The 72,089-nt window shown below is 33.7% G+C and overlaps 1 long non-coding RNA gene across 1 annotated transcript; it reads right to left on the bottom strand.

Moving 5' to 3' along the window:
- Nucleotides 1–18,469: 18,469 nt before the first annotated feature.
- On the bottom strand, nucleotides 18,470–44,313 carry LOC123559960 (uncharacterized). Its single transcript, XR_006688077.2, has 3 exons — nucleotides 44,084–44,313; nucleotides 30,625–30,891; nucleotides 18,470–19,716 (listed from the first exon to the last, which is right to left on the bottom strand). It is a non-coding gene; the product is annotated as an uncharacterized LOC123559960 (long non-coding RNA).
- Nucleotides 44,314–72,089: the final 27,776 nt, after the last annotated feature.

The raw sequence follows: 72,089 nt of genomic DNA, 5'->3' as shown, positions 1-72,089 counted from the left end.
GCAAAAAAAAATTGTACTTGGCGGGAATTAAAATGAAATTGACTTTGGGTGGTAATCGGATTTGGGTTTTTAAATTTATCCCTATAAAAATTTGGTAAAGAATGGGCCCTTTATTCAAAATTTAAAATTAAAAGGCAGAGAAAAAGTATTGTTCCCTTTAAAAATTTTCCGTACTCCCGGTTTTGTATCTCCCGAAATTGTATGTTCCCGGATACTTTTTTAAATTTTGCATGCCCGGAAAGTTTATAAATAGTGCACTTTAAAATTTTAATTAGTTCCATTTTAATACGATAAACCCCTGGGTTTCATTCAAAACAAAACAACAAAACCCAAAAAAGGAAAGAGGTATAAATAAAAGGGTTAAAATAACCAGTAGTCGAAATTTTGGACTTTTGCGCGCCCCGGGGGTTCGTGAGACCCGATTGGAAAAAACCACTCGGGGAATACACCCTTTTCCCAGATCGAGCTCCCCTTGTTATAAGGACCCTTTGTATCATCCACGGGTTATAGGTTTGCAGTTAAATTTTTTTTAAAGGGAAAGTAATAAAATTTGTTTTTGGGAATTGATGGGTTAAAAAGTTGGGATTAAATCCCTTTTAGGGAAAATGACACGACCCAGTATTTAATTCCCATTTGTAAAAGTAAATTGCCCTTAAACACTTTTTTGATGGATCGCTTAAGTTCTCATTTAATGATGTTTTGGGAAGCGCCCGAGAAAATCCCCAGTCTTTGATGCATAAAACGTTTGGGGGCCATCTTTTAAATTTTAAAAAATTAAAAACCAAAAAGTACTATAATTTTTCTTTTTTCAGATACTTTGAACTAATTAAAGTCCGGTTTTTAAAAAAATTTGGGATTCATTATGCACGAAAAAAAAATTGCGCATGAATTTTTGAAAATTGAAATTTTTGGGAAGGAAATTTTAAAGCATCCAGATTTATCGTACTTTACGTGGTAGGAATTAGCACTTTTTGCTAAATACTTAAGACAAAGATCAATAGAAATCCCCTTAAAAAGAACTTAACCCCCCTTGCAAAAGTGATTTTTGGATGAGCAAAAATTTTTCATTGATATTGGCAAAAGGGTTTTCAAAAAAAATTTTTTTTAAAAAAAAAAATGAAAAAAAAAAAATAAAAAAAATGTCATACTGCCACGAGAGAAATTGAAAAAAAAATGATAAAAAAAAAAAAGAAGGCTGTCAATTTGTTTTTTATCAAGTCCAAAAATAAAAGTGCTTGTTTTTTCCCGGAAATGCCCGCATTGGCATATTTCATTAAAAAAATTACAGAATAAAATTTTAAAGGGGAATGTCCAAGCAAATTTTGAGTATCATTGTAGCAGAAAAAAAAAGTGAAAAACTTCAACGTGCTTTGGTTCATTTAGACAGTTTTTAAAATATCTCATATCTTTTGTGTTCTACCCAAAGCGACAAAGATTGCCAAAAGAGATGAAGCAGGGAAAATAGTTTTAAATTTTAAAATTTTTTTGCATTTTTTAAAAGGCTGTAAAAAAAGAAGTTGCAATTAAAGGGCTGGTCTCAAGTTTAAAAAAAAAGGCTATAAAGAGAAGGGTTAAGAAGTCTTATTGACGTCAAAAACCTTAAGGGAAAAAAGTATGAATTCTGACCCGCACTTCCCAAAAAATCTTTTCACCAAGATCTATTTTCCCCGAGATTTAAAGTCAGATCTCAAGCTGAAAAAGTGGCGTTTCATCTACAGGAATATTTCTACTGAAACGTTTTCTCTGATATCAATTTATTTTTAAGGGAGGGGTGAGGCTACGAAACCATGGAGGTGGGATTTGATCAGGAAAGGAAAATTGCCCAACGTTATTTCACATATTTAAGTTTGGTTTCTTGTTTTTCTTTGGGCTGGTTCATTTTAAGTTTTCCTATGGAAAAATTTTTTAAGATATTAATTTCCCCCCTGACGAAAAATTCTTTTTAACAAGATAGCCGGGAAAAAAACATTTTTTGACTGATACAAAATATCGTTTTTTTTTCCTTTATGTCAAAAACAGCCCCAAAAACCCCGGGGTCTCCCCCTTTAGACCTCTGAACTTACAAATTTTAAAATGTCGTAGTTGTAAGCTTTTTATTGCTTTGTTTATTTTTTTTCTAAATTACCTGGACAACCAAAAAAATTTTTTTTTTGATGGGCCCACATGGAAAAATAAAATATTTAAAGTTATTTTTTTTTTGATTTTTGGGCACGATATGACATAATTTCATTTGCAAATTTTATAATAAACGTTTTATTTTTACACATTTTAAACATAATTTAAAACAGACAACAATTATTCTTATGCCCATGAAAGTATTTCTTCTTTTGTGCAAAGAAAATTTCCCCATGGGAAAAATATAACTGAACTTGTGTATTCTGGTGGTAGGGGTAAACTGAAGAAATGTGTGTTTTTTTTGCAATTTTAACGGAGTGGGGCCCCCCTTCGGTAAAACTAGTATGAAAAAAGATAATAAAACGTTTGTTTTGAATGCCCCATACAGTTAATGATTTTAGAGGTGTTGTGTGGTAAACCTGAAAGGGGAAAAAAGGGGTCGAGTAATTTAAATTATCTTCTGTTCCCCCGTGCTCCGCAATCAAAGCAAGTCCTTCCAAACTCTTTGTTTTTATAAAAAATGAAAAAAATTTCCCCCATTTTTAAGCACCTGTGTTATGGTATTTTTTTACACTATAAAACCCTTTTTTCCCAACCAAAAATGGTTGTGAATGCGAAAATTTAAATAAAAAATATTGAACGATTTTTTTACTTTTAACACTGTATTTGCGGAGATTAAAAATTCGTTACGTAAATTTAAAAATAATTATAGCTGCCTTATTGTAGATAAAATATAGTAATTTATCAATTTCATCTTCGCCGCAATTAGAGTGAATGTGAGCCAATGAAAATTTGCTTATGGTTTTTATTTTTCGGGAGCACTCACGGCTTCAGTTTTTTAACAAAGACTTCTTTTCATGACAGAAAATTTAAAAATTTTCCCAAATGGTTTTTAATGGACTTGTGGAAATCTTTTTGAAAGTCGCCAAAACAAAGTGTAAAACGATTGTATTTCTCAAATATTAAACCCCAAAGGTGGGGAACAAAAAATTTTCAACAAATACCGTACGATCTGTCTATTTGATTATGATTGATATTAAGACGTGAAAGCGTCAGTGTTGATTAGAAAAGTACTGGGAAGTTCTGACTTAATAATTAGACGTCTGGACATTCATGTGAGGCATGATCATAGTATCTCACAAAGAAAGGTGCTGGTTTTAATTTAGTTACACTTACTGTTTCTTATAGACTGAAAGTAAACTATTTCTTTACAGTTCTCCTTACACCGCTTCCGTCTGTTGAGTTTAACAATACATTTATTATTTCTGGTACAGTGTTTGGTACCTGCTTGATGGTGTTCCGTGTTGTCTCAAATATTGCATATGTTACTGGATAGAATGGTAATACTTCTACTCTGTTATTCTGCTTGTTTGTTTCTTCGTGTTTGTTATGGGCGGTGCCCCACAGTATTGTTTTTTTTTCTTCCTTTTCTGTTTGTTTATCTGTGTATGTTAGTTGTGGGTGTATGTGTGTGTTTTGTACGTGCGTGTCCGCGACGTTGTAGGAATACTGCGTTAAGGAACCTGGCTTCCCCTGTTGAATATCCATCCTTGCTCCACCTTCCCCTACATCCGACCCTTTATCTACCCCTTACCACCCACACCCATTTTTCTGTATTTTGCATGTATTTATAATGTACTTATTGTTGGATTTTTGACGCATCCCGTCTTCAATATTTTCCCGTTACAGCTTCTTTTTTGTTGTGGGCCTGCTTTGCGATGCATGACTCTATGGCTATTCTTGAGGTGCTCTGTGCTTCCGGGAAAGCTACCATTACATTTTTATCTTTTTTTTTTTTTTTTTGCATGGATGTTTACTTTTGTTTTCAGGAGATACTTATTACTAAATGTTGCAGCCAATTGACATTTGTAATGTTGTTTATGTTCATATGTATATTTGGAAAATGATGAAATGATCATTGATTAAGTACACAATATCGGCACCGATTCTTTTTCTTCGGGTTTAACACTGCTAAACGCCTTGAAAATAAAAAGATCGAGTTGTATGTAAAAACCCAAATATTCTTGTATATACCATTCCATTTAAAAGAAAATAAAGAAGAAACCCAAAAGACTTTTAACTTTTAAAGGGTTTTAACTTCATTAAAACTCCGTCTGTTTGTTGACAAATTTCACCAAAAAATGTCACACTTTCCCCTGGGCATTAAATGATTTAATCGTTACACATGTTTGTTTTCAAACTGCTGACATTTGTAGTAATTATGCATGCTTATTCATGCTCAGAGCTAAAAAATGCATGATTTGCATGAGATACTAGGTACATTCCCTTAGCCGACATAAGCTTTTAGCGCTGTTGTCTCTTTTTCTAAATATTTTACCAATGATGATTTTTTTTCAGCTCAAATTACTCTATTTTCAGAAAATATAGTTGTTTTTTTTTCCAGAATGTGTACATTGATATAGTAGGGTACACATATATCTAAAACAGGCAGTACCTAGTTGGGTTTGTATTTTTTGTTGTTGTTGTTGTTGTTCTACCGCCCACTAGATGGTAACTACATAAAAAAAACAAAAAACAATTGTTCCTTAAATTTACAGTTTGGTTTTCATTTCTTTTACATTGACACGTTACAAAACACGAGAAGGAGAGAGTTTCAAATAAGCTTGGCTTTCTACTCAATCCTTCATGCTGTAACTATGTAACGTTTCATGTTGTAAATATATATGAATAAAATATTGTTTAAACCAAAACACGAGAAAATCGTCAACTAAAAGTGGCTTTTGGAATACCAAACATTATAAGGTCTCATCGCAACCCTCAGTGAAAATGACCGTTTCTCTCAAAATGACGTGGCGTATATAAATAGAGCGTTGTGATATCTAAAATGCTCTGCCTTTTTGGTTACAAGTTCCATTGAGAATTGGTATGCGTCAGCTGTGTATAGCGCCATGCCAGGAAACTCATATGGACTGAAATAGTACACACTAATTATAACGTTGAGTTTAAGTATAGGTTATTCTAATGTAATTAAGTTTGCCGAAACGGAGCGCAGCGTAGTAAAGGCAAATCTTAATGCATTAGAATGTCAATATAAGATCTATAACCGATTTATAGTTAAAACAGCAACAAAAATCTCCGTCTAAGGTAAACTAAACTGCCTTCTTCAATTTCTTGGATTTCATTGGCTAGTCTTAACTTCACTCATGATGAAAGAGTACATGTTTATTACAAGGTCATTTTTAATTTTACTAGCAGTCCCTGTATTTGGCAGTTGCTCCGCCTCCTTGAATGTTATTGATTCAAAGTAGGCGTATCCATGAATTTCCATTAATTTTGAATCACTTCGTGATTAAGTGGCTCGTGAAATAATATGAAAATAAATTGGTTACTGTTTTGAAAATCCTTCGCTATAGTAAGGAGATTTGTAGAATTGCGTGGCCATCACATAAATTTTAAAGTTAGTTAATGACGTAATAAAATTATTACGTAGCTTGTTTTGTTTCGATAAATGGATTACATTTAGAAATACGTAATCCCTCTTTCTACCGTATGATTCCTTCCCACGTATTTACCACTTTTTGAGTTCTTTAGTATAAGACACAACATGTAACTTTATATGAATTGTCTTTAACATGTTTGACGTCGTGGGAACAAAATAAAATCGTAACTTACGTGTGATTAAAGGAATATTGTATGAGTGTCTTTGCACATTTAATTTATTTAACTCGTTGAATAGAATTGATAAATTACCCGGCAAAACCTCGCAATTAGTTAATCAAACGTGCGAAAATTTATTTCTTTACATAAATAAACTATACCATATTTTTGTCTATTAGTGGAGTAAATACATATCCGTTGATTATATACCTTTGTAGGTCAGTATGGTGAGTTTACGGTGGAAAAAAGTAATAGACAATAGTTTAAGTACTTTCCTTTTTAACTGAACTACAAAAACATTGAATATTGTCAATAATTTATCCACGGAATGATGGCTATACAAGTAACGACCATTTTGTTTATCAGTATCAGTTTATTGTTAGAAAATAGCAAAAATGATAGGAGTCTCACGAATAACAAAGCACTGTTGGTAAATGCCGATTCGAACATAGTCTCTCATAGCGGCTGTTTCAAAATAAATCAAGTTGTCGATCCAATCTACATTTTTCGTATATGGTACAAGTGATGTGGAATTGAATCTGTACTTGGACTTTAGTCTTAAAATAAAACAAAACCTTTATTAGCATTAAGCCTCAAAATTATTAAGACTTCTAAAAACATATAGAAATTGGGTTTTGGAATCTTTTATTTATACTGCCCTGAGACATTGGAACGTGGTGTGGGTAAGGTGCGCGCCATAAACCGGTGTAAGCTCCCCAGTTGTGGTTTTGCCACTGACCGTTCCAAAGCTGTGCCTCTTTTAGTTCCTTTATTTGTTTTGTTTTGTCCTTTTGTGTTTGTTTTGTCTGTGTCTGTGCTTATGTCTGTGTTTGTGTATGTGTGCTAGTTTTGTGCACGTCAACGTGCTCTTGGTAGCACTTATTGGAGGCTGCGTTTTTAGAATGTGACTTCGTCCATTGGTTATATATTCCTATTTCATTAACGTTTGACAAACGCAGTTGATTTACTATAACTTAAGCTAGGCAGAAAACAAAGAAACTGTCAGGCAATCGGAAAGATATATTTTGAAAATCTGAAAAGCAAGTTCATTAGTCTTAATTAAATATTTAAATGAAACAAAAAAGAAAAATAACTCATGAATAGTATTAGTTAATTAACCACTGAATGTAAAGTAAATAAAATGTTACCTTTAAATGATCATTTGCCATATCGTAAAATTCGCCTTCGTTTATCTCTGATTCTCTTTCGTTTACTTCCCGTTTGGAGCAGTCACATGCTGATATTTTACGAATCATCTTATGTGAGCATTCCATTGCGCAATCTATGTAGTACTGCATAGTTTCTACGACATGTGTCAAACAAAAGCTCGTAACCACCAACAATATCAAAGCAAGAATCGCTGTACTTTTCAATAATAAGTGAAAATAATAGGATGAGATTTTATGTCAACTTCAAGTCCATCACTGGATATGAAAATTATCTTGATAACTATTGACATAGTTAAATTAAGGTATGCTCTAGTTGCCTTACGGTCAGCATTAGATAGAGATCAAAGGTGTTTTTTTTCTGTGTTAGATAAGTTGAAAATGAATATCACCTTATCCTAACACGCCCCCAATGAAATTTATACTAACAGAAGTATATTATGTCATTCCTACTACGAAAGTTTGATGTTATCTAGAAATGAACAAATTATAAAAATAAGTCCTACTTTATTGATACATTATGCTTGTAAGAAAGGATTTTAAGTTTTTGTAAGATATTTTGTCATAGACATAAGTTTGTTATTATAATTGTATAATTTGTATGCTTCAATTTTGTAATTCAACAATTTGCCTTCCTGAACAAGATAAACAAGATACTTATTTTAAGTTCCAGATATTTCATACCTCTGCTCATGTAATTCTTGATTTTTGTTTGTTATCTAGTGAAGCATATCTAAAACTGTTTTCAATATATTTTAGTAACTACAATATTGTCGCTGCCAAACATCATACAAGTTACAAATTCTTACCGTTTTTTTTAAATCGATGAACACAATATGTACACGATGTTTTAACAAATTATGACTTCGTCTTCTGCTGCGCGTAGTTATATATCATTTCAATGACGTAGTGAAAAGTCAGTGCGTAATGATACATATATGAGTTAATAGCTTGCTCATGATCATGACGTGACTTTGGTTAGGAAAGAAGCAAAGAAAATAATATTTCTTGACGTCATCATCACACGTGTCTTAAGAAATCTTATGTTCTGAAAGTCGTTTTCAAGAAAAAGACTTGACTAATTTTTCTAATACTTTGATGTTTTATAGTTTTAACTGTTTTGTTATATAAAGCTTTTGATTAAGTAATTAATAAAAGTAATCAAATTAAAACAAAAAACTAATGCATAATTAAGACACAAGCCGCTTAGTTGTTATATACCATTTAAAACCCAGCGCGCTATGTAGGTGAGAAGACTGGTAACATTCTGAATTACATCTGAAGTGTTGCTAAAATTTACTTAGAAATAAAACTGTTTGTCTGCGCGTAAGTTTGGCTCCAAACCCAATCTGTTACAAAACATGCAAAAAAAAAAATGTTTATTTCTTTAATAAAAAGGTAGATATCATTCGTCCTCCATCTCCTATTCTATTGAGGAAGTTGGCAGTTACTTGTGGAGAATCCAGGTACACTAGTTAGGTTAATTGCTCGCCGTGTTATAACTGAAATACTGTTGAAAAACGGCGTTAAACCAAGAACAAAAAAAAACAAAACAAAAAAAACCCATAAATATTGAGGACGGAGTTATTGAACTATGCCTTCAGTGTTTTATATTTTCGGGTCCTTTGGGATCATGGAGTCCATTCAATAGATGTGTAATAAAGTTCCGCTCTAAGTCGGCTCTAGGGGACGTTAGAAGTGTTGCATATTTCATTATCTCACATGAACAGACCCAATCAAACCGAGTCTGCTATTATTCTATTTGGTTGTATTCTATGTTTCCAAAGAATCTTTCTAACAAATTTTATTTAACGAATTGTCAGTTATGAAATTAACAGAACCATTGCTGTAGAACTATTCTTATTAACATAAATTACCCTTTTATTTTGTAAAATACTACAATAAATTTACCTTTTTATAAGAATTTCAATATATTATGGGGACTAAAGGGAGTTAGTCGTACTGGTTCAAACTTTTTGTGTGAGAGTATAATTTGGTTAAACCCGTTTACTGATGCTCGCAATTAAATACATTCCAAAAAGCATACATTTTCAAAAAAAAATTGTTTTGTATCAGTGTCGTTCATAAAAATTTTGAGGCGATCCGGTGAGCTAGTGAAATGAATAATATCTGAACTAAGTGCTGAATATTATTTACAGTTAAGTTTGCCCATTTAGGGTAATAAATCAAAAGGCAAGTTTCTAATATTTTCAGAAGTAATACATACACTGGTTGAAAATTATCATTTTTACTAAGACAGGTATGTTTTATTGATGGATATGTTATACAAAATCTGATATATTACTAAAGTTACTGAAAAAGAGAAGAATGCTTCTCAATCGTTGTGACGTCATCGGAGGTTTTATTTCCATTGTTGGCGAGAAAAAAAATGATAGAGAAAAGAAAAGGTCAGTGGAACTTGAATGTGTCATTGAACATCTTATGAATGTTATATTTATATGAGCACCTCTCAGAGATCAAAAGAAGTGAAGAAAGGATAGTTGAGTATTAAATGAGAAATCACGAATTAGAATCAAGGACTATCAAACATTTCTATGTTTGTTTTCGCAGAAATCCTACTATAATGAGCAATATCTGATTCTAGGTTTCATAATCCATGTTATTATTAATTGCTTTCCAACAAAATGTGAACGGGTACTTTAAAATTAGTTTGCATTTAAAGTGAATTAGAGAGGCTAATGTTAACATTTACCCTGCTAAATTTTTAAAATAGACGGGTTCATCATTCAATTTGGGCAGTACTATTTATTATTTGAAGGGTGTTCACTAAAAATTTACTGACTGAATAGCAAACAGTGCAGACCATGACCAGTCTGCACGGATGTGCAGGCTGATCTTGGTCTGCACTGGTCGCAAAGGCAGAACTATTTGCTGCCAGCAGGCTAAAGGTTAAACAGAACATAATCAATGCAATTTTCATGTATTTTCGAAATGGATACCCGTAATGCGTATGCATCACGTAAGAAATTAGGTAAGCTTACATGTGCTTTTTTAAACCGAAATAGATAAAAACAAGAGGGCAATGCTCTCCAGTTTAGAACACGGCCACATTACTTTCAAAACTAGTCCGCAAATATAAAACGGGCACTCATAGTTTCTAATAAAATCTGTGAAAGTCATATGTTCTAAAGCATAAGTTCTGTGTCTAAATGGCCTATATTGGCTTCTTTAAATTTCACATTGTTTCCATGTCGTAATTTTGTGTCTTACTTTGTCATGACGATAGAAACGCCATAGTTCTTGAATTTGTATGATCAAAGGTTCCCAAAAGTCCTCTGTCCGGATAAAGCAAAAACGTCAATTGTTAAGGTAAAGTGTCATTCTTGACAAAATTGTGTTCACTTAAGTATTCAAAGATGTGTATTTTTTATTATATTAAGAAAAAAGGTATCTATACACTTTTGTATAGCCTTCTCGAAAACTGACCATAGTTCCAATGACTATACAAGGTAATTACTCACTAAAGGAAATAAAAAAAAAATATATAATCACTTTTTGAACATTATTTTTATACTGTATTCCTATATACTGTACAACCTCTGCAGAGCGGCCCTCTCTTCTCTATAACAACATCAACAAAATTTCCCTAAGCTGAAAAATACTATTAAATTTACCTCTCCAGTGCAACAACATCTACATAACGGTCTATATTTGTATCTCCCAAAGGGTGTTGCTCTATAGATGTTGCACTGTATTCCCTTTCTGAGTTTTGACATATGTTTTCAAACTAATTCATGCCATTACATGTGCATCTACAGACGATTGTGGTCCCGCAAGTTTACAAGAAAGTAACAAATTTGATAGGAATAATATTCTCAAACACTTTAAAATGTTCAGGTGCTATCGTTTAAATGATATGTGAGCTAGAAATAGCAAACAAAATGTACTTGGCGGGAATTACATGAAATTGCACATGGTGGTATATCGGATTTGGGCTTTTATTATATACCTATAAAAATTTGGTAAAGAAATCGGCTTGTATCTCACAATTAAATATTAACAGGCAGAAAAAAAAACGTATTGTACCTTTTAAATTCCGTATTGCCGTATTGTACCTTCCGTATTGTATGCTGCCGGACTACTTTCATTAATATGCATGACCTGAAACAGTTCTATAAATAGTGCACATAAAATTTCACTTAGTTCCATTTTAATACCGATAAACACTGAAGATTTCATTCAATAACAAAACAACAAACAAAAAGGTAGAGGTATATAATAAAAGGGTCATTATAACAGTAGCTCGATCTAGGACTTTTGCGCGCCTCGCGATCGTGAGATCCGATCTGGCAAAATCCACTCGAGCCGAATACAGCATCCCAGATCGAGCTACTGTTATAATGACCCTATTGTATCATCCACAGGTATAGGCTTGCCAGTTAAATTGTTTTTAATGGAAGTAATACAATGCATTAGAATTGATGCGATTAAAGCTTGAGGATTAAATGCCTTTATGGAAATGACACGATCCAGTATTTAATTGCATTTGTCAAGTAATCGTCTCTGATACTATGATTGCATCCTTATGTTTACTCATGATGATATGAGCGACAGAAAAACATGTCTTGATCATGAACTTTGGCATCTCTTTAATTAGTACAACCAAGTCTATATTGCTATATTCAGATACTGAACTAGTACTGATTACGAATGTATTACTACACTAAAAACTGCGCATGATCTGTTGAATAATTGCACTTTGAATGAATTTGATGTCACAGGACTATCTGTACTTACGTGTTATGATAGCACTTTAGCTAACATACTAATGCAAAGATCGTTTAGAAATCCCATTAAAAATTATCACACCTTGAATAGTTATTTAGGGATACATGATTTCATGATATCGAGCAATTTGTATTTTTTGGGTTACGCGTTTTAACAGTATAAAGCATGAACGGCGGTTGTAATAACCATGTCACTTTATTGGAATCCTGATCACAAACCAGTCTGAGTAACTGTCCAACTTTCCCACGATGGATTATCAATAGACTTTTTCAACACTACTGTATACAAAAGTCACTGAGAACATACGCCCGACTAGAGATGAACTGCACCTCGGATCCGTGCAAAGGCTTTACTACTGAGCAAGTGATGCGGGCTGATATCGAGCAAAGTTACAATTAATTTATTAAAAAAACATGGAAAAAACAAAAATAAAAATATGTCATACAGCCACGAGAGAAATTGAAAATAAAATGATAAAAAAGAGAGAACGGCTGTCCATTTGATTATTATCATAGTCAAAAGTAAATGTGCTACGTTTATTCCCGGAAATGCAGCATTGATCATATTTCATCAAACAATTACAGAATAAATTTGAAAGAGGAACTGTTCCAAGCATTTCGAGTATCATTGTAGCCAAAAGAAAATGTGATACACTTCAACAGTGATTCTGGTTCATCAGACAGTTGTAAGTATCTCATATCTTCTGGTGATCTACCAATGCGACAACGACTTGCCATAGAGATGAAGCAGGACTCATAGTTTGAATAATATTTGTGCATTTAAAAGACTGTAAAAGAAGAAGATTGCAAGCTAAGGACTGGTCATCAAGGTAAATTTAAGACTATAACAGCAGAGTTCAAGATGATCTTATTGACGTCAAATCATTAAGGCAAAGAGTATGAATTCATGACCACGCACTACCAAGAACATCTTACACAATGATCTATTCCTTGAGACTTAACGTCAGATCTCAAGCTTCAAAAGTGGCGTTTCATCTACAGGACATATTTCTACTGATCGTTGCTCCTGATATCATTCATTTTGACAGTGAGGATGAGGCTACAGATCCATGAGCTTGCATTAGTATCAGGAAGGAAGTTGCACACAACGTTATCTCACATATCAAGTCGAGTCTTCATTGTTTTACTTGATCTGTGTCTCATTCTAAGTTTTCCTATGAAATATTTTATAAGATATATAGTTTCCCACTGACGAACATTCTTTTTAACAAGATACGCCGGGATAAACATTTTAGACTGATACAAGTATCAGTTTTTTCATCTGATGTCAAAAACAGCCAAAAAACCGGTGTCTCCCTCTTTAGACCTCTGAACTTACAAATTCAAAATGTCGTAGTTGTAAGCTCATATTGCATTCTGATCATTATTTTTTCTAAATTACCATGGACAACAAATTTAATCTTGATGCCGACATAGGAATATATAAAATAATCAATGCTTATTTTGTTTTGATTTTGGACACGATATGACACTAATCTGCATCTTAGCAATTTCTATAAATAAAACGTTTTATTCTACACATTAATCATAATTTAAGACAGACACACAATTATTCTTCATGCCTATGTAAGTATTTCTTCTGTGTGCAATGACAAATCCCGATGAAAGATATAACTGAACTTAGTGTATTCTGGCTGGTAGGCTAAACTGAAGAACTGTGTGTTTTATTTGCCAATTTTACACGGAGTGACCACATTCGCGTAATACTAGTATGAAACGATAATAAAACGTTTGTTTTGAATGCCCTATACAGATAATGCATTTTAGAGCTGTTGTGTGGTAAACCTGAAGGAGAAAAACAAGGTGTCGAGTAATAAATTATCTTCTGTTTCCCTAGTGCTCCGCAATCACAAGCAAGTCTCTTCCATCTCTTTTGTTTCTTATAAAGAATGAAAAATTTCCTCATTTAAAGCACACTGTGTTATGATGTATATTTACACTATAAATCCTTACATCGAAGTCAAGAATGCAGTTGTGAATGCGAAATTAACTAAACACGATATTGAATCGAGTATTTATACTTTTAACACTGTATTTGCGGAGATAAATATTCGTTACGTAATTAAAAGTAACTTATAGCTGCCTTATTGTAGATAAAATACTAGTAATTTATCAATACATCTTCGCCAGCAATATAGAGTGAATGTGAGCCAATTCAAATTCGCATATGGTCTTATTTGCGCAGCACTCGACGGCTTCAGTATTTAACAAAGACTTCTATTACATGACAGAAGTTAAACATTTACAAGTGCGTATAATGGACTTGCATGGACTCTTTATTGAAAGTACGCCAAGCAATGTGTCAAACGATATGTATTATCTCAAATATACCTCAATGGTGTGGAACAAAACATTTCTCAACAAATACCGTACGATCTGTCTATTTGATTATGATTGATATTAAGACGTGAAAGCGTCAGTGTTGATTAGAAAAGTACTGGGAAGTTCTGACTTAATAATTAGACGTCTGGACATTCATGTGAGGCATGATCATAGTATCTCACAAAGAAAGGTGCTGGTTTTAATTTAGTTACACTTACTGTTTCTTATAGACTGAAAGTAAACTATTTCTTTACAGTTCTCCTTACACCACTTCCGTCTGTTGAGTTTAACAATACATTTATTATTCTGGTACAGTGTTTGGTACCTGCTTGATGGTGTTCCGTGTTGTCTCAAATATTGCATATGTTACTGGATAGAACTGGTAATACTTCTACTCTGTTATTCTGCTTGTTTGTTTCTTCGTGTTTGTTATGGGCGGTGCCCCACAGTATTGTTTTTTTTCTTCCTTTTCTGTTTGTTTATCTGTGTATGTTAGTTGTGGGTGTATGTGTGTGTTTTGTACGTGCGTGTCCGCGACGTTGTAGGAATACTGCGTTAAGGAACCTGGCTTCCCCTGTTGAATATCCATCCTTGCTCCACCTTCCCCCTACATCCGACCCTTTATCTACCCCTTACCACCCACACCCATTTTTCTGTATTTTGCATGTATTTATAATGTACTTATTGTTGGATTTTTGACGCATCCCGTCTTCAATATTTTCCCGTTACAGCTTCTTTTTTGTTGTGGGCCTGCTTTGCGATGCATGACTCTATGGCTATTCTTGAGGTGCTCTGTGCTTCCGGGAAAGCTACCATTACATTTTTATCTTTTTTTTTTTTTTTTGCATGGATGTTTACTTTTGTTTTCAGGAGATACTTATTACTAAATGTTGCAGCCAATTGACATTTGTAATGTTGTTTATGTTCATATGTATATTTGGAAAATGATGAAATGATCATTGATTAAGTACGCAATATCGGCACCGATTCTTTTTCTTCGGGTTTAACACTGCTAAACGCCTTGAAAATAAAAAGATCGAGTTGTATGTAAAAACCCGAATATTCTTGTATATACCATTCCATTTAAAAGAAAATAAAGAAGAAACCCAAAAAGACTTTTAACTTTTAAAGGGTTTTAACTTCATTAAAACTCCGTCTGTTTGTTGACAAATTTCACCAAAAAATGTCACACTTTCCCCTGGGCATTAAATGATTTAATCGTTACACATGTTTGTTTTCAAACTGCTGACATTTGTAGTAATTATGCATGCTTATTCATGCTCAGAGCTAAAAAATGCATGATTTGCATGAGATACTAGGTACATTCCCTTAGCCTACATAAGCTTTCAGCGCTGTTGTCTCTTTTTCTAAATATTTTACCAATGATGATTTTTTTTCAGCTCAAATTACTCTATTTTCAGAAAATATAGTTGTTTTTTTTTTTTCAGAATGTGTACATTGATATAGTAGGGTACACATATATCTAAAACAGGCAGTACCTAGTTGGGTTTGTATTTTTTGTTGTTGTTGTTGTTGTTCTACCGCCCACTAGATGGTAACTACATAAAAAAAAAAAAAACAATTGTTCCTTAAATTTACAGTTTGGTTTTCATTTCTTTTACATTGACACGTTACAAAACACGAGAAGGAGAGAGTTTCAAATAAGCTTGGCTTTCTTCTCAATCCTTCATGCTGTAACTATGTAACGTTTCATGTTGTAAATATATATGAATAAAATATTGTTTAAACCAAAACACGAGAAAATCGTCAACTAAAAGTGGCTTTTGGAATACCAAACATTATAAGGTCTCATCGCAACCCTCAGTGAAAATGACCGTTTCCCTCAAAATGACGTGGCGTATATAAATAGAGCGTTGTGATATCTAAAATGCTCTGCCTTTTTGGTTACAAGTTCCATTGAGAATTGGTATGCGTCAGCTGTGTATAGCGCCATGCCAGGAAACTCATATGGACTGAAAATAGTACACACTAATTATAACGTTGAGTTTAAGTATAGGTTATTCTAATGTAATTAAGTTTGCCGAAACGGAGCGCAGCGTAGTAAAGGCAAATCTTAATGCATTAGAATGTCAATAAAAGATAAAAGATCTATAACCGAGTTATAGTTAAAACAGCAACAAAGATCTCCGTCTAAGGTAAACTAAACTGCCCTCTTCAATTTCTTGGATTTCATTGGCTAGTCTTAACTTCACTCATGATGGAAGAGTACATGTTTATTACAAGGTCATTTTTAATTTTGCTAGCAGTCCCTGTATTTGGCAGTTGCTCCGCCTCCTTGAATGTTATTGATTCAGAGTAGGCGTATCCATGAATTTCCATTAATTTTGAATCACTTCGTGATTAAGTGACTCATGAAATAATATGAAAATAAATTGCATATGGTTACTATTTTGAAAATCCTTCGGTATAGTAAGGAGATTTGTAGAATTGCGTGGCCATCACATAAATTTTAAGGTTAGTTAATGACGTAATAAAATTATTACGTAGCTTGTTTTGTTTCGATAAATGGGTTACATTTAGAGATACGTAATCCCACTATCTACCGTGTGATTCCTTCCCACGTATTTTGAGCATTATATAAAATTTGCTTTAAATTGAAGTAAAGTGTACCAATCTTAAGTCTTAAATCAAAATACACCTTTGTTATTTGCTTTTAGTACACACTCATAAACAACTGCTATTTTAGACGTAAAGTCAGACATTAAATGAAATTTATTCCTACAATAAATGGCAATTATTTTCAGATGAATATAATATAATATATTATGTCGACTGTTCCCCAGTAAACTGAAGAAAAACAAATATGAAACTCTTCAAAATATATTAAAAACATTATGAAATATTGAAAAAATAGCTAAACGAAAACTACTAAGTTACGGAATATACTAAATTTATATAAATGCAGACATATTTACGTGACAATGTCTATAAAGGTGATCTTTGCTAGTTATGAAATACCTTTTCGGTGCATTTGTACGAAGGTTATTGAAAACATCTCGTTGTATTCAAGACTTGAACAGCAATGAATGTTAAAGGCATTTTTTATCTCAATGGAAATTCTTTAATGCCTTTTTATATTCAATCCCTTTAAAGGTATATACGATCGAAATTTCAAGATAAAAACACGAACAATTCTTCATATAGTTTATGTAAACATAAAATTAACAAGTTTACTTGTATTACCAGTGTTATGCATTAGGTTTTACAATGTGTACACACTATATACACGTGTAGATAAACGCAGTATAAATGTGTAATTCCACTAAAAACCTGGCTTTTTAACAGGTGTTATATGTTCACATGTCTTTAGAAAAATGTGGTATATTTTCATACGTGAGCTTCAGCGACAGGTGGCATATGCTCACAATGTGGTCTTTAGAAACATGTGGTATATGTTAGTATGTTAGGCGTAGCGACATGTGGTATATACTCACATATAGTCTTTAGAAACATGTGTGCATTTGCTGTCTTTAGAGACATGTGGTTTATTTTCACATCAGGTCTGAAGAGATTTGCGATATATGTTCAAATGTGGTCTTTGGAGACGTGTGGTAGATGTTCACATGTTGTATTTAGGGACATGTAGTCTATGTTCATATGTGGATTTAAGGGACATGTGGTCTTCTTCATACGTTGTCTTTAGGGACATGTGATATATGCTCATATGTGGTATTTATCACATGTTTTACCGTGTACCGATCAAGTAGAATATGTTTGTTGATTGTGTCTTACCTGTTCTTTACGAGAAAGATCTATTAACCTTCCTAAGCAAACGTGCGCAGTATGCGCGTATTGAATAACTCAGAGAAAAATAGTCAAAACTATTGTCCGAGGCCCTTAGACACAGAAAGAAATGCACATATCTGTTTTTTTCCCTTTACTTTAGTTTTGACTATAACCCAGTAAAATGTAGTTCTTAAATATAGACCGGTCTTACAGCTAAGGTTTTACATTTCCTTAGTTCGGGCACAGTCTTTCTGACTGAGAAAGAAAACGTTTTAATTTTGCATTTATTAGTGATGTCACGTAATACACAATTTTTAAATAATTTACTTGTCAATAGCCAATTCTACTAGCAATCGGTTCTTCGGATCTTTGGCAAATACATCTGACGACTGACCATTTCAGACAGTGTATACTATATTCTTACTTTCACATATCGCCGGTCAACATTCGAGAACCGGAGCGTTAAGAGCTATTCAGTACCTTCCGAGTCGGAAGAAATCTTTCGGATCATTAACTAGACGACAAATTATATCGCTTTCTTTGTCATGTCATACAACAATATTCAATAGCTTTGCCGAACAGCCGTGAGTGGCTGCGTACGAAATTGCCATCTGTCGTTGATTGGAAGCAAAACCTGTCTCTGGGTCAGTTATAAGTAGCTACCCTGCAAGCTATTTTAAAAAGTGTACTGTAATGCATAATGTGTTTATACAGATAAAGATAAAGAAAACATTTTCAGGAAATTTTTGTTTTATCTTAGGATTGCGTGTAAACAAACAATAAATAGATTCAATTCAGATATAATACAGAAACGTAACAATATATAATAAAATAGCCACGAAATATACAGCCTTGGATGACTAGTATTGATAAAGCAATATAAAGTGTGTTGACAACTTGCTTTTGTATAACATGCCTAAAAATAGCTTACATATTTTGCTTACTAAAGAATATAAAAAAGGAACAGTTCTCAAATTTACAATACTTAAGGATTTTTTCTATAGTATAGACACATTTACCTGATATAACAAAACATAAATCGATGCTAGATGGTTTTGTTTCGAATTATTTCACAATTTGTTTTCTGTTTATCAAAGACTGAAGTTGTGACAAAATTTTGTGATTAAATCATGGTAAGCATGTTTAAATCAATAGGTTCTTAAATGAACTGATCTGTCCCGTTACTGGATAAAGAAACTGAGAGCGACACATTCATGCTAGTTCTGTTGATGACAATAGTTTCAGAATTGCAATAAGATATACCAAACAGTGATAAACAGTCGAATAAAGTCATTGTAGTTCAGAAGAGCATCAGTGTCTGTGGCGATATAATTCCGACGCATATAATCCAAAAAAGTACTTAATCAATGATGAAAGCACCGTTTTGGGTATATGTTTTCTTGAATATCAAAAAGGAGTTTGATCGATTTCCAAATACGTCATGTAAGAATAACATTTCACAGTACAGTCTCGCGGTGGGCATGCAACCAACTATATTGTCAGAGAGAAGTTTCTTGACATCCCGACGACCTTCTTCCGACTCCTTTCTCGGTATAGATAGCTTCCTTCTTAAATGAAATATAGCACACGCTGCTTTGATATCTAAAACATATGTATGTTTATATTCTCCAGTATAATAGACATTACGTAAAATAATACAAAAATGAATAAATCGGGCGAATTGTTTGAATAACACCTTACATCTGTAGAAAGTACGGTTGAAAGAAAGAGTACATGATTTTAGGCACTATTTCGAGCCATCTGGAATTTTAGCATTCTTTCAATAACAATTCATAAGACATTTTTTGTTTTCTTTGATAATGTGAAAATCCTTATGTTTTGGTTTAATCTATATATTGTCCATCACGCTTTCGGGAATGTGACGGCTGAAACCCACGTGGAAAGTTCATACGTCATACTCAAATGGCGACAGTTCCTCTGACCGGAACGTATTCTGGATGGACCTTAACGTGTCTAATCTGAAAAACAAAAACAAAAAATAAACATCAGAATATCGAACAGTTAATGCCATTGAAACCATCTCCAGATCTACAAAATATTTCAGTCGGCTGGTTTTTGATGGTTCTGAAATATGATAGGCCATGCAAAGAATATACACGAATACACATATGCATTCTCAACCTCATATGACCTATTTGACAGATCTCGTGCGTGTATTCGTTATTGTTGAAATTTGTGTGATATCATCAACACTTAAGCTTAGCATTTAGCCTTCATGATTGCTACAGTTTGCTAACCTATTTGAAACAGTGATTGCTCATAACACACAGAGTATCTATTGAGTCGTACTAGTTATGTGTTACTTTCTTAAATATGCCAGACCGATCCATTGCTAGTGATTTTACGAATGAATGTATGGATGTTCAGAAAATCAAAAGAGACAACTTGAAGTATTGTTCATTTTTTCAAAATTAGAACTTAAACTGTCTCTTATTCATTTCAATTATTTAGATTGGGAGCTTAAAAGGAAACAAATCCTCTTTAAACTTGTTGTTAATTTCAAAATAGTTCAGGCAGTCAAAGTAACGAGTTTGTGTTGCACTAAACATCTAAGCAGAAAAAAAACATAATGGAACTATTTTATCTTTAACAAAATAACATACTTATGTAACAAAGCGCAAACAATACGAACCGGAATAATGGACATTTCGTGTTCTCTGTTATCTTACATTTATCCCTACGCTTACTACCTAAATATGTCGCGCTTACAATCCATTTAATTTTCTCTTTGTTAATCGATTACGAAAATAGTAAAAAGCCGTGATCTGTCAAATATAAAAGTATAGCTAATAGAACGGCGACCATCAACCCGTGGCATCGAACGGCGGAAATTGTCGGTCATATCGTATCGCACAAACACGATAAGAACTCATTTCTAGGGTGCTTAAAGCATTGGGACGCCAATAGTGCTCTGATTTAACTATGATAATCACGAAGCTCTGAGATAATGAGTCAGTTAGGAGTGGAAACCACTTAACACACATCAAATAAAACCGAGAAGTTCGGGAATGATAAGAAACAAAAGAACAAATATTGTCACATATCAGGAGACGAAATGTTATATAATGAAATACAAAACCTTTTGCATACAATGCATCATTCCGGATACATCATAGGAGGATGAAACAGTTACGCTTAACCAAAGTATGTAATATTAGATAATGCGTCTTTAAGAAAAAGTGTAAAATATTCAATTAAAACGTCCAGGTAGCGAAGTGATCAGAATACTTTGTAAATTAAAGCTGGACAATTAAGCATATTAAAACAACTGTGCGATTACGCTACATTTAAGAGATACTGCGTTTTGTTCATAAAAGATACTTTCAAAATAAAAAAAAATCAAGGTGAATTCACCCAACCAAAGCCACATAACGTAAATCGAGCAGTGTACAAAAATTAATTATATATGCAAATGATAAGCAAAGAACTGATGTAACCAAATCTCTTTTATTATACTAGTTCTTAAAAATAGAAATCATACTCAAGAAAATATCACTTATGCTCCCATAACACCGATTTTTCATTACACAAAAATACCGTATCAATATCGCTAATTATGATAGACGTACTGAAGAACGTCATGTAAATTACATATGGATATTTATGTGATAAAAGACAAGTATTCTGTTTCTTCCCAAAAACAAAACAAGATCACATGATACATATTCAGTTTTTTTTTTACATCTGACTGATAACTCAGCCAACAACGTTTGTACAAGAAGATAATTGATGACTTTGTAATGGTGATATCATTTAGGATTTAGGGCCTTTGCACGCAATGTAGTTCTCATTCAAATTGCATGAGTTTTATTTTTCAATGGCACATACTGGTATTCAGCTAGAAACCAATCATGAAAAAAAGACAAGATAATTGAGTGATTTTTGGAAGATTTATTGAAATACATTGCAGTCTGTATGAAAAAAAAAATTAAGTAAAATTGTTTTCGTTACCGCGTTAATTTAGCTGTACTTTATATTATACTCATAAAAACTGACTAAATGTAGTTGCCTTCTAATGACGATCGGCAAATTTACACATTGTCCGTGTGCGATAACGACAATCTGTGATTTTAACTACGGTTTATTTTTGTTGCTGGCTTACTTTGCTATGCATGGCTATCTGGTTGTGTTTTGGGATGCTCTTGGCTTTCCTTATAATCTACCCTAACTTTTATTTTTTACGGAATGTCATTTGCGTGTCCAGCTATAATTACGTTTGAAGAATGGGGAAATTCCTAAAGAGAATACTTAATTACAGCGAGTTTCATTGCTGATCTACCTACTTCATTGAATAACACTTTGACTTCTCTCACTATTCCGAACTTTATAAAAACAAAACAACTATAAACTAATGTTAACCAGGCCTCGTGTTCACAAAACATTTTTCGGTCTCAGCTGAGTTTGAGTTTGAAATTTTAATATCAATTTTACTAAAACCTCAAGGTTAAATACCAGCTGACACTGACCATCAATACTGGATAGGAATTTGATAATAGTTATTAACTTAAAATTTAGTTTTAAACAAGCTATTTAGATATAAATGACAAATAAAGTTTCATTATCAAACTCAGCTGAGACTGAAAATGTTTTGTGAACACGGAGCCAGGAGTTCGTTCACTTAAATATATCACATTTTAAACCAATGTATGAATGAAACATTCGTAGGTAGTTTTTATGTGGATATAATCGTATTCTCAGGTGTATAAGCTGCTTTTTGAATACTGTATGTGCAACTTGCCCTATATGAAATTTCGTATCTCAGGTACAAGCTATAGGATCGTTCATAGGCTGAAGTGTTACAGACGTCAGATGTGTAACATGTCCTTTGATGATGTCTACAACAGTCAGCGAATCATAAAATGCATCTACTAGTATGACGTAGTTTAAGGGCCCAAGTGTAATAGACGTCAGCTATGTAACACGCATTTGGATGACCTCTAAAAAGGTCCTTATAGAAACAATTCATTAGGTATTGGTATCTATGACACAGTTAGTATCTTTCTTTGAAGAGCTAAAGTGTAACATATGTCACATGCACTTGGATGAACTTTGAAAATGTACGTCTATTGCAACTGCAGCAACTCATTAGGAATATGAAATAAAATGTAGAGGACCGCTTGAAGCACTAGCGTGTTACATACGTAAGTGAACATAAACCTTACATGACCTTTTAGTTTCTCTTAATAGATAAAAGCCGTTGTACATTCGAAATAAGATTAAGAAAAACTGCAAAAAAATCCCTTTGCCAGTCCGACTACTGTTTGTGTACTGTATAATATTTTAATACCAAATGTGTGACATGAATGGAATCTGGTATGTCAACAGTAGCTATATTGTTTAGGTGACATTTTGTTGGTATGTGTTTGATCTTTTTTGGCAAGATTACTGTAACATTTGTCGGCGGTACACGTGCTCAAACATTTCATTTTGTAATTTTGTTTTTATGTTTATATCTATCTATTTTCGGATGATCCATTCACAAAGAATTTTACCAAATTTATCATGGGCATGTTAGCCAAGCACGCTAAACAAACTAAGGTCTTTTCCGACACTCGTACTGTTAAGTAAAATAGTTCTAATGTGTGACCCCTTATACTAATTTTCTTACAGTGCATATGAAATTAATGCCGACGCACTGAATGTTCTGATAAAGTCTCAGGTTTAAAACATCAACTTTCATTGTATGTTCCTATAAAGGCTAAGGTTTAAAACATCAACCTCCATTGTATGTTCCTATAAAGGCTAAGGTTTGAAACATCAACCTGCATTGCATGTTGTATTAACCTGTTTTGAATGTTCCTATCAAGTCAAAGGTTTGAAACATAACCTGTTTATTGTATGTTCGTATCAAGTCAAAGCTTACCTTGTAATGTATAATATTGACCAACGTTTGGTCTACTTTTTCAACCTTTAACAAATTTCGCTCGTATTTCTCAGAAAAGTAAACCTTTTCAAAGTGTAAACAAGTGGTAATCAATTTGGTGACTTGCTAATAAAGCGTACCGTAATGAACTGTAATCTTTGCATAAACGGCTCCGTGTAGGCTCTTTTGTTAATTATCACCTACATTTGCAGATGTTAGCTTGGTGATAATCGTTTTTCTCGGAAAAAGTGTAAACTGGTGGTAATCGATTTGGTGACTTGCTAATAAAGCGCACCGTAATGAACTGTAATCTTTGCGTAAACGGCGCCAAGTACTTTTGTAATTTAACACTTACATTTGCAGACGTAAGCTTAGTCATATTTTGTAATGTCACGAAGTTCAAATTTTGTAGGCTTTTGATATACAAATGTTTTTGAAATTTCGGCGAATTCACTTATATAATCCTTACTCCTTAAAAGACAAGAAATAGATACAATAAACAAAACTCAGTGTTGAATTTGTAAATTAATGAACTGAGTTAAGATCTGCAAAACTATTATTAGATCTAATAAGTTTATCGCAGTATTGAGATTGGATACATCTATAAAATACCGATTTTTATTTTATGCTCTTCAGTGAAATACTGAAATTTATCAGTGATAAATATTATTCTGGACTATATTAAAGAGGTAGGTTACCTTGTTACCAGGGTAAATTCAAATTAGTTGAACCGCAGCAATTTAATTTAATGTTTAGACTGCTATAATCTCAATTTCGTTCCTCTCTGTCCCTTCAAGTACAATTTTTATCCAGGTTTGAAGTACATGACCCTCCAAAGGTATTTTATATTGAAAGAAGAAGGCAAATACGGATATTTAACACGTTTCAGTGTATAATTGATAATTTTACTAGTATGCGCATTAGCTTTCTAATATAAGCTTAAAATGTATATGCCGCGGTGCTCGTGTTCCCATGGTAACGCATTTTAACGCATGGTAACGCATTTTCTCTCATTTTTAAACAACTATAATTTTCTACTGAAATTTGAACAATTTTAGAGCTTAGTTTTAGTATAGAACTAACAAATTATCAATGGAAACTGAAAAATAAGTATTACAAATCAAACTGCCCAATTTCTATTTGAAAATGGCCGTAATAAGTAACCTTTCACCCAGCTACATTCCCAATAACATCAGTTACCATAATCCATTTTCTTACATTCCGTATAACATTTCAGAATAACTACATAAAAGAAGCAAACTATTGATCATTATTCAGAGCGAAAGACTCTTAAAAAATATTTCAGCAAATACTGGCTGTTTAAAACTCGTTCAAATAAAGAAAATGCACAAAATTACGTACTTTCAAAATAAAAGCTATTAATTTTGCGCGGTAACTGACACGTAACGTCATGACGTCAATGACGTCATTTTAAGGCAACAATGTTTTGAAGCATTTCTGCGGCAATTTATTCATTATTTCAGCATTGTTAAACCATTAAACATCAGATTGGAGACAGGTTCATGATTTGTTTTTAGAAGAATGGATATACAAACAAATATATTTTTGTCGTAAACGTCGTCGTAAATCGTCATTTTAGCTTCCGGTTGGACATGCGCACATACAAATATTAAGGTAACCTACCTCCTTAACCCGAAAAGTAATTAAATGAACCTCATGCGGCAATTTTGACTCATAATTGACGTCATAATGCTCTCTTACTGGCCCGCGCGTCAGCCGTTGTCTATCGCAGAATATGCAGAGCTTGAGGCTTCTTTTTTCTTTAACTGGCGATCAAATTGAGCCATGTTAGAATGTAAATCGTATTATTCTGAAATACGTCTAATATAACAAAGCTTCAATGTACAGTTTCATTTGTGTTTCTTTGAGATTGTGTAAAGCATTTGTACGTATAATGCAATAAGTTTTAATACGGTATATGTATATTTGCAGTCTGTGGTTCTCGGGGTTACAAAGAAAACGCATTGAATGATTTTGAAAGTTTTTTCCTTTGCTATGTTACATAGCCTTTTTTTTTGAATTTATATATGACATACGTATAAATATATCGCAGTTAGTTTGTGTTAATATGCAAAACACGTAAATTATCAAATGTATTACTTGAACGTTTGTGTTTCTGTGTAAGTTCAATGTTATTCCGATATTCTGTTTGAGTTATATTTTTATTCTTGTTTTCAGTGACAAAGTTGTGTGATATGCAAATAGTGAACATTTACTTTTAGGCCTAACATATGAGTTTGTTTAAATGCATCAAATATATGAAATAATAACGCTATCTACATTCTGAAAGGCATGCACACATCTTCCTCACATAAAAAGATCTTCTTTGGGCACATCGACAGAATATACTTGTTTTAACATCGGACATATAATGTTGATATAAAACTTAATACTGATTCAGCTTTGAAGTATTAAAGCCAGCTTTAATACAAATCAACACATTTTATCAGTAGTGAAATTTTCCGTATGGTCTAAAATCCGAGTGTGAATTAAGCGATAAATAATAAAAAAGCACGTTCTCTGAAACCTTTGTAGAAAAACGATATTCATGCCATTTGATAAAGTATCACATTTACATAATTGTCTATAAAAACTCTAATGGTAATGGAATTGACTTTTTCAATAAAGTTCTACTTGATAAATTATGGATCCTTGAATTGTGTGTCCGATTAGTTAAGTAGCTAAGGTTTCGCACAATGTAAACATCTAAAACAAACAGTTTTAATGTAATAATATTTAGTGCTTTCAGTCAGATTGTTGCAGCAGCGTTAATTGTATATTCAAGTGCTTTATTTTGTTTAATAGATCTGGGAGAGTTTCTTCGAAATAACACCAGCTAGCCTTGACCCATCTATAATTTTGTGTATAACTGAGAACCGATTGTGTTCTTAAAGATGGCAGGGGAGAAAAATCATTAAGCCGACCTTTTTGTGTTATTACTATCGATTCTTCAGAACGTTATAAAGTAGCTTTCATTTAAACTTTCTTTGCTTGTTTGTTTGTACTTCGCGAATCTGTGTACAGTGAAAATGTTCCGAATGTAAATCGGATGATGTAGGCGCTCTATGTACAGGGTGCGTCTTGAAATCTGGATTTAATTTGAGTTTTTTTTGTTTTTGTTTTTTTTTACTACACACAAAAACGATTCAAGGGATAACAATGCTATCTGATTTAGATATTAAAACGTTCGTTAATAATCAAAAACTTAAAAATACAGTCAAAAGGATCATCAGATGTTGGAATATTTGAAAAGTTGCTTAAAGAAGCCGTTCCGGACGAAACCTAGAAATTGGTATCAGGCCTGATTGTCTGAATAGCTACCTCAGCAGATTTTATTTAACGGTAAAGAAACAAAATGGAGAAGATTATGAATGGCAACGGACGGGCGGTCAGCATCCAAAACATGTCTGCTCTATAATTCAGTTTTGGTCGGATCTTCACCAAACTTGCTGACAATGTTTGTGGGCATTACATCCCGGCCAATTTCGATAACCAGCTAAATTGTACCAGACACTCTTTGATTATAGTCCTTGAATTACGCGGAAAATGGGGAATTTAGCCTTGTCCGCTCTTTTAAGTCGAATAGTTTTCATCCGATCTTCACCAAACTTGCTGACAATGTTTGTTGGCATATAATATCTCAGCCAAGTATTATTACCACCGAAATCGCCAAATGCCTGTTGTAGGGAGGTTGCACCAATACTTTTTTAATGATGATACGCAAAAACAACATTCAATGAATTACGTATATTACGTATGAAGTGAAATAAATATAGAATAAAAAGGTTATTTAAGGTCTAACATTGTTCTGTATAATATATATTTGCACTCATACCAAGCTGGGAAAAACTAGAAAAGGCAGGAATACAATATTCAGTGAAACATTTTTAATTTAAACTATTATTATAGTAAGATAAAATAGATATAGAATAAAAAGGTTATTTAACATTGTACTGTACAATACGAGATATATTTGGACTCGTACCCAGCTGAGAAAACCATATTGAACTCGCCTAGCGGCTCGTCCAATATGGTTTTCTCAGCTGAGTACTCGTCCAAATATATCTCCGTATTGTACTGAACAATGTTAAATAACCTAATATTACGCAGCCTGCAGCTGTGTTTCACATATGTGGAACATAAAACTCGAAATGATATTTAATTGGCAACGACTTTGTTATAAAGACGAAAAAGCTGTATTAATTATTTTGCGTGCTTTGGTTACAATTCAGATTGATCATGTCCATAGAAACTTATGTGCGTCATTTTCTAAGGTTCAGAAATTCTCAGTATGCCACCTGCTGTTCCTTTATTTTGTTTTTGTCAACTAAAGATATAAAAAGAACGAGATAGGATGGTAACGTATGGAATACTGACAAGCTGTGCCCTGTCATTCAACTCTATTCGTATTTCAAAGGGGAAGCTTCCTCGCCTTCTGCAGTACACCTGATTGCTAGATGTCTGTGGCAAAACAGCATACAAAACACCAGTATTCCATGCCAAAAGGAGCAGGCGTTTGTGGCGCTGTTAGCATTATTATGACAATAAAGACTCTTACAAACACTAATCTTATTCAAACTGTACACACGTTTGAAATAAAATGCCCATTTCAATATTTTCTTTTCTTCTGATTTATCAGTGATAAATACAATTATCATTGAAGTACAGTTTTTGTTGTAAGGCAGCAAGGAATCCGTAGCCAATTCCAATCTTAATGGTAAGAAATTTGATTTGACAAGACATTTCAGTACAGTTTTTGTTGTAAGGTAGATTTGATAAGATTTGATAGGATTTATCTTTTAGTTATTGCAAATGTTGCTTTTTGGCTTTCAGTCATTCTTTTCTCTCTATTTCGTAATTTCCTTTCTTAAATGAATATTGTGAACGATAGAATTGAAAATGTACTTTATTGTGAAAATAAAACAACTGAAAACATGTAAAATTATGTCTTTGGAAAGTTTACTGTACGCAATATACAGCGATACCTGTGAAACATTTACAAAGGTGCGAAATGTACTATGGTGTGCTCGGACATTGGCATTTCAACTAATATAAACCCCAAGGAGACCTTTATTCTAATACCATCTATACAGTTGTACTCAATAACCTTACCTTACTACTCTCTCTCTCTATGATGTCCTTAGAACAACAGAAACAAATTTATGATAAATAAAGAAAGATTACTAGTATTTCTTTTACGGTTTCTTGTGTAATGATTATTTTCTTAGTCATAGCAAACCCAAAAACCTACATGTTTTATGTTATGAAACTGTGAAACCTGATAGAACAGTGAATGTTTTTGTAATTGCTTGTTTGAAGTCCGCGATCGGAAGCAATCGTACAAGTTCATACGACTAAGCTAAGACCGCAGCAACAAACAAACTTTTCGTTTTTTATGCCTGACCGGAGACGGTAACCGCAAACAAACTTTTCGTTTCCTATGCCTGACCGAAGACCGCAACCGCAAACAAACTTTTTAATGACCGGGCGGAGACTGAAATCGCAAAAAAACTTTACGGTTTTTATTACTGGCCGAAGACTGCAGTCGCAAAAATTTTACGTTTATAGAGCTGACCAAACGATTTATATGGCTGACCAAAATCCGTCATCTAAGCCAAATTTATGTATTATTTTTCAATTTATCGAAGACAGCGGTCAAAAGAAAACTTTATGCCTTATATTGCTGAGTGACAGACCACGGACAGCATCAGCAAACAGATGTTACAGTTATATGAATGGCAAAGGATCGCACCCGAAAACAGAATTGACAGTTTGCCGTATAAAGTCAGTGTTATTTATTAGACTAAGATTGTTTTGGTAAACACTTTTACAGAAATGTTAAATTTTTGTCCTTCCATGCTAAATATATGTGTGCACTGTTTTATCAAATGGGAGAATGGTGTGTATAACGTTATGTAAGCGCAAAAAATAATCATCTAAAAGGGTTGTCAGACTAGTGACAACGTTTGTTGTGGTGTCACATTTATTGAATTGTGCTTGCTATCTGTAATTGAAATGAAATTGAAACTGTCATTAGAAATTAAAAACAATATTGCTGAACAGTGGATCTCAATATTATTGATAAGATATTGTGAATAGCAGCAGCAGAGTTTGTTTTATTTTCTTTATTTTAAGCACTCAACAAAACCATTTATTATAAAACCAGTTTTAGATATAGGTAAATAAAGTTTTATATTTTTCAGCATGAATGCTTTTAAGAAAGGGACGTTTCTGTCTTCATCGATTCTCCCAAAAAGCCTAATTCATACTTAGTTTATAACTTTACAAAGCACCTCACAGTTTATTTTAAAACTGTGACATTTGATCTATAACAAATAAGCTAAAACTGTATTGACTAACCTGACACTATGCGATCTGTCTGAGATTCCCCTTATATCACAAGAACATGTTTTACATCAGTTACGATATTTTTGGTTTATTCTGGCGTAGGGAATAACTTTGGAACTGTATAGCTGAAGAGACTGGTAGTTTTTGGAAAAGTGTAAAAACTGATTGTCTAAGGACCATATACGAACATCTTTTTTTTAAATACCACAGTATGTTACAATTTTATAAAGATAACAACCTTTGCACCAAACGGTTTACATATATATGTTTTAATAGCATATAAGATGGAAAAACATGTAATTTTACTACATTTTTACACTCTTGAGCTCCAATTATTGTAATTGATTAAATATATAGTCATACATTGAAACTGATAATTGCCTTAACGTTTTAACCTTTAGCCTTCTATTATTTTTTTTTAATAGACTGGTCCATCGTTCAATTTGGTCAATACCAATGATTATTCAAAGGGTTGTTTACTGAAAATTTACTGACTGAATAGCGAACAGTGACCATGGTCAGTCTGCACGGATGTGAAAGCTGATCTTGGTCTGCACTGGTCGCAAAGGATTTGTCAATTGCCCCCAGCTGGCTAAAGGTTAATTGCAAATAACAAGTCTTTACAAATACTTACCTATCTTCGTCTAAATCTGAGTTTGAAAATCGGACTGCTCGCTTTCCATACCGAAACGTTGGTAATTTATGGGTTCTAGTAATGGGTGCCCTTTTGCCCCAGTGTAGCTTACGTGAATATTTGCATTGACAAACCGTTGGCTGACGGAAGGCTGCAAACACGCACTCCATAGAACAGTCTATGTATTTGGTTTGTACGAGGTTGAATATACATAAACAGGCGACCATCATTAGCAAACACACTTTTGTTGTAGTTGTCATTATCTGTCTGCAATGGAAGACGAAACAATTAGTCACTTACATAGAGTATTGAAGGCTTACACAATTTACACAAAAAGGTGTTTTTGTTGACCTTTCGGAACGCGGTCCTATTCAAATGGTCTATAAAAAAAAAACAGAAAAAAAAAATCAAGTGAAAAATTATAGTTTAATTATTCCTTTCAGCTAATGTTATAAATATTGTAAATAAGATATTTTATTAAGTATCTCTATCAGTACAATGGACAAAAAGGTCACAATAAAAACTTTATTAGTGACATGTTTGCCTTATGGACATCTGTTGACCTTTAACAAGAACAAGTTTCAAGGCAAGGCAAATATTTTTTACAGTATCATAACTATTTAAAGGTATCAAACAGTTGTTTAACTGATATAATCAAAACAATTATTATTGTGATTGAACTGAAGCAACCATCCCTGCCAGAGAACAGAAAAAAAGACTAGGATAAGATTACTTTTTTCATGATTTATGTCTGCTTTCTGCAACAGTGATTGAAATTATACACGATGCTGGTTAAGGTGAAAGTTGAATTTATATTACAGATTTTAAAGTTCCACAACACTTTAACACTTATGTTGAAAAGAGATGAAACAATTGTCCAAATTGATGTTACGCATAATTACACCGTATGAGCAATGCGGAGCAATATACGCCCTAAGGTATGACCTTTGACCCCTATGTGAACATAATACACCCGAAGATATGACCATTGATCCCTAAGTGTGACCTTGGCCTCGAAGCGAACCATCTGAAACATGCGCTCTGCACGTCGTGTCGATGTTGTGAAAATTTGAGTTAAGTTTCTTCGAAATCCTTCAAGAGGTTCAAGAGATACAGGGCGGACACGAAACTGCTTACGGACGGACAGACAGACAGACAGACGGAAGTACGGACGAACGAACGAAATGACGGACGGACGGACAGACGGACGGACACCGGCGTCATTGCATAATACGTACCTAAATCACTACTTTCATAAATAAACATGAACTGAAACTGAATTGAGATTTAGTAAGAAAATATTCTTGGTAAAAACAAAAACTGTGGCAGCAACATTTTAAACGAAGGCATTATGAGCCTTTACTTGTTTCCAAGATGATGGTAATAGACAGAAAAGGTTCTCATTAATTCCCTTAGTGTATTGAGAACTGACGACAACATTGGTGGAAGATGACAACGTAGCGTGCATGGCATATATATTCGTGCAGCTTTTGCCCTTTCACAGTATTTTACATGAACTTCTTCCGCAACAGTGAAGTGTAGTTCCTTTCCAGTGAAAAATATATTTGCCATTTTCACTGTGAAAATATAAGATGTATACTTTCTCTAATAATTCAGTAATTCATAGAACAAAAGGTAATACGGTCTTAACAAACTTCAGAACGATTTGTCACCTGAAAATAATTAACATCAAACAAGCGCCATTATATAGCTCTCATACATCGTACTATCATGTGTTATTGAACATTAATATATAAACCTAGAGGGAAGCTACATGAACATGATTTTTTTTTTCAAAAAAAAAAAAAAAAAAAAAAAAAAAAAAACATGAATGCGCTGATAGTTTTGTGTCCTAAATGTGTGGGTTGTAATGTGTATAGGCTATGATCTGTTGTGATCAACAGTTCATCAGACTGGAATAATTCTTGTGTTCTGTACTTTCTGCTGACTGCTTTTCATCGGGCAACAAATACTATCTTGGAAAGACTAAGAGACAGATGAATCATGAGGAAACAGCTTATTTGTAATTTCATATGTAAAAACTTGTGGGTTTTTTTTCCCGTTATGTCTGCAAAACCAATGAATAAATTTCAATCATACATGGTACAAACATAATCTTCTATGAAATGTCCCGTTGATGAAGGATGAATTATTTCACGGAAATTGCCTTTGTTGTTACTTGTCGTGTAGTAATCTTCTCTGGTGTGATTTATCAGTTTGCATATATCATATTCATCCGGTTGGTTTCATTATCTGTCGCCGTTGATTTAAGTCTATTGTTTATAAAGCTAGATTGTTTAACATTCAACACCGAGGCATAACAAAACATGATTTTAAAACACGACATAATCGAGCGTTGAAAATGCTGACTATATCTTTCACCAATATCTATGCTGTATGTATTGCAAAATGTAGATAATCCTGTTAAATATATTGTTCTGAAGGTAGGCAGAACCTACATATTGTTATATTAAATGAAGAACAATAAAATGCAAGGTTTTGCTCTTTTGGTTTTGGCAACTTATGATTTCATATTTTGTTACTTAATCTTTCAGTGATCGGTATACAGGTATACAGGTATTGAAAAGTATTAAATCAAATGTGCGACCCCAGACCGCTTCCCACTTACAGTTGACTATCTTTGACAATATTTGGCGCCGAATGATATCTTAAATGCTCTAATTCACATCTTTTTTCCATCTGTACTATACTTAAGCCCTTCTGGCAAGTGCCATCAAGTCATCGTACGCTTTCCTATATCATATCATATCTAAACATGAAACAAAAACAGACTTGGAACTATATTTTTCAGTTTGAAATGTGACATTTGTCTGTCTAAAACTAAAGAAAAAATCTTACTGGTTTAATTGTCCTCTTAGTTTTAACTCTTGAAGCCATAATGGACATGTATTGGGTCATACGTAGATTAATCCCAAACGAGATCAATTTCGTTTTAGATGATGAAAAGAACTCATTGGAGGTCACAACATTACAATTAAGTCCTGATTCATCCTACATTCGTTACAAATTCAGTTGTTGTTTTTTCGGTGCCATACAATAAAAAAATATATATATTTGAATTATTGTTTTGTGTGAAGAAAGGGATGAAACATACTAAAGTGACTTAGTATTGACGTATTACTTTAAATTGCCAAATATCGAAATACAAATAGGAAAAACAAAGATTAAATTCATTACACATACTATACTAATACACATTTACCAAAATGTAGTTTATCATGTCCAAATTGTGACGACAAGTAGTTTCCAATTTAAAAAAAAATGGTTTGCTTCTTACTGTCCTGTTTGATATTTCAACTTTTAGTTGTAAAATCAAAAAGTGAAATACAGATTTAGAGAATGAGGAAGATTCTTCTTGTTCATGTGAAACAATCTGCACAAAGCAGCGTTTTCGCCGCTTGCAATTTCGGCATTTGCGGGCTTTTAAAGAAAGCCATATGTGTATTCATAGTACAATACCTTATACACAACTAAAATTAAAACACAGAACGCTTCTAAAATATTTCTGAACTTGACCTTTTTGACAGGCGACTTGTAGTAACACTTTGAATGTAATTTAACAACAGAAATGAGTTAAAATGGGAAAAAGCTGTTAGAAAACATCTGTCTTGTATTCCAACACTTACAAAAAGTCTACCTTGTCACATCACTGCCAATGAAAAATAAATCTTTGCCTTTTTCGTTAATATGAAATGAAATTATCAGCACGTGGTCTCTTAATGCCCCTGAATCTATTTGTAAATCAGTATCATAAACTGATCATGTACATTTACTAATAGAATGGTCGAGATGTATCACGGAAATTGACTCGGTCGTCACTTTGATTTCTATAATCTCGTCACCGTGTTCTATCAGTACGCATATTTTGTGATCATGCAGTCGTCGCGCTTATCTGTCTCGGGTGAGTTACCTCTATTGTTCAATCAATTTAGATGAAAAGTAGCAGAAATATGTTTAGAGAGTGGTTATTGTTGTAGAATTCTTTCATATGAGGAAGTGATTAAGATGGCTTACGGAAGATCGGCGGTTCTACTCCGGCGCACGCCAATGCCAGAAATAATTCTCGGAAAGATACCAGGGGTCTTCGTCCCCAATGACACAAAATGATCTATAATTGTATCGGTGCGATAAAACAAACAAGGAAACAACGTTTAATATAACAATACCAATATTTTTGTACAATTTATGACTAAGAGATATATTTTTACTTGTATTCTCCTTTGCGATATATGACCATTTTGGCGAATCGCCATTTATATCAAAAGTAGGTTCATACAATTCGCTTTTCATTTACAGTTTGATGCTTGATCAATACTGATTTAATTAAAGGTTGGAAAAAGTAAACTGTTATAACACATAAAATTCCCATTTGTAGTTAACCCTAATCATGCTGGACACGATTCTGCCTTTGCGACCAGTGTAGATCATGATCAGCCTGCACGTCCGGGCAGTCTGGTCATGATCTGCACTGTTCGCCATTCAGTCAGTTTTGGTAAGCACCCCTTTTAACAGTTAATGGCATCGTCCAAATTGAAAGATGGACAAGTTCATTATAGAAATTTAGCAGGGTAAGGGTTAAAAAAGTAGATCTGCTCTATTGGTTTTAAAACTTTCTGTAACAGAAACGATATCGAAAATCATCCATCAAAAAGCGATATCTACTGGTTAATTCTTTCTTGGGAAGCGATAAGGATCTAATGGAACTCTTTGTTCGATTCTGTTATTTCTTTTGTAATTATCAGAATCAAATCAAGTGCTTGCCATACCATTTTCCATGAATTATAATCGCTTTCCATGATTGATACTGGATGTTTATTAATTTCTAAGAAAGCGATAAGCGGATGCTTATTATCATTTTAATATCATTTTTTGAAAGAGATTAGAATTTATTGGCCGGATGCATATATAATTCTTTGAAAAAAAAAGATGCTTATTTCATTCAGTGAAAACGATTAGGAGTTACGTGAAATCTAGTCGGAAATCAAGTCGAATGAAATGTTTTGTAAAAAGTAAGGATTCACGAGAAATCTAATCGGAAACACTTAATTTGATTCTGTTACTTATAGTACTAAATTACACAGATTTCTTCCGAAGAGGGACGTTAGATTCTCTTTATAGAAAGCAACTAATATTTTGCTTTATTTGTAAATGAGTAATAAGCAAAAACTGAATGTATTGAAGTAGCAGAGTATGATAAAACTTGGTTCTAGATATATACGAACTAAACATCTGTCATTGTCTGCTATAGAAGTAATATAAGGTATTTGATGTAACGACAGTATTATTTTATAATACGTCAACGTATTACCCTTAAAATCTTAACATCGACAATGCTAACAATTGCAAATTAAAGAAAAAGAAAAAAAATGACAATTAAATTTTGGTATATTTTAAAGAGGTTACTGACTTAACTGTGACTTGACAAATGTTTATATAACCAAACCTAACACACCACAATCCTATAACATTATAAAATGCTAGATCTATCATCAGACAAAACTTTATAGCGGGATGTAAATATTGAAGTCTTTCATAGATTATTAAATTTGATATTAATGTAAAAATTATTACTTATTTGGGAAATATAGGCATTCTGCACGTTTTGCAATATTGTACACAATAAATATATGAACAAAAGCTAACGCAAGTTTTTATTTAGTGCGAAATTTGGTGGGTGTCTGGTTTTGCTATTCTTCAAGCATACTAGTTTAAATCTTGTTCTGCAATTCAAACACGAAGTTCGTATCAAATCTAGTGACGTAATCATCAACATGTACAGTTTATTCAATGTTTAGAGGGATATTTTGAGTATATCAAATTGATTTCGTACACGGCATTTTTACTGTTGCCCAGTTTAATGATTGTTTTCTGTTGTAATTGATGTATTTTGATAAATCATTGAATTATTAATATTGCCTTTTATTCATGTCATATTCCCGAGTACCCTTCACTTTCGTTCAATACCAGACAATGAATAGCATCCCCCCTGCACTGCTCAGGACTTCACCTTTCTTGTAATGAATGATGAACTCGCCTGCATATTACCGGCTCTCTTTCTGATTTTTACGGCCCTTTTCAATGTATCAAGTTGCCCTCCGTAAAGTTCTGTTGGCTTCACGTGGAGAGAGTAATTTATAGCAGTAAAAAAGAGCAAGCGGTGGGCTGATATATTACTAGTTTTTGATCGAGCAGGAAATATTAGGACAATAATATTTATTATATCTACTTGAACTTTTGTAATGAAAAAAGATTATTAGCAATAAATCCCCGGCATGTGTCATTAAAACAACCATAATTTTTCTTTTTGTAGGAATTAATGACACTTAATATCTGAAATATTCGCAGAATATATCGAGAATAAGTGCATTTAGACACCTGTTTAACGAAACTTTTTACAAGTATCTCTCATACGAAAGATTACTTATCATTTAGCAAATTGGTGCAACAAAAATGCTGTCAAAACCAATATATGTTTCCTTATATCCACTAGGGGTCTCTTTGGCAAAGTGGTTAAGGTTTCTGTCCCCTCACCGATGTTGGTTCGAGCCACAGTTGGGGCGTTGAACTCTTTATATGCGGAAGCAATCCACCTGGCTTACGGAAGGTCGTTGGTTCTACAAGGTGCACGCCCGTAATGAAATAGTGCACGGAGGGGTGACTTGGGTCTTCCTCCACCATCAAAGCTGGAAGAACTGAGTCTGTGTAACTTTAAACAAAAAAAAAACAAAAAAAAAAAAAAACAAAAACAAAAATAATAAAAATAAAACGTCCATTGTAAAAGAACCAGTTCAATTTATGGCTAATTAGTCTGATTTCAGTAAGTATGTAGAAATAATTTCTCAGTGGTATTTCATGTTTGTAATACGTTTTAAAATTTAGCCACTCTATTCCGTGTTCTAACTGCTCGGTCGAAATAAAATATGATGCCAATGTAAAGCCATTCTTTCGTCCTAACTTGAAATAGTAAAGTTCTAAAATAGCAAATCAGATAATTGGGGAACCTAAACACCAGATCAGACCGGAAAATAATAATTATTCTTTTAGATGTAGTTTATGGCCATAGCATTTAATTGCACATCGATATACCAAGAGAATTACTTCAAACTTTAGTTTTCATTTATTCTGTAGGGTTCTAGTGAATAACGTATCCGTTTTTGCCTTGAAAATGACCACGAATCAACCAAATGGCGTCAGAATTTAATAAATATTATTTAAAGTTCGTTTACCTCTCATATGCCCAGTTCGATATGTTCGGACTACGGTCAAACATTTTATAAAGAACACACATGGGAGAGACAAAATATGGTCTTTATAGGCAGGTGGCATTTATTCACAGGTTAAAACACCGCTGTAAATGTTAAAATAGAAAATAAAATATCCGTATTTAGAACCAGTTCTTCCCTATCCAGATGTGATCTTTAGCTCAATTTTGACTTGTGTAAGCATGCCAGAAATGCATTTGGTCTGGAATAATCAATAATTTATCAATTTGTACATAGGAAACTGAATTCACTTTTATGGTTTCATTCCTGGAATCTGCTTAACCCAGCGGCAATAAATTGTCGCAAACAGATTAACGGATAAACTAATCTTCCATCAGTTGACAGTTCATCACAAATGTTAAACACTGCATTTGCTTTTTGTTCTCTTACGGAAATATACTCGTGTAACGATTCAACAAACAAATGAATTGCACACCGGAAATCGTCATTTCAATGTCTTCTGTGTGTATACTTACTGTGTGTGTGGGGGTGGGGGGGGGGTGCTTTGAGTAAAATGTAATTACATTTGTATTTGCTTTTTATATACAATAGCAAATAGTGGTGCGCATTTCGATATTTTTTCTTTCGTTATGTTAACTTTATCTCTAGGTGGCCAATATTATAGACGTTTTGTGCAAGACATTTTAGACGTTATAGGAGCGTAAGATTATGGCAAGAAAAAAAAAGCCGCTTGTATTTGCTTTTGTTATTTGAAAGTTGCTTTCATTATTTTTTGTCATCAAACAGAACAAATTTAGGTGCAATATTATTCCAGATAAAGTACGGATTCTTGCAATTTCATCATTTCTTCCCATATGATACAAAATTACATAATAAAGTTTCAAACCATGGAGTTGTCAGCATTTTTACAAAATGCTTTCCACGTCAAGATAAAGCGGAAAGAAAAGTTGTATACATGTTACGGATGGTAAAATTGCTACAGGTCTGAAGTAAAAAGTTCATATGTTTGTACTTTTTACAGTCAAATGTTTCAATGATGATCTTTGTAGCGATGACGTTAGTTTGATTAATTTAACAAAACGTTGTCAAAAGATGTACAAACTAATATGAATTTCATTCTCGAGAAACGGAATGTTCCAATCTCAACATACAAGAAAGTAATTGAACATTTAGTGAACACGTTACATGATAAGCTTCAGAACTGAAATGAATTTTTGTATTCTTAATTAATTCTGATAGTGACTTGGCTTCTATCGTATCCTATATAAATTATCAAATGATCTGGCTACTGAAAAGTTACATTTTTTACAAAAACGATAATACAGTTTTCTTACCGATGTGTCGGACCCGTTTTGTGTGTGTGTTGTTTTTTTTTTATAGATAAAACAAGTTAAACGAACGTCAAGTAATGTCCAAAAGAATATAAATGTATCAAATATGAATAATTAAAAAAAATCCAGTGCAATGTCTCTATTTTCTTCTACGGTCAGTTCTACTGTCTTTGTCTTTCTTGTTTTTGTGGTTTATTCATTAACAGTAAAAATATGTAATTTTATTCTATGAACTTACCGTCTTGATATATGTTTAACGTGCTTGCTTTAAAACCTTATGTTTAATATCCATATGGTAAATTTATTCCTTATATATGTGGTTTTAACACTTTCAAGTTGATTTAATTGACTCGGACGTATTGCTAGACTGGCATCAATTGTTAGAGTCCTTTAACATAAATATCTCTGCCTCAAAATCCTCTCAAATAGCACTTTTTGAAAGAAAAAAAAACAATATCTCTTATATGAGTCTAGAGAAAAAAAGGTTTACTTAGAAATTATTAGTGTCTTTATGAAGTAAGAAATAAATTTTATTACAGATTACTTGATCTCAACTATCGTTTTGCGTGCGTTTTAAGAAAACGCTATCTGAAAACAACAAAATCATCGTCAACTGTAACAGCAAACCGAATTTAACGTCGCGCACTTGTTTTATGTAACGACGTGACTTACACGCACGTAGGCAATAGCTAGTGACTGCAATAGCAATAGGGCGTTACGACCTCTGGCATCTCCCCTGCCCTTTGGGTCACACGATTCGAGGTCACTGGTTTCATCAGTTGTAATAAATTTAATCTAGGAAATGTATTTAGTCTACATTCACATTATGACCTGTCACTTGTATCCATAAAACAATTACAGATGTGTGTTATTAATAAAAGCCATACATAGCTCATTATCAAAGTTGGCATTATAGTTCCAGGTAAAATAGTTCCTGACCCAATGCGCATGACAAAGTGATCATATTTGTGATTCCATTTCAAATTCTAGCTGTTTCTAATATACGATAATATTAAGTTAGATTTCAAAGATTCAATTTGAAAAGTCTGCACAAGTCAGAATTAGCTACTTGTTTGTTCTTATGAAATGAAAAAAAAAATTTCGGTGTCCATGCCAAATGAACGACAGAATAGAATCAGCAAATCCATGAATCGCGATTCATGTTTCATTTGCCGATCCTATTCTGGCGTTCATTTAGCACGAACACCGAAAAAAAAAGTTACATTTCTTATATTTACATTATATTTCCCTTCCATTTGTAAACAAGATTATATTAAAAATTTTGCACATTTTGTTGCATTTAACATTAAAATCAGCTCCCCGGCCATTCTGTTCACCAGACGGAACAGCTGCGACGTCATATAAGGAACGTTCTCCCTGACTATACGCGGCCCGTTATCTCTATGCAGCGTTGACGTAACTTTTGCTGTTCATAAGAAATGAACGTCATAATTTTCAATGAAGAAGAATAGGGTGAATGTAAATATTTGGATATAAACGTTTGATACCCGAATTATATTCTTTGCTTTTAGTATTTAATTGCCTATTAATCGCTTAACAAAATATACACGCATTCTTTCTTTCCGATATGCCCTTTATTTATCGAAAGAGTAATACTCAGCATATGTAACGGATCACAGGTTAACTTCCACGTTTTCAATCATTTTTTCCTAAATGAATCTATAAAGTAATACGTTTTAGTGCCTGTTAGCACCGTAAAAAAAGTACAATTGTTAAACATTACACATAGGACGTCAAATCAGTTATTTCTCTGTTTATATCACGAACATCTTATTCTGTGTTGTTAAATGAGTTAAAATTGTCAAAATAAGAATTGCAAGACTTGTTTTTAGCATTTTACATTGATTCATAACCTCGCAATGAATTTTTAAAAAAATTCAAGTTGTATACTTCATTTAGAAATATAGTACTTGAGAAGTATATCAATCCGTATCTAAAATTTATTCTTCCATATTTTTCAACTTTTAACGTTGGAAAGATAACTAGAGAAAACTTGTTCACAAAATTTCAACGTATATTTACTATTTCATATTTTGTAAAGATTATTTAATAATAAAGTATACGTTCTAGGTTGCACAATGTTACGAAATATAAGTAAATGTACACAAAATAATGGGCCAGTCTTTGACCGTCTTTATTAGTGACAATGGCAAACATCTTAATTCTTGTAACTAACTGATAGTTGTTTTATAAAATTTTGATATGCGTCAAAAATAATGTTTAGACAGAGTAGTTAATCAGTGTGACAGACAAAACGGAATCAACTTTGGTTGATTTGCTATCCTTTCTTTGGTAAGTACACATTTTGGAGAGTACAATCCGTATGAACATTTTTCTCTAGGAAAGATTAGTTTTGCTTACTTGTACAATGGATAAAACTCATTTCTTTTCTAAAAGTGATTATCGAAACTTACATGGAAATACTTATTTATATTCAAGGTGTTGAAATCAACATCCTTTCTAGTCCAAAAAAATGTTAAACAAATATGCATTTAATACACTGTTAAATGCATTATTCTCAATTTTGATATTTAAGCTACTTTTTTAGATTAAGTACTTCTGAAGAAAACAAATTATGTTTGTATGCAGACGAAAATGTGTTCTTTTGTACCTAATTTGTAGCGATTTTCGTCGATTATACAATAGTGGTATTATGTATAGGTTAATAAATGGGAGAGCGGTGCCTTTGAGTGATAATGGCCCTAGCAAGGTGATAATAGCCCGAGGGCTTTAGCCCGAGGGCTATTATCTTCTTCCAGGGCCATTATCACTCAAAGGCACCGCGCTCCCATGTATTTACCTGTTTATTACATGTTTACCTATAATATAGTAAGAAATGTGTTTTTTGTGTCATTTATATGGGTACTTGCATCTTCTGGCACAATAAATTTCAGCTTTGCAGTTTCTATATTATTTGTATAAGAGTGTATTTACTGTATAAAATCAAATACCTGGATAGTTTTACTTTCTTGCTTATTGCATAATTTAGGGAGAAAAATACGCTACTTCACGAAGAATACACGATGTTACGCTCAAGATGATAAAATAAAACGGAAATATTCCGTTTTACCTCCATGAAACGCCATGACGTCATTTTTGTTTACGGACGTTAATTTCCCGCGCAAACGCCAGGGCCATTATCGATAATGGCCCCGGGGCTTATTACGATAATGTGTTAATACACGACGCATTGCGATAATGGGAGAATTTTCAGCACAAATTTGTTACTATTTATAGGTACTCATGTAATAAACATCTATTAATATTACAAGATCAAAAATAAGTTAATAATGACTTTTTTAAATTTTCAATTTCTAAATGTATGTAGTAGTTGGCAATGTGCTAGACTTAGATATTTGTATTATTTTCTTTTCTTTTAGAAGTAGTGAATATAGCCAGTTTGTTTGCAAATGAAACAGGAAAGTCCTGAAGCATGGGATATGGGATATTTAGAACAAAATCAGACTAGCGAAATAAGGACAAAATAAGATGACCAACATCTTACAAGGAAACCTTTTTGTACGAAAAGTACTCTTTTGACCGTATGATATGAGAAACTGAATGAACAAAAAAAAAAAAAAAAAAAAAAAAGAAATGTTATTTTACACAATATTGTACATAACATAAATTACTTTTGGGCCCAAAATAAGACAGCTCCAGCTAAATCACGTGGATGTGTTTGCATCGTGTTATGTATGAATAAGTAAATCATACTCTAATATAACTTATAAAGTCTGTTTTGCTATGGTAAGAAAGCGGGTAAGGAATTATTAGGTACTTTTCAGACTTGCCATAAAACCAAAGTTAAAAGGGGGAAATATAAGGTGTATATCTTGGTTTATTTACCATGTAATGGTTTTCAGACAGAAATGCCGCGTTCTTCATTATTTATAAATGAGTACACATAATGATTAATAATGTTAGATAGCTCCGCGATTATTTTTTGGTTATAACAATATATATGAGCCGTGCCATGAGAAAATCAACATAGTGGCTTTGCGACCAGCATGGATCCAGACCAGCCTGCGCATCCGCGCAGTCTGGTCAGGATCCATGCTGTTCGCTTTTAAAGCCTATTGGAATTGGAGAAACTGTTAGCGAACAGCATGGATCCTGACCAGACTGCGCGGATGCGCAGGCTGGTCTGGATCCATGCTGGTCGCAAAGCCACTATGTTGATTTTCCCATGGCACGGCTCATATCATTCAAACATTTTAAAAAGATTTGAAAACAAATAAATATTCATTTGAATTTCATATCTAATCATTTCTCCCATTTACAAAACTTATTACAACTGTGCGCGAATATAAACATTGATTTGATTTAAATATAATACATTTCAAGCGTTTCCTTACTGCATAATATCTGACAGTTGCCGGGAAACCAGACGTATTTTCCTTACAGAAAATTAATATTTGCCTCACATTCTTTGTTTTTCATTATAATCAAACCACTATAACACCTGAGCTATGTACGAATTTAGCCAAGAGTAAATGAAAACCGTTTAATACAGAATTATATGTAATATACTTAATGAAATCCAGTAATTCATCTAGAGACTACTTCAGGGATTTTCCTGTTCGTCGCACTACTCTTAGAAAATTTTGTCCATCAATTTCATTTTTGTCTTTTTTTTTACCTGACCAAATTATAAATACAAACTAACCTTCTAAGATACATTTTAATTTTTTTTTTTCGCTTAAGCGAACTCTAAGAATTATATGCTGTAATAATAATATTAATTTCGAACAAAAACACATTCGTTTATATTTACAACAGTTATTACTTTTTATACTAATAACACAAATTTTAAACTATCCATTTATAAAAAAAATATATATACATAAAAGCAATATACATCACCTGGTATTTTCATTAAATGTTGAGCGTGTTCTATCCAAATATTTGAAGATCCTCTTGACCTTTTCCGATGAAATGAATTGTTAAGCCAACACCAGAAATAAAACACGAAAGAAAGAAAAACAATTAAGTGAATCCGTATTAGATTAATAGAATTTATCGGAAATTCTCACTAGTTATGACCATTAGCAGGTCTGTTTTACGACGTATTTATACTTGCATTTGGTATCACCAGAACTACTTTTAAGCGCGGATTAATATTTGATGATTGGCCAGTTTACTCCTACAATTTTCAATACTAGATAACAATTGACTTCCGGTCGCTCCTAAGCAATAAGAGAGCGCCTGAAGTATGATCAAACATCGTCTATGAAGCAATTATATTTGAACACTGGTATGATACATAGAAATCAAACATTTCATCTGGTACAGAACGACTGTTAGAAATAATAAACATGCTGTGTGTACACTTTTACCATGAGTCTTAACTAGTTATTCGCGGTTATTTTTGTTTTGTAACTGCGATCTCATGGTACATTAAATTTTTGACATATTGCATCATCGGCCTTTGTAGAAATATAACAATTATGTTTATTTTTTATCATTCCTAAGGTAAATCAAATTTGTTATTTTTTCTTACTTATATTTACATGTTGATATCCGGCCTTTCTAAAACATTGGCATTTTCATTTAAGTAATGTAGTTTGGTCAGCCACTGTGCATTATGGGAAAACCTAAAGATCGTACTGTCATTTATTTTCAAGATGGCGAACGGAAAAAGGTGTTGGTCTGGTCGGTTAAAGAACCATTATCATATGACCTGACGTTAAAACATTATTGATTGCAACAAAGGTAGCATATGTTGATGTGGATTCTGACTTACTTCTTAATGATTTTTAACGCAAGTGTAGAAAATCAGTGTTTTTCCACGTTGAATGTTCTTCCTTGCTTTTTTCCCATTTTCCCAACACCCTCACCCTTGTATCTACCCCTTACCATTTTTATGTCCGTGTATATTTGAAATGTACTTGTTATTGGACTTTTGAAACAACCCGTGTGCTATATTTTTCGGCAACAGTTTATTTTTGTTGCGGGTTTACTTTTCAATGCATGGCTCTCTTGCTGTGTTTGGGTGTTCTATGCTTCCGAATAATCTACCCTTACCTTTTGTTTCGTACGCTTGTGTTAAAATAGGGTGAAACAAGAAAATGATAAGCAATGACGAGTCTCACTTTGCCAATTTCAACATATTTTTATACTCACATTTTGTTAGTTCTAACAAAATCTCTAGATATGTCACATAACAGATTATTCAAGCGTTGTATCTTCAAACGTCTGGTTATTGATTAAGAGGTTAATATACGACTTGGTTGTGCCTTAATGCCATAATGGCACATCTAGTCTCATAATTGCCGGAGGGCTTTAAATAGCACAACCAGCCGTTTATTGACCTTTTTATTATATACCTTCGCTTCAATATTCATCTTGGTATTTTCATTTAATTTTTTTTCTACAAACTTAAAGGACCTAAGCATCATTTGTATTGTTTTTTTCTTCAACAGTGCCATCAATATTTGACAATCGATCTGAAAATGAACAGCACCCATTCATTCGCCAAAATGACGTTGTTACATGACATCAACGTCAGAACGCGCTGACGTTCCGGTTACCCAGGGCCATTATGATTATTGCGCGTGAGGCGCACTGCGCCATTATGGATTCATCAGCAGAGGCCGTAATGACCGTTTTAAACGGCGTTTTTTGTTATTATTTATAGTAACGTATATAATAAAAGGTCTATAAATAATCTGTGCATGTAAAATAATGGCTATTTTTCAGTATTGTATATATTTCAGAAATAATATAAAGAAGAACCCAGTTTAATATATCCAATACGAAGAAGTTATACGCCTGCAGAAAAAAATACGAGCTCCTAGTCCGAACGAACTATTCCACTAGGCTTATTACCGATTAAAAGTTTTTAGATATATTAAAACATAGTCTTAAAATAAGAGTGTGAACGTTATTGAAAACAACGTTCTATGACATCATTTCAAATCTGGCGCGTCTTTTATATAAAATGATAGATCAAATTTGGCAGTACTCTATGGTGCAAAAATAATACACACAAAATGTCGACTTCAATTGAATACGGCCGTGTTAAATGAAAATGTGCACTACATGTTTCGCTTTTTCATATTTTATTTGAACATTTTAAGCTTTCAATATTTTTATGAATACTTAAAATTAATTTTTGAATTTTTTAAAGACTATGCCATAATTTTAATCAAAACATTTGGTTCAAACAAATACATATTTATTTTCTGTATTTGCACATTAACTGCATTACAGCACGTAGCATTCGGAAGTGCAGGTAGGTTACATAAATTACAACATCATTGTTTATTAGATATATATCCAGATGTTATATATTTAACGTATTTGAAATTTTACCTTTAACCTGCTGCTGGCAAGTGATTTTGCCTTTGCGTCAGCCTGCACGTCCGTGCAGGCTAATCATGGTCTGTACTGTTCGCTATTCAGTGAGAAAAGTTCAAGTGAAAACCCCTTCAAAGAATAAATGGTATTACCCAAATTGATGGACCAGTCTATTTTAGAAATTTAGCAAGCTAAGGGTTAAAACATCGCTTTATATGGAACACTGATCTATTTAAAACAACATGTTCATTCAAACATCTTCCACAGGGAAGTAGATATAATAATACTTATTAAAATTACTCTTTATGGAATTTTTCTGCCACCTGGCAGAAAATTCAATTCAATAAAGAGTGATTTTTAACCAGTATTATTATTAAAACAACGTTCTCTTGATGTTACTGCTGATGGTAGGCACAATTTTGTTATTTTTTTTTGCAATTTGAGCAAACTGAGTCATGTAGAAACGGCATAATTCTTCATATTTGTTTAAAACTTCTTGTCTAAACATTGGTACGATGAAACAAATTCAAACATTATACAGTACTGTTTGATGTTTGAATAATATTTTTATAAACACATTTTTACATTTTCAGTTGGTATTTAACTGCATGTTCCAGCGGCCAGCGAGCATGCAGACCACGTTCTGTATTTAATTTAAACCCTATTATGTTATTTTTCTATAGTAATCAATACCCGTCAGAATTATTCTATAGTTAAATCCTTGAACTTAAATGCGACGTTAGAATCACAGTTGGCGCAAAAGAAGAAAGAACGAGAAATCGTTTACGTCGGCTGAAAATAAAGTTCTTCTCTGTCTCTTCCTTTATTTTCATATTTCATTTTGATCATTAAACTTACTATTTTAAGCCAAACCACTTGATTGCATTTCTTTCACAGCATTGTATGCTTTACATTGAATCATAATATTTTGTATCTGTTTTCCGACCATAACACTAAGTGACGAGTCCTGTAAAATCCTCTTTAGCAATCATCGAATAAAGGCGTATATTCAGACCATTCGTTGTTAGAATCAGAATAAAGTAGTGCTCTTTGGAAATACATTGTTCATGACTTAGGATCATTTTCTCCAATTTACTACCAATATCAGTGTATTATCCTACAGTCGGAAGTAGAAATTGCGGCGACCTTTCATCTTGGATATGCGTGCAGCACAATGGGAATTAATCTTGAAATATCAAAAGAAAAAACAGATAGTCAATAGATCGCATGTGCCACGCATGAAACTAAATATGTACCCTGAAGATGCGAACACTGCAATCCGTCATATTTGATGACATTTGTAAATTTTGAGTATTTGCAAATATCATATTAGGAAGCTAATGTTTTCCTAACGGCAAACAGATGACATTTTGTAGCAGTCTATTTACTATACTGTGACAATTTAAACGAGTTGAATAATAAGTAGACACCGCCACATGCAATGACTTGACTGTAAACTCAGTATGGTTTGCGAAATTTGGTGTTTCGTGTAGAACTGAAAGTGGCCGTTGGTATACCATAAATTACATTTCTCCTGTTAAGTGTAAAATTATTATAGCAGTAAAGAATTTTGAAATGGTGGTAGAAAATCAGTTCGCTTATGTGTTATTATTTCTAAAACACATGTTATCATTTCTATAATAATACTTTTATATTTTATATCAAATTTTGTGTTGAAAAAATATTATATGAAAACAAATCACTGCACCTTTGAAAGAGCTGCATAAATTGTTAAAGAAATTTTCCGAATGTAAAAGGACAATTGTAAAATGTTTTCTAACGGCACCATTCTTATGATATCAGACGCATGGTAGCGCTTTTTCGAGTTACTTAAAAATAACGAGTACGTTCACCATTTGTTCACAGTTATAACTATAATGTATTCCAACAGTATCCTCTATATACGTGTGTCTTATAAGTGTAGTTGCTATCCAGTAACACCTAAAACGTTTGAAGAAACACATTGTTTGGTTTAATCTTTAGCCTGCTGGCGGCAACTGGTTTTGCCCTTGCGACCAGTGCAGACCAAGATCAGACTGCACATCCATGCAGTCTGATCATGGTTTGCACTGTTCGCTATTCAGTCAGTATATTTTCAGTGAACACCCCTTTGAATAATAAATGGTACTGCCCAAATTGAATGATAGACCAGTCCATTTTAGAAATTTAGCAGGCTAAAGGTTAATCCTATTTTATTGCTACTGAACACACGATAATACACAGCACATATACATAATAGGTAACAAACGCAAATGGGTTGAGATACAAGTTATTACAACGTTAGAATTCAGCCCTTCCAAAGTGCGTAACATTAATGGCAAATGAAAAATGAACGAGTATATTAGTTAAATTTAGCATTCTTTAAAGTTATCATGATGTATATCAGTGATAAAAATAATAATAAAAAATAATAATGCTAATAATAATAATAATAATTACATGATAATAAATTACATTTGTATAAGGTTTAGAAACAGTGTAATTGAATAAAACTGTGTGAAGGCGGAAGTTATTTGCTGGATTGTTCCGCGCTTCAACAAGAAAAAACGGCTTAAAAACAACTTACCGTAAAAGGAAAACACCACTAAAGTATTTTATGTTCATAACGGAAAATGTGCAAGAAAGTGTTTTGTTTTTTTTTGTATTTACTCTCGAACATCAACTTTGCATTCTCTACTTGTAGCTATGTCACTCTTGAAAATATTGCACATGAAATTGACTCGGTAAAAATATCAAGATTTTAATCTGAAATGTATCGTATGTATATCAATGTTTTAATTCAAGAGCGGAAAATCTACAATTAAGATTAATAAAAAAATGTCTTTCAAATGATATAGGTTCACCGCCTGGAAAAAATGTAATGTTTCAATATTTTAGGCAGTTAAGTTTTTATATTTACAATCGCCCTATTCTTTTCCATCGAAACTTTTGACGTTCATTTCGTATGAACAGCAAAAGGAAAGGCGCGAAAGTTACGTCATCGCTGCTTAGTGATAACCGACCGCTGTTTTGACGACGTCCGCGTATAGTCTGGGAGAATGTTCCTTAGATGACGTCGCAGTTGTTCTGTCTGGCGAACAGAATGGTCGGGAAGCTTATTTTAATGCTAAATGCTACAAATTATATGCAATTCATAATATTATATAGTTTACAAATGGAAAGGAAATATAATGTAAATATAAGAAATGAAATGAGTTTTTCGGTGTTCATGCGAAATGAACGCCAGAATAGGATTGGCAAATTAAATATGAATCGCTAGCGCGATTCATGGATTTGCTGATCCTATTCTGTCGTTCATTTCGCATGAACACCGAAAAAAAAAATCATTTCATTTCTTAAATAACAATTTTTGCGTAAAAGATGGCAAACTTGAAGACTAAAATCTTAGGTAAAGGAACTTGTGTTTGTTCGTAAACTCATTATGTCGGTCACCTTAAAAGGAGATGCATGTTTCTGGTTAGGAAACACATCATTGATGTATTTGTGCTATCTAACTATTCATTAAAGAAACAGACAAAAGTGATGTTCGTCTGCTATTCGACCTACATTTCATGAAAAATTCTTTTGACGAAGAGAACGTTTATCATAGACCTTTACATGCGTAGCATTAGTTTAAAGGTATATTAGATCCAAACTTTATATTTAGAAACATGACTAATTAATTCACATAGTTTATATAAACATGAAATTAACAAGTTTAGTTGTATAAACAGTACTAAGCATTAGATTTAAAATAGTACATACTAAGTACATGTATAGATAAACACAGTATAAATGTGTGCTACCACTAACAAACTTAAGTCCAGTGTTACTGCATAACATGTATTATGAAGGTAGCTCTATATGCAAAGTTAATTTATATATTGAGTAAAGTTAAATTCATCTGAAGTATATCTAAAGATAAGATATTTTAATGAAAGATGGCCATTGGATATCTTTGCGTTAAACTGAGAGCGGCTCCCATTTCTAAAATGTTTAGTTTTATTCTATAACATATTATATATATTTCCGATAATGTGGTAGGAAAAATTATACAAAATCCAACTACCTCACGTCATGTAGAAATTTGCTAATTCAAGTAAATATGCTTTTCAAGCAGTCTGATAAATGTAAATGTTATATTAACAATCTGAAAAGACAATGAAATCTCTCACAATCCTACACAAGTCTTATAACCAAATAAGACTAGTATACAAACGCAAATTATCCGTTTCCGTTCTTTATATATGACGTCTAAAGCAACGCTGTAGAAAGTACAACAGTTCAGTCGTATTACATTCACTACGTTTCGTAAATAAATTAAATGTATCAGCAATTACAAAATATTTTATTTCGTAGATCACAGTGGTATCGGCTTGTAACGCTCAGTAGCCAAACACATCTTGGAAGATTTAACCTGTCGACAGGGCGCTCTAGATCTTACTCTGACCCTCAAACATATTCATAAATGACATGACAGTGCAAGTAGAATATCTCTCTGTCAGGTGAATCCTTACCCAACACAACTTGGAAGATTTAACCTGTCGACAGGGCGCTCTAGATCTTATTCTGATCCTCAAACATATTCATAAATGACATGACAGTGCAAGAAGAATATCTCTCTGTCAGGTGAATCCTTACCCAACACAACTTGGAAGATTTAACTTGTAGATAGGGCGCTCTAGATCTTATTCTGATCCTCAAACATATTCAAGGGGCCTCCGTGGCCGAGTGGTTAGGGTCGCTGACTTCAAATCACTTGCTCCTCATCGATGTGGGTTCGAGCCTCACTCGGGGCGTAGAATTCTTCATGTGAGGAAGCCATCCAGCTGGCCTACGGAAGGTCGGTGGTTCTACCCAGGTGCCCGCTCGTGATGAAAGAATGCACGGAAGGGCACCTGGGGTCTTCCTCCACCATTAAAGCTGGAAAGTCGCCATATGACCTATCATGTGTCGGTGCGACGTTAAATCCAAAAACAACAAACATATTCATAAATGACATGACAGTGCAAGTAGAATATCTCTCTGTCAGGTGAATCCTTACCCAATACAACTTGGAAGATTTAACCTGTCCACAGGGCGCTCTAGATCTTACTCTGATCCTCAAACATATTCATAAATGACATGACAGCGCAAGTAGAATATCTCTCTGTCAGGTGAATCCTGACCCAACACAACTTGGAAGGTTTAACCTGTCGACAGGGCGCTCTAGATCTTACTCTGATCCTCAAACATATTAATAAATGACATGACAGTGCAAGTGGAATATCTCTCTGTCAGGTGAATCCTTACCCAACACAACTTGAAAGATTTAACCTGTCGACAGGGCGCTCTAGATCTTATTCTGATCCTCAAACATATTCATAAATGACATGACAGTGCAAGTAGAATATCTCTCTGTCAGGTGAATCCTTATCCAACACAACTTGGAAGATTTAACTTGTCGACAGGGCGCTCTAGATCTTATTCTGATCCTCAAACATATTCAAGGGCCTCCGTGGCCGAGTGGTTAGGGTCGCTGACTTCAAATCACTTGCTCCTCATCGATGTGGGTTCGAGCCTCACTCGGGGCGTTAAATTCTTCATGTGAGTAAGCCATCCAGCTGGCCTACGGAAGGTCGGTGGTTCTACCCAGGTGCCAACTCGTGATAAAAGAATGCACGGAAGGGCACCTTGGGTCTTCCTCCACCATTAAAGCTGGAAAGTCGCCATATGACCTATCATGTGTCGGTGCGACGTTAAATCCAACAACAACAAACATATTCATAGATGACATGACAGTGCAAGTAGAATATCTCTGTGTCAGGTGAATCCTTACCCAACACAACTTGGAAGATTTAACCTGTCGACAGGGCGCTCTAGATCTTATTCTGATCCTCAAACATATTCATAAATGACATGACAGTGCAAGTAGAATATCTCTCTGTCAGGTGAATCCTTATCCAACACAACTTGGAAGATTTAGCTTGTCGACAGGGCGCTCTAGATCTTATTCTGATCCTCAAACATATTCATAATTGACATGACAGCGCAAGTAGAATATCTCTCTGTCAGGTGAATCTTTACCCAACACAACTTGGAAGATTTAACCTGTCGACAGGGCGCTCTAGATCTTATTCTGATCCTCAAACATATTCATAAATGACATGACAGTGCAAGTAGAATATCTCTCTGTCAGGTGAATCCTTATCCAACACAACTTGGAAGATTTAGCTTGTCGACAGGGCGCTCTAGATCTTATTCTGATCCTCAAACATATTCAAGGGGCCTCCGTGGCCGAGTGGTTAGAGTCGCTGACTTCAAATCACTTGCTCCTCATCGATGTGGGTTCGAGCCTCACTCGGGGCGTTAAATTCTTCATGTGAGGAAGCCATCCAGCTAGCCTCAGCTCGGTGGTTCTACCCAGGTGCCCGCTCGTGATGAAAGAATGCACGGAAGGGAACCTGGGGTCTTCCTCCACCATTAAAGCTGGAAAGTCGCCATATGACCTATCATGTGTCGGTGTGACGTTAAATCCAACAACAACAAACATATTCATAAATGACATGACAGTGCAAGTAGAATATCTCTCTGTCAGGTGAATCCTTACCCAACACAACTTGGAAGATTTAACCTGTCGACAGGGCGCTCTAGATCTTACTCTGATCCTCAAACATATTCATAAATTACATGACAGTGCAAGTAGAATATCTCTCTGTCAGGTGAATCCTTACCCAACACAACTTGGAAGATTTAACCTGTCGACAGGGCGCTCTAGATCTTAGTTTAATCCTCAAACATATTCATAAACGACATGACAGTGCAAGTAGAATATCTCTCTGTCAGGTGAATCCTGACCCATTACATCTTGGAAGATTTAACCTGTCGATAGTGCGCTCTAGATCTTACTCTGATCCTCAACCATATTCATAAATGACATGACAGCACAAGTAGAGAACATCTCTGTCAGGTGAATCCTGACCCAACACAACTTGGAAGATTTAACTTGTCGATAGGGCGCTCTAGATCTTAGCTTAACCTCAACCTATTCAAGGGACTACATGGCAGTGGTTAGGGTCGCTCTGTCAGAATCCTTGCCCACACGAATTGGGATTCGAGCTCATGGGCGTCTAGATTCTTAGTGAGTAGTCACTCCTACGAGGCGTATTCTAACATGCCAATCGCATAAAGAATGCAGGAGTCCCTGTCAGGGATCTTACCCACAAACTGGAAGATTTAACCTGTCATAGAGCGTCGTAGATTTACTCCTGACCTCAATCATATTCATAATGACATGACAGCACAAGTAGAGGACCTCTCTGTCAGGTGAATCCTTACCCAACACAACTTGGAAGATTTAACCTGTCGATAGGGCGCTCTAGATCTTAGTTTGATCCTCAAACATATTCATAAATGATATGACAGTGCAAGTAGAATATCCAACCAATCATACATTCAATGTCTGTTCATTATCCAACAAAACAAAGGCACAAGTACCATACTAAGGCGTTCTTTTGTCAAGGATAACTTAAGTGTTTTATCTTTTATCTGCCAGCTAACCTCCTGAATGCGTATTATAACGTAAACCTGAACTGAGTCCGAATTGTTATACTTTCTGTATTTTGAGAGTTTGACCATTAGACAATTAAAGATTTCCACTTAAGCGTACTAGGACTAGGGCGTGCACATCTTACCTCTCATACGACAGTGACCATGAGCATGTATGGTACTAGATGTTAAGACATGCTATAGAATATCACCTTTCGCCAGTGCTCCATAGTGATCGAAGTCCAACGACTGAACCAAATATGTAGTGATCTCTTTTTATGCTGTGTATGGCAAATGTACGGGGCACGAGGTGATATGACTACTCTTCTTTATACACTCTTTTTATTCTCCGGCGAATACTAACTCGAGGGAACGACTTCAGTATGTCATGGTAACGAGTTACTACTCTTCAAATTCACCAAAGTATTGCATTGAAAGACAGCGCAATAAAGGAGTAGTATGTAAAGAAGAATAGTGCAATAAAAAAGAGTAGCGCACGCTAGCTATGTCGAGGGAACGACTTACTAACTCGTGGGAACGACTTGCTATCTCATTCCCACGACATAGTAAGTCGTTCCCACGACCACGAGTTAGTCAGCCAATCGTATTGTTTGTTATATTTATTATACCTGTGATCATCCTCCGAATCACTTTAAAGAGAACCCCTCTTCTCACCATGATATCTTAAAAGTCATCTTCCATCATGACGACTTTATTACAAAGGGAAGTAACTTATCATTTATAGCAAATAAATATAAATTACGCATGTTACGCAAAATTTGATTGGTTGACTAACTCGTTAGAACGAGATAGCTACGTCGTGGTAACAACTTACTATGTCGTTGGAACGAGATAGTAAGTCGTTCCCACGACATAGCTAACTCGTTCCCACGAGTTACTAAGTCGTTCCCTCAACATAGCTAGCATGCACTCCTTTTTTTTTCATTGCATTATTCTTTTTTTTATTACATTACTCTTCTTTTTATTGCGCTACCCTCGTTTTTTTCAAAGCAATATTTTTTTTTAATTGCACTCCTCTTTTATTAATGTCGTTCCCACGACTTATTAACTCGTTACCACGACATACTAAGTCGTTCCCTCGAGTTAGTATCTCGTGGAAACGACATAAAAAAAGAAATGTGCAATTAAAAAAAGTAGTGCATGTCACCTCTGTGCCACCGTACAAATGAGTGGTTTTTTTTGTCTAATAATATTTATTAATTTCAGCAAATTCGTGTGTTTTGTGTTTGAGAGTTTGGTAATCTCCTTATCAACCAGTAATCTCCTTAGGAAAGTCAAATATTTTGTATGTGGTGTTTAGTGGGAATCAGGTTTTTTACTAAAATAGTCGAGTCAATAGTGTCAAGCCTTTAAGGCTAACGTTGAGTACTTTCTATAAAAAGAACGAACAAAAAAAAACAAACTTCTTACAAGTGATGAAAATAAATGTGATGCAAATACGATATAACTGTTCTGAAATAATGTCGTGCAGGTTTAATTTAAGAAACAATTAAATTTCAAAGAAACTAACTGAATATAAATCAGAATAATATTAAAATCCTTCAAATAACTGAATACGCATGCAGCAATTTTGTCCATCGTGAATTGTTTCTGAAAAACACACCTTTCACGATGGCTTGCTTTAGAAAATATGTTGTTAGTGTAACCTAACGACATAACCAATTATTTTATTCTGGATTTGACATTTTAGACGTGAAAGAACAAACGCGTTGTACTTACTGGTATCATACAGTCTTTTCCAGCAATGTGCTTGGTCTTTGCTTTGGCATTACGTGTCATTTCTGGTTTTAGAGAAAAATGTACTTGCTGACATATGTAAGGTGGTGTAGGTGAAGAATAGTCGATGCAGAGACAAGTGCTGTTGTGTACCATTGTCTAAATTTTGAATATTTTATTAGTATATAATGATATGAGCCGTGCCATGAGAAAACCAACATAGTGGGTTTGCGACCAGCATGGATCCAGACCAGACTGCGCATCCGCGCAGTCTAGTCAGGATCCACGCTGTTCGCTTTCAAAGCCCATTAGAATTAGAGAAACCGTCAGCGAACAGCATGGATCCTGACCAGATTGCGCGGATGCGCAGGCTTGTCTGGATCCATGCTGGTCGCAAATGCACTATGTTGGTTTTCTCATGGTGCGGCTCAATTATGATTAGAAACAACATTGTGTGTCATTATTATTATTATTATATTAGTGGATAATAACTTGTTTTAAACGTATTAATATTGTATCCATTCATTGTTCTACCATCAACTGTCATATTCTTATTTTTTCTCTGTTGTTTGTGTCTAGTCTACATTTAGCGCATGATGTTAGTACATGTCTTTTTGTGTACATGTTTCGTCGTAAATGTTGCACTGGGCTTGTATTCATACGTGTCTGTAACAGTGCTAAATGTTCTTCATTCTTTGTTAAGATTGTTACTGATGAGCCTTTCAGAGCAAAAGAAATTTCATTAAAATTTACAGCAAATTGAGTTGACTATAAACAATGTCATGGCGAATTAAATGCCAAGCATTTCATAGTCATTGTAGAAATTTCAGACTTCAAACAATGATCAAAATGATCTCTGCTACAACCAATTTGTTTTTTAATTATTGAAGTGTGTAAAACAGTACAAATTTTCATTTTCAATTATTATTATTGTTTTATGAAGTTTTTTTTAAATATTTAGTTATTTTTTTAATAAGATACGTATGGATTAGCAAAACTAGTTCGGTTGTATTGTTTTTATAGTTTTATAAAGCATTGTTGTAGATATGATTGTGCAATAATCTCTTATAGTTCCAACATGGAACTGCGTAGTACATTTGTAATTGTAAATATATGTAGCTGTTTATTTGTTGTATGTATTACGAGGAAAGTACAGATTAAATATAAGTTTACTGGTAAACGGCTATGAATTTTTGTAGTTGTGTTTAAGTTATTTCCACTTTTTAATTGCTTTGATTAATCTATCCTTTTAGATGATTGTTTAGTTTTGAAATACAAAATACAAAATTCATACATAACTTTATTGTTTGAATACTCTTAAATAGGGTAATAGGAAATAGGTAAAACAACAAAGTAACATTTGACCGCCTCATACTAACCTATATACACTACATGTGGAAAAAGTGCCGGTCAAGTTATAGTTCAATCAAGTTAATGCCAATATAAACATTGAAGGATTATACGGACCCTTATACAAATACCATCAGATTCTGTAACAGATAACGCGTAGGAATTGGTCAGTGATCAATACGCTTGTTCGTGCAATTGTCTGATACAAGCTAATCGGTATAATTTGAACAAAGATGTGACGCGCTCCCTGATCAAAGGAAAGACCTTTCAATTCACCGTGATTGTATCTGTTTTTATTTCCGTGAGCTGCCTGGAGATAATGAGAGAGAAGTTTTTCAATCAGTAAATGTAGTGCAATGAGACACGTATGATGTTATAATGATTATTTTGGCAAATCCAAACAGAATGTTGTAGATAAAGACGATGGCACAAAACGTGAAACGAGGCGAACAATTCATGTCTCATTTCAGCTCATCGGGCTACAAGATTTGTTAAAGATACTTGCATTATATAATGAGCCTTTGTAACTATATTTGGTAAGCCTTGACTGAAACAATTTCTTGTCTTTTCAAAACATTTAATTTAGGCACACAAAGGACCTTCAATTCCAGACGCAAACATTGTTAATATGCAGGATATATCGAATTATCGCGCCGCATACCAGCTGTTCTCTATTCAAGATGCATTATGTGCTGCATAATATAGTCCACATCGGTTTGTTATTTTCCTTCTTGGACTATGTAGTTTTTTTACAAGTAATTTCAAGTTATGATAAATTCAGATATGCTCAAGTACCGTGTTATAGTGTAGTTATATTTTTTTCTGGTGTCCGCCAACGTGATATGCCATATCATTGATATCAATTTGACTAGAGTATTGCATTCACCACACACGGATATATTTCTTGCTTTCAGTTATCAGAAAAACAAAAACTTTGACATTTGTTCCTACATTATGTATTTCATTATGCAAAGTTTCTCCCTGATTCGAAATAAGCTTAACATTTGTATTATTGTATCATGGGAATGAAAGACTTACCTAACTAGCTTTCTTTGGAATCTTTTAGTTCATATTGTATTCTGTATGTTCACTCGGCTTTAGACGTGAATATGCCCCATGTGGTTCTGGGACGACCTGTGTATGAACAGAATTGGAACCACTGCCTTGCATGATCGTAAGAGGCGACTAATAGCGTCTTAACACTTGGTTTTGCAGTAACTCTGTGATTCCAGCAGGTATGCAAATTTTGATTCCATACCTCATGTTTTTATTTCGATCTAAATGAGATGTGGAACCACAATTTGTAGTCCTGTTTGGCGCCATATAACCTATACTGTGTTGCTGCGCCGTAAAACCCAAATAAATAAATAAATTAGACGTGAATAGTGGGGTTTTGTAAGCGTTTAGCTATATTAAATCATGCTGGCTGAGACAGGTTTTGATTTACTATACAACCATGATATTTCCTTCTTGACTCTCTACTTTATTTCGATGCAACATGTTTTTGAAATAATAAATCTCAAAACGTACGCACTGTGCACCACCAACAGTAAATTTTCTAACATATTTGGCTTTCCTTATATCATTTACAAGGACAGCGATCGGTGAAATACGTGTATATCTTATGATATGACGTACTCGCATTTATATGGCTTTCCTTTGCAGAAATCTCACAGGGATCAAATCTATAAGTAGATACTGCTATATATCAAAGCATAATAATTATTTCTCTGTTTACGGTAGATTGTCCAATAGACGTTTTGCGAAATAAGACATGTTTAACCTTTGTAACGTTTACAGCACGAGCTATAAGTATTAGCTGGATATAATAATTTTGTCAAATAAAATGAGGACAGTACTGAACTTACAAAAACTCAACCAATAAAGCTGCAAAATAGAAATATTTTTAAAACTACATTTTCCTTATGAGCAGAAATTTAAAAATCTTTTAAATGTAAAATTACAGTAAAAGAAAATAATTCATTAAGCATGTTTGCATGACGTAACAATATCATGCTGGTTAGACTCTTTGCGGTTGAAAATTTCAGGAGTTATAGGTTTGTTACCTATCCGTCCGTTAGACGTCTAACAGAAGCCTTTAGGTATTGTGTTAAACTGTATGTTTGCAGGTAAATTTGGTGATAGAGACAGTAAGGAGATGATGCACTTTTCTTTTCTTTCTCTTTTGTTACTACGTTAAAACAATCCTGTTGTTGAAATGATGAACAAATTATTTTTCCATAAAACCATGCATATAAAAGACATTTAATTTTTATTTTATTCTGCCCGTTTGTCGGTCTGTACCTAAAAAGGGTGTATTCTGCCATATCTAAACATGCAGGAGATATATTCATAAATAGAAACTTTTGAGAAGCTTAACATTATTTAGTTTGTTATATTGCCTGTACTTTCGTTTACTTGTCTGTCTATCTGTCAGTCAGTCAACCAGTCAATTTAGAAATAATATTAATAATATTTATACATTGCGCATACTTAGAATGGGTGTACTAGAAAATATTACCCTTATTCCATTGTTATTGTTCATTCGCCCGTATGCCCGTACATCTGTCCTACCGTCATCTAGTCTGGAATAATTTTACAACGTTTAAAGATATAAAATATGGAAAAGAGACAGTCCCTTTTAATTGTTCTGATGCATTGAAATATAGGTTCGATAACAAAATCAGTTACATTTGACTGGCAATTGCCCGTTATTCCGAAAGTCTAATGGTTGCTAAATGTAACCGCAAAATTTTGTTAGTTTGTTAGTGGTCCTCAATACAAGTTACATACATTTTTGTGTGGTATATTACTATTTGTATTTACAAACTAATTGCATCTCTTTTGTACATATGAATGGTTATAATCACATTTCCAAGGGATCTCTCAGGGCACATTTATCACAATTTCTTTAAAGCAAGAATATCCAGTACCTTCAACGTCCTAATAGGTTTTAGTATACTCTGCACTTGTTATCACAGTTTTCTTCATTTCTGCGTTACTTTCCTTCATTTCCGCGTGAATCTTCGCTTGAGCAAGGTCTTTCATATTTTCTCATTTCATTTATAATATATAATATCACATATTTAAAATACGTTATAATTTTTATTTCAAGATTTATTATACAGTCACGGCTGTATCCGAAATACTCTTGTTTGGTTATTTACAGTGTTAGTTGTGACCCCCTCCCCCCTTTAAACCATTATGTAGACACCGAATTCAACTGAGATTTTACAAATCCTTCTCAAAAGCATGTACTATTAAACTTGTGCCACAGATTACTTCTAAATAAAGAATAAAGGCTACTAATATAAAACGTGCTTACAAAGACCACTATTTTCTCTTCCCGTTTAACCATTGTGTAACTTTGCCTATTATGAAAAGCCACCTGTCAACAAAGGTCTGATTTTTTGGATGGTCTTTACAGACATTGTTGACTGTATATAAATATATGCAGCACCCACCAACAGATTAAATCGAAATGCAGTAAATAAAGGCATATTGACGTGACACCATAACTAAGGGAACCTGTCATGATATCAAAGTGAACACTTAAACATAATTTGACATTCTTGATTCAAATGTCAACGGGATTTCCAAAGAACGCTTAAAGTCAAACAATGTAAGTATCGAGATCTAACAACTTTCAATGATGATGTAGGAGAAGGTTCACACAACTTTCGTTATATCTGACTAGTTGTTAGAAGAACAGCCCATCCTCTCTCCATTACGGGATATATGTAGGATGTTTCTAGTAACTAAATAATGGGTTGTTAATTTTAGAGAGATCGAATCCATAATACACTGTGACACGTTTTCATTTTATGACAGGGTTAACTGTCTCCCAAAATAAGCTTAATTTAGAATCCGTCGAACTATTCCGTTATCAAGTATGACAAGGCTCTCTGAAATGTTTTTATAGAAATTGTATTGAGTTAATCGTTAGAAGGACACATTTGTCTTGGAATTTACGATCAAACGGCCTAGTTTATATCATTAGTAATCCTCACGTTATCATTAGTGAAAGAGATAATTGATATAAATAATTACAATTTTCCTATGGTGTTTAAATCATTCGAATTCGGTCTATAAAGATAGGACTGGTCTCGAATGCACATCAAAGTGCATGGTGTCAATCATGGGATCAGCAAAATCTTTAAGAAACATGTTTATTCTTAGCATAAATGGGGTGATATAAGATTTCACTTGTAACATTTATTTATCATTTCCTAGCTGCTTATATACCTCTTCCTATTCATACTAAACTTAAGTTTCAAAATATTTTTAAGTGTTTCTGCTTCTAAAGTTTATCTTTTAGTATCGGCGACATCTCAATAAATATCCACACACATGCACATAGATTAAACCCCGGATTCGTGGAATCCAGTTAACACGGATTGAAATTTTTCCTCATTGTCTCCTACTCGTTTATCAAAAGCAGAATCACGTGTCATAAATATAGCAAAATTCCTTTCATCAGGCGTTAATCAAGTGTCGCATTGCAGTTGCAACCATGTAATACTTGAATAAGTGTAAAATCAATTATAACTGTGTATATTCTTGGGTCTAAAAATAATATTTAGCAGATGTTGTACATTATTAACAATTATTGTAGAGCATTTACAGGCGTTCCCAGTCTAAAGTAACTTAGGTATAACAAAAAAATGTAAATTTAGCACCTTAACGATAAATGCAAGTCTATGTGTTGACAGGAAACCAAACTAAACGGATTACTCTATGGTGGTCTGATATTATTTAAAGATATAATATGCACATCTTTCACCCAAATATTTTGTCTGTAGATACAAACATTTAATTTAGAAAATTCCTCTCATATGTATCTAACTTGGCTAAATATATGAACTATGTTGGCATGGAGTGCTTCAATCACTATAAATGCATAAATGTTATTAAAACTTACACGTTAAAATTTAATGGCACTAAATATTCACAATGTATCTGCTTATACATGTATATAGCCTAACATTCAATTCTTTTTATATAAACATGTTGCAACCGTGTTTATTACAGTGTATGTAAGAAATTGTTCATATTTGTGATGAAATAAATCTTGAAAGCGAAGTGTTCAGAAGATGAATCTATTTAAATATATGAATATCCTAAACATACCTACAGATAATATCTAAAGTAATTTCTTTAAAATGAATGTATAAGATGTAACGAACCTTTATCATAGGTACTTTATTAAATTTGAAAAATATAATCCTACTAGTTCGACACATTTAATTCAAATAAACATTGGTCGATATAGCAATACTGTGATTATTTTAAATGATGTTCCTTAAGCAGGATGGAAATTAGTATCTAATATTAAATGCCGTTTATTTGTATTTTTTATATCGACGTTAAAGTCAGCTATAAAAACAGAATGCGAAAAGTAGTTCTGCAACAAACATAATCTAACCAAAATAGCGCTTAACAAATAGTCCGCGATCAATACGCCGACTCGTGCAATTATCTGATAGGCTTAATCGGTATCATTTGAACAAAGATGTGGCACGCTCCCTGAACAGTGGACGATCATTCAATTTACAGCGATTGTATATGTTTTTATTTCCTAGAATTGCCAGAAGTAATGGAAGAGTCTGTGTTAAATGCGGCAGAACTAGCGGTATCAGAGCAGCATTATGTTTCACACGTATTATGTCACTAAAATTGCTTTTGAAATAACGCACGCCTACCAGTACCGCTCCATTAAAATGGAAGGGTTAATACAATATCCACCCAAAGCACAAAGAGATGTTTCATAAGTGAATGTTAAAGTCTGCACGTATTCACAATATGCCAAGCATCTATGTCAAGTTATCTAAGAAGCCTCCCAAGAATGAATAGATAAGGAGCGAACACTTCGTAGTTGTATTAAGCTCACAATGCCACCTAGAAATTGAGTATGCATTCTTCATGTGGTCTTATAATGACAATAATTTCAAATGAAAACTATATCTGACATTTAATTTTACCCAACGACATTGACCTAGAATTGATTTCACTGAATCTTGCATGCCATCGTTTTATGGAAGTCATTTTGTTCCGACTTTCAGAATCATTCAAATGAGAAGGAAGACACAATATCATTGCACATATAGCCGAAATGTGCGTGCTGCACGTCGTCCCGTTTCTTTCTTTTTTTTACTTTTTCAAAATCATTCCTTATGGTGTGTATGGTGGAAAAGGATACGGAGAGAACACAATTTTGTCAATTTATTTCCCTATAAATTTTGGGAGACATGAAAACAATTAAGACGGCAGTACAAAACTAAAACGAACTGAATAACGAGAATCTTATTTTATTGTTCTGAAATGAAATCGAAGTAGTTCAAATAGATGAACATTAATTATAAATTACTTACATAATTATGGAGATATTCAGTATATAATGAATCATTCAATGAACATCTTTATTTTGCGATAAATATTGGCAACACGGAGCTGACATTTGTTCGTCTATAATTTACATTTTCAAACATTTTATCATTTTTTCTCTAAAATATACCTGAAAATACAAACTTAAGAAAATGTTCCAACCGCCAAAAGTTCCGCCTTATTTTCTATTTGGTGACAGATTTTTTCAAATACATCATGCTAGAATCAGAAACAATTGTAGCAATCTTAATGCTGATTTGCATTACAATCACCTACGGGATAATTCTACATGTAACTGCGGATTTTGGTTAGAAAACGCTGAACATTACTCTTTTAGGTGTCCTTTGTACTCTGATCAGAGGCGTATCTTATTTACAAACACTCATGTATATCATCATCTCAGTGCAAATAAACTACTCTTTGGAATCAACCATTTAAGTGTCGAAGACAATAAAAGGCTATTTCAACATGTTCACTGCTTTATCAAATCGACAAGAAGGTTCGAAAATGATTAATATGTTTTTAGATTTAAATTAAGATATTTTCAACAATGGCTGTCTGAGGTGTGTATTCGGTGTTTGCGATGAGCTTATGGGCGAGAAATATCAACGCAGGGACTCTTCCCCCCCCCCCCCCCCACACCCCTTTTCTCCTCTTTCTTAAATCAAATATTACTTCTTCATTGTATTTTTCATTTTTTTTTTCTTCCTCTTTTTCATTTTTGAACTTCATTATAAAATAAAATGTTCTTTTATTTCATGTAAATGCGACGAAAATACAAAGAAAATAATGCTCATTTTGTTACTAGCAGTATGACATCTGGGAAGGGCCAGCCCGCTAATGTTGTTAAATCTTGTGGCCCAACCCTTTTGCTTTTTTATGTAATCTGCATATCCATGCATTTGTAATATTCTTACATTTAGTTCGTTTTTTTTTGTATGCATGTCTTGTAAATTTGTATTGTATTTGTATAGAAAGCAATAAAATGTAATTAAACTAAACCTGAAAATGCATGTCTAACTCCCTTCCTGTAGTAAACACCATAAAGGTACATTTTAAAGATTGGAAAAAAGCAAAAGGGGGCTTAGTTTGATGTAAATTACAATTAATGTACAATGGTCTGTCCACATTTCACACAATATTGAGTTATAAGGTATGTCATGTTGGAAGGGCGTTGTCTGGTAATACACACATGGGTAATTTGAAAAAGCAAGACGATGTTTAAGATGTTATCCTATCACTATGCATTTATCAGGCCGATATCTGCCTGCCGTGTAAATTTGGGGTTTATTCAGTCAATACAGGTTTACACCGTCAATACAACTGACGGACTACTTTTCAAAGTATATGTGCTATAGGCAGTGTAAACTGGGCCAAGAGTTCGAAGCTCAAACATTTCATCATTTTTCGAGGACAGCCACGGTAAAAAAAATATAAAAAAATTGGTTGACTCTATCCAAGTAAACCTCAATGCAGAATGGTACGGTGATGGCTTTTAAAGTCTGGGTGAATCAACCTTGGTTTTGTATATTTTGGCGTTCACTCAGTTTTAGTTTGAAATTACACAAATAACCAGATTTAAGCAGTCGTTTATTGTAATTATTGGATCTAAACCTCTCACGGAGGAAGGAATTTCATTTACCTCACATTGTTTTTCACGGAAATGAAGTAAATTAAGGTAGAGACTGCGGGCATTTGCATTCATCTCAAGCGTGGTTTTCGGCTGTATTTCATCCGAGTCAAATCCACTCTGCTTGTTTTGTACACGAATGCCCTGTTAGCACCGACGATTTATAATACACAGAACTTCAGAAGGCAAAGCATGAGGTACGAAATAATGTTTTATTGTAAGGAATCGTGTGTAACTGGATTGAATAGTCAAGAGCGTAGGAATTTACAAGTGAGTGAACATCTGGATTATTTGTGTATAGAAAATATTTTATAAGGGAATATATGTTATACACAGATTGATTTTATTGGCTGCAGAATAAATAGAATATTAGGTTACTGTCTTTCTCAAGTTTATCACCTCGTCTCCGAAAGGTTCATCCCCCTCGGCAAGCCTCGGGGTGGACAAACCTTTCTCCAACTCGGTGGATAAATTTAAGTTAAGAAAGACAGTAACCTAATATTCTCTATTTATTGCCAAAATCGAGTTTTTGGAAGTTCAGAACCCAACCAAACAAAGAAATTGAATCAGTTTGATTTCGTCTGATTAATGAAATATGCAACACCTCTCTCGCTCTATCTTGTTTTCCTTTTTGATCCATTCGGTTCAAGTAAAGCGCATTTATAAACAAAACACAAGGATTTTGGTGCCCCACTGATTCAGGCAACTAGAAGAAAATGAACATCCAAACACACACACATATACCTATGCTTATTATACAAGAAATGCTACTTGAATTTTTCGAGCAGTTCTTGTTGTAATGAATACAGAATAAAAAATAAAGCGAGAAAACACTTTTTTCACCCGTTCAGATGTCGAGAAAGGTTATCTTATGGTGTTGTCGTGCTAGGACAACGATATGCTGCACAACACAACCATTTAGTAATAATTGTTAATAATAAGAACCTCCATTTTGACATATTTACAAATTCTACACATTCATTAAGAGATCTTTTGAAACTGGTAACTTCATTGAAGTCTGCAAGTAGTATCGCTTCTCTCTATATAACAAGATTGCCCTAAATATAATCTGTTTATTTGTGAAAAGTCTGTGTAAGTCATTCACAACACTAATATACTTGGAACGGGCAACATGTCGAGCCCATCAGCTGTCAAAAGGACTGGGAGTTGCACACGACACTCTGTCGCATTGAGGCAAACATTTATGCCAAATAAAAAAAAAAGGATTGCAAAAAGTTACAATATAAGTTATTTGTAGTAACAACAAAGGGAAGTAAATATTAAAAAAAATAAAAATTAAAAGTCCACACAAAAACCCTTACCAGTAGAGATAGGTCAAAATACACCTCAAAATTGGATGTAACATGCATGTTGTACTACAGAAAAGTGGTCCTGAGTTGTCGCTACCACCAGTAATAAAAAAGTTACAATACAAGCTATTTATATTAACAACAAAGGGACGTAATTCTAGGTTCTTGCGCATGACACTCCGTCCCATGATGGTGAACAATTGTGCCAAGCTACATCAAAATCCCCCTATGCATGAAAAAGAAATGCTCCTGACAAAGTCATTCTTGTATCTGACCTTTGACCTCTAAGTGTGACCTTGACCTTAGACCTAAGGACCTGGTTCTTGCACATGACACTCTGTCTCATGATGTTGAACAGTTACGCCAAGTTACATCAAAATCTCTCCATGCATGAAGAAAAAATGCTCCGGACAAAGTTGACATTCTTGTATACTTTGACCTCTAAGTGTGACCTTGACCTTAGACCTTGTGCATGACACTCTGTCTCATGATGATGAACAATTGTGCCAAGTTACATCAAAATCCCTCCATGCATGAAGAAGCAATGCTCCGGACAAAGTCGTTATTGAATTTGACATTTGACCTCTAAGTGTGACCTTGACCTTTAAGATAGGAACCTGGGAATTGCGCTTGACACTGCGTCTCACTGAGGTTAACATTCTTGCCAAATATAAACAAGATTGCTCCATGCATGTCAAAGATATGGTCCGGACAAACAAATCCGGACAGACGCACGCACGGACGCACGCACACACTGACGCACACACTTACGCACGCACACACTTACGCACGCACGCACGCACGCACGCACGCACGCACATACACCGAACAGCCATTTGGACAACTATGTCTTCGCTTCCGCAAGCGGGCTCGACAAAACCTATTATCTGCCCACATTACTTGTCCCGTGTAAATTTAATCGGAGCCAGTGAATTAAAACAGGTCGAATCTTTGCAACTAAAATATTTGTTTCTATCAACGGTAAAAAGTCTTGGAATGAATTTGTTTTTCTGTTACTATGAATATTTTCTATTTGTAGAAACACTTGTGTCAGGCTCGTTAAACATTTGTTTATGTTCAATAAAGTCGCTTAATTTACACAATTTATTACCTTTTACCTCCGGACCTTCTTTCTGATCATTCAGTCATACGTTACTTGATACGTTCCAGAGAAAGAGCACGAGCAAACCATTGAGTAAATTAACAATCTGCTTTTAACTGTTGATGAAATTAAACCAATTTCTGTAATCATGCTGGCATTTATATGTCTAAGGAGGCATTAGTTGATAAATGAAGCATTATTGTTAAAATAGAAGCGTTTGTACAAATAAAGTGCAATTTTTATAAGACTCATAACTAGAAGTCACTTTTGAAGTTAAATGCGTAATGTTTGTCTGATGCATCAGGAGCAGCCAGTAGAAGAATGATTAAGACATTTCCTCTCAAAATGGAATATTGTTGGTCATTTTGACGCTTTCCAAATCACAAGTTTATTTTATTGTGGGTTTACTTTAAAAATTTTCATTGACGGACATGTTTTCTTTTAATCATTTACAGATGAATTGTCTAAGCACATTTGCATTCTAATATCTGATTGTAGTATATGACGTATTTCTGTATGGCTCTTATTTACAAGGATGAATTTATTGAAAAAAACTATTAACCTGTTTAAACGTTGTTCTCAATTTGGTAATTCAAGCCAAAAATGATTTTTGTGTATACTTAATGTAAATATATATACTCAACATATTTGAAATCCATGCAGTTTATTATTCTAAGTGTTTTATCTCATGATCATTCAGCTAATCCTGTATCTCTTCATTGTTCGGTGAATGGATGTTATCTTGTCGCCAGAAATGTTCCTGCAGGGGAGCTGAAAGTATTAAAGTATTAAACAAACAAAAAAATCTTCACAATAAAAGAGTGAAAATGACATATCACGATAATTGCTTAAAATGATTTAATTTATCTTGAGGTTAACCCATTTTAATGATAAGATCAAGTAAAGCAAGCAAAATTGTTGTGAAAGATCTTCAAGCAGATTCGTCAGAGAAAAATGATGTTTTGATCCGAGCCTAAACATAATGCTGTAAATTTTCAATGATTTATATTAGCGATCCCACACATGTTCGTTCCTGAAAGTACATCTTGTATGAAGTGAAGTCTCAATGAAATCACAGCATATCAGCTATTTCACATTAAACTGTATTTCTGTTATCTAAAGACTTTACGTTCGTTCGGAATGTTTCTCTGAGTAAATGTTCTTCTAAAACCGCTGCGCTATCGTAAATGTTGGAGAAATTTCTCACAAAAACTAAAACAAACCTTATAATCTTTATTGGCCCCGAGTTGTTAATTTGTGTATTTAACTCATGTATTTGACTGTACTCTAAATGCCTTATAATAGATAGCTTTGACAAAATCTTAGACTTTATAATCAATAATAGAACATTTTTGAAATTTCTTACACACAAAGAAAAATATGGTAAAATGTAATTGAAAATTTCAGCTAATTTGGCTGATGTTATAATATACTTTGGTTTATTCTATGGCCTTAACTCAGTTGAAAAAGTCACACAAATACATATAAATAACGCTCGAACTTCGTTGCAAGGCAAGACAATTTTAATAAAAAACAAAATAACTTCTTTATCCATACAAAATCTAATCCCAACCTTAAACACTCAAATGATAAACTCTTATATCACCTTAGCAACGGTCTTAGCGGAATTCTTCAACAGACGGTTGCTCGATTATGATTATGCGGTGACGGGACAGGTCTGGGACCCCTTGATGGCAACTAGTACTTAATTTCCCCTCTAGGAAAGGAGAGGATTGATGATTATCCTCTACATTGTATTTATTTACCTTTGTGTTCCGGTTTGGTCTGCACAGTCATTGAATACTGCACATACGTTTAGATGCTTTTAATTTTTATTACCTTAAAATGGGCATATCTGTATTTTACGATGTATTCCTATGGCTGCTAATACATATGTAAGGAATTCACCTGGCAGGGAGTATTGTATTGATACACTGCCTTGTGATACGTGAACATGATAAAAAGAGTAGGTTTGGCGCAAATGAACTAGTTTAACCTCCCGAGTGGTTTTAATTTTACTGTGTTTATTTATGACTGATTTTACACCTATGCTATGAATAAAATATTCGTTTGAGTAATGTGCACAAGTGCTTAGTCGCTGTATAGTGTATACATTTACTTTTATCTTACTTCCTTGTGGAGTGCTGTATGAATGATGGCTTTTCATGTTGAATTTCTATCCTAGATTTCAAATACTTTATATAAATCAAACGTTAAAACATTTGATGTAAATAGCAGGCATGTAATAGGGCAGTTTAATTGATATTAGAATATATAGGATATATTAAGTATTAGAATATTTTAAATACTATCAGTTTTATGGCCAAAAATGTATTTTTCCTATTGTAAGTCACAACCTCGTAAAATGTATTTGATTTTTTTAAAGTGCAATGGATGTGGCTTTTATGCAAACTTAATCACCCAAAAAACTTTATAACAGTCAATTTACAAATAAAACTAACATTTTTTTTTAGATAAATGTTATCAAAATGGCTGACATTTATATTGCTGAATACCCAAAAATATTCGTTTCTTACGATAACTTCAAAGCTAATCAAGATATTTGAAAATGTAAAATAAGTTCCTATCAAAGATCTATAGGACGCAACGAAGCAAACTGAAAGCAGACTAGGTTTAATTGAGTCATTTATGAGAGAGAGAAACATGCAACATTTTTTTAGACACCAGCACCGGTGGGAATCTATTATAAATTACTTAGAGTGGAATACATTACCAAAAGTATTAGAATACACCAGCACAGACTAAAATATAGGGAGACATAGTAATTAAACAATTCAACTAAGCACTTTACTAGCATTATCATTTTGACTTAGTCTGTTAATTGTATGAAACTTGCAACAACTTTCAGCTCCGTACTGGGCTAAGCGGAACGCCAGTATATATAAACTTTTATGGAATCCATACCATAATCGTAAAGGACCACACAATATAACGACCCTGAGTTTAATTTAGTTGATAAATTAGAATGACCACCACATAGCATTAAAAGACTGTCAATGTGATAGTTAATAAAGTAGGTAGAAGATCCGCTACAAGATAGCATGTGTTTATAAATCTATCAGTCACGTGCTGTAGTATCTAAAAGTTATTTTGTAGCTGCAAAGGCATGTATCCTTGTTTTAAGCTATTGTTTGTGCATATGGTCAGTTGTAGCAAATATCCACACCATTTTCATTTAATATTTTCATTATATGGGGATTATTTACTACCGTAATAGCTTTCATCTTCTAACATAGATGTGTCTTTTGGGCTGTCACTGTCAAAATTCGGCCTTTGCCCTTGCTTTAACATGAACTGCTAATAATAATTATTGGGTTGCTGCTGATGAAGTTGTTGTTTACTTTCTTCTAGTTTAATCTGCTACTTTTGCTTCTAGGCCCATCAGTTAGCTTTTGTTTTGACAATTACACAAAAAGGTATTCATTTATTCTATGCTTTTCTGTGAAATATTGGAATTATCAGTGAAGTATTATCAAAATCAGTCACACTGTTTGTAACATAGCTTTATCGATCTGCTTATCATGGTGTATTAATTTCGCGTAAAACAGGATGAAAATTAATGTCGCGCTTTTACAACTTCTCCATCAAAATAATATTACTTAATGAGAATTTCGTAAATTTATGCTGCAAATAATAAAATAAAATGGAACTTTATTTCATGTGTGCAGTTTGAATGTCATGAGGCGTCTGAGGTTATTTTCCTTTTACGCGGGTGTGTTTCTTGCCCAAAGATTAAAATTTCAATGTAAATAAGCTTTAAAGAAAGAGAAAACAAAACGTTTTATTTTATGAATAAGAAAATTTACCTTGAAATGAGAAAACTGCCACATTTATTTTCACAAGCGCATATATAAACTAGCCCATCTTTCGGTGAAATATATTCCATATTCACCCAAAACAAACAAATAATCCCTTAAATCTCTTTATTCCATTCTAGGAGTAACGTATCATGTACTCTTAAATTACATCAGTTCTGGTAAGAGATCATTGGAAAAGGTTTATTGTAATTGTCCTCCAGTAATGAAATTACAGTAATCATTGAAAAGAATCTAACTGTAATTAGTGATGAACAGCAACAGAATAATGTAGGTTATTACAACGGATAAATGGAAGCATTTAATAGAAAATGTGTGGAATAATTAGGTCTTAATTTAAATATAGTCGCATTCTGCAATTTTGCCGTTTTTTCTTTTACTTTCAATTGGGAAATACTAGTCTGACAAAATATTAAAGGTAGAATTCTCGGAAGTACAAAGCATCCCAAACACAGCTATGAGCATTGCATTGCAAAGTAGGCCGACAACAATAAAAAACTGTTACGGAATAATGTAGCACGAATTACTACTAAAGTCCAACAACAAGTAAATTTTAATTATATGTAAAAGGTTGGGGTGAGAGCAAACAAACCGACAAGCAGGAAAAACAACACAGTGGGTCACCGCCCAAGACAGCCACGCAAACGCACACACACACACACGCACACACACACACAAATAGAGAGAGAGACAGCAAACAAATAGACAAGCTATA

Source organism: Mercenaria mercenaria, chromosome 10 (genome assembly GCF_021730395.1).
Source record: "Mercenaria mercenaria strain notata chromosome 10, MADL_Memer_1, whole genome shotgun sequence".
Taxonomy (NCBI): Eukaryota; Metazoa; Mollusca; class Bivalvia; order Venerida; family Veneridae; genus Mercenaria; species Mercenaria mercenaria.
Note: the sequence above shows the minus strand (reverse complement) of the source record. Positions and strands in the feature narration are given on the sequence as shown.